Source organism: Heptranchias perlo, chromosome 25 (assembly GCF_035084215.1).
Source record: "Heptranchias perlo isolate sHepPer1 chromosome 25, sHepPer1.hap1, whole genome shotgun sequence".
NCBI classification, from domain to species: Eukaryota; Metazoa; Chordata; class Chondrichthyes; order Hexanchiformes; family Hexanchidae; genus Heptranchias; species Heptranchias perlo.
In genome coordinates this window covers 37,074,801-37,146,889 of record NC_090349.1, presented here as the reverse complement: position 1 = coordinate 37,146,889, position 72,089 = coordinate 37,074,801, and the positions used below count along the sequence as shown (strand labels likewise).

The 72,089-nt window shown below is 43.1% G+C and overlaps 3 protein-coding genes across 16 annotated transcripts in view; 2 read left to right on the top strand and 1 right to left on the bottom strand.

Moving 5' to 3' along the window:
- The window catches only part of ube3b (ubiquitin protein ligase E3B), a 45,318-nt gene extending 35,633 nt beyond the window's left edge, over positions 1-9,685 (top strand). For 5 of the 6 annotated variants that reach the window (XM_068006048.1, XM_068006045.1, XM_068006044.1 and 2 more), the window contains exons 23-28: positions 1,279-1,344; positions 2,186-2,244; positions 5,949-6,131; positions 6,996-7,107; positions 8,811-8,903; positions 9,376-9,685. In XM_068006048.1, coding sequence (XP_067862149.1) covers positions 1,279-1,344; positions 2,186-2,244; positions 5,949-6,131; positions 6,996-7,107; positions 8,811-8,903; positions 9,376-9,567 — 705 coding nt within the window. In that variant the 3' untranslated portion in view covers positions 9,568-9,685. Of the gene's footprint in view, positions 1-1,278; positions 1,345-2,185; positions 2,245-5,948; positions 6,132-6,995; positions 7,108-8,810; positions 8,904-9,375 lie in introns of those variants that run through there. The other variant, XM_068006049.1, reaches the window with a different exon arrangement.
- A 10,388-nt stretch (positions 9,686-20,073) lies between these two features.
- mmab (metabolism of cobalamin associated B) lies at positions 20,074-35,164 on the bottom strand. 3 transcript variants are annotated; one of them, XM_068006041.1, is made up of 9 exons: positions 35,019-35,162; positions 28,317-28,378; positions 27,377-27,470; positions 26,225-26,282; positions 24,048-24,120; positions 23,262-23,359; positions 22,517-22,581; positions 21,222-21,281; positions 20,074-20,300 (listed from the first exon to the last, which is right to left on the bottom strand). In XM_068006041.1, exons 1-9 carry the CDS (start codon positions 35,120-35,122, stop codon positions 20,210-20,212), a joined length of 705 nt encoding a protein of 234 aa, XP_067862142.1. In that variant the 5' UTR covers positions 35,123-35,162; the 3' UTR covers positions 20,074-20,209. The 3 variants fall into 3 exon arrangements, with proteins under 3 accessions (XP_067862142.1, XP_067862143.1, XP_067862144.1); XM_068006042.1 differs by having other exon boundaries at positions 35,103-35,137; XM_068006043.1 differs by having other exon boundaries at positions 20,211-20,300; positions 22,517-22,612; positions 35,019-35,164.
- Positions 35,165-35,509: 345 nt separating this feature from the next.
- mvk (mevalonate kinase) lies at positions 35,510-71,280 on the top strand. Of its 7 annotated transcripts, none has more exons than XR_010967217.1 (12): positions 35,510-35,617; positions 36,715-36,807; positions 38,282-38,429; positions 40,753-40,900; positions 42,496-42,651; positions 51,432-51,535; positions 55,079-55,124; positions 57,998-58,088; positions 61,472-61,591; positions 62,817-62,891; positions 67,329-67,415; positions 70,819-70,901. XR_010967217.1 is itself a non-coding variant. In XM_068006036.1 (12 exons), the coding sequence occupies exons 2-12, from the start codon at positions 36,730-36,732 to the stop codon at positions 70,862-70,864; spliced, it is 1,143 nt and encodes a 380-aa protein (XP_067862137.1). In that variant the 5' UTR covers positions 35,510-35,617; positions 36,715-36,729; the 3' UTR covers positions 70,865-71,280. The 7 variants fall into 7 exon arrangements, 6 of the variants coding, with proteins under 6 accessions (XP_067862137.1, XP_067862136.1, XP_067862135.1 ...); XM_068006036.1 differs by having other exon boundaries at positions 62,817-62,970; positions 67,329-67,380; positions 70,819-71,280; XM_068006035.1 differs by having other exon boundaries at positions 62,817-62,970; positions 70,819-71,280.
- Positions 71,281-72,089: the final 809 nt, after the last annotated feature.

The window sequence follows — 72,089 nt, the reverse complement described above, 5'->3', positions numbered from 1 at the left end:
TCGCCTTATGAGTTCAACTTAATATAGTATAACCATGACATTTAATTTTGTTGATTACAGTACATGCTTGGCAAAGTTAGCCGTTGCAATTTCTAAAACATTCTAAAAGGGAGCAAGCATGCACATCCCCCAAAACTAAGATAGCACATTAACTGACTCATCTGTGCTGTGCACTGATTCAGGCCCTTTTGCTGGGTCTTCCACAAATCATCTACATCTTTCTTTGCTTCTTTATTTTCATCTTTTATTCTATAACTTTTTGGTTCTTTCTTGTATTTTTTTTCTCTTGTTCTCTCTCAATCATATATTTTTAAAACATGATGCACAAACTTATGGACATCATAATTAAAGCATTAGCAATCAACCATTCCTCTTCAAGTTGGACATCTTTGCAAATTGTACTGTCAAATTACTTTGATTAACTTGCAGGCATTGCATTGTGATCTTTCAGTGATTGTGATATTTGCTGGTGCCAGTTGCTCTCTGGTACCTTACCCGAAGGCCATTACACATGTGTGAGCTCTGACTGTGAGTGTCAGCAGTCGTTTCAACCTCATCACAATAAGCTTACATCCAGGCACATGGAGTGGGAACCCTGGCTAATTTTATTTTTCCACCTCCCAACCCAGGGGTGCTGATGCCAATTGTAGAAACACCTATTAACACCTTGGCTGAGATCAGAGAACTCCGCACAGGCAAGAGCTCAAACTTGGGACTTTCCTGCTTTGCATAGCTCAGCATACAATCTCAATGCACATATTTATTGAGCAATTGATGGAGCAACCTGAATTCTTGATTGCTGGCTTAATTATTTCTTGGCAACCATTATTTTCTATATAGTTTAATATCAAGTTGAGGGAAAATTGTTTTGCAATCTTTAGAGAAGAGCTGATGCTGAAGAGTGAAACTGGTTCTACTCGTTTTATATTCGGAAACCCAGGTAAAGAGTGAAGACTCATAACACAGGACTCCACCAGGGTTGAAAAGAGTAGGAGAAAAATTAAAACAAGTTGCAATCATTAGCGGACACCGAGCTCGAGTTTTAAAAGAATGTAGATTGTAGGAGTGAGGGAGGTAAGTAGTTTCACATTTTTGAAACTGGGATAGAGTGAGTTGAAGTAAGAAGCTGTACAATGAGTCTGGATTTCAGTTTAGTGAGGATGCAGAGAGGAGGAACTGCTTGCATATGTTTTATATGCACCTTGGGGGTGGGAAGAAACTTTAAAGGAACACAGCCTGTAGTACTACAATGATTGTTTTTGTATTTTTGTTTTACAGCGTTACGATGGTGACATTGGTGACCTTGGTTTGACATTATCCTACGATGAGGACGTTATGGGTCAGGTAATGCCCTCGCAGTTCGTAAATTAGTAACAATGACAAAACCCAGGCTGGGGCTTTATACCTGGGCTATGCAATGTCAGTGGCTCATGGATCTGCCGTGAGACCAGTGGGGTCCTATTTTAAGAGTCAGACTCCCATGTAGTCAACGGCACACAATGGATTTTGATGGTAGCTCTGTCAGGACCTGGAGCAGTACGGTGTGAGCAATCAGTTTACAAAGTCTTAATTCAGATGCAGACTCAGGAAAAATTCAACCCTTGGGTTTATTATTACCCCTGCAAATTTCTATCTTTTCTAATTTCTTAAGTGAAACTGATGTGTTGGAAAGATAAATGGGTTTTCACATTTGTACTGACTTTTAACAATTCAGCTTAATGACCAGTCTCAGCTGCCGAGTTTTGTTTAAACCCCTGGTATTGATGCACCGGTGATGGGTAGAATGCCTGGTGTGGAGCCAACCCACACAGACTCCGGACGTACTGGGTTTATTCTCCAGTCTATGCTGAGATCACTGATCTTTCCTGGGCCAGCAGTTGGGGCACTATTATTGGTCTCACCACCTCTGGGCTGGGGAGGAGTAGGAATCAGCTAAGTTACCTGCTCGTGACACCCATACTAGATAATATGTATATGCGCAGTTAGATTGGTTAGGATTGGGATTGGTCAAATCAACAGTCAACTGGTTGAGGTAATGCAAGGCTTCAGGTGTCTATGGAACCATAGCCCAGCAAGAGTCAGCAAATTCAAGAGACTGTTCACTCAGCTGTCTTGTTTGTTAGTAGCTCAGTAAAAATTCTGAGTTCAGAATATAATCATTTTAGTTTTCTTTCCAATTTGACAGATAGTTTGCCATGAGCTGGTGCCTGGAGGAAAGACCATTGGGGTAACCAATGAAAATAAGTGAGTACATCATTAGCCAAATGCAGTGTGGAGGGCATTGCTCCAATAGTGGTGTGTTGTTAGCCTTATTTTATTATTTACATTTTCTCTTCCATTTTCAAATATATTTTCCCCTGACTTCTGATTTGTCTCTCCCTTCTCACAGGATAATAAAACACACCATTCTCAGCAGTAGTTGCCAGGCTCTCTGTTCTTTAGGTATCTCTGCTGCCATGCAACCAACTGCAAAATGATGTGCTGTGAGAATGGGCCAGGATTACTCATCCACGTTTAAGTCTTTCAGTTATTTTCTTTTAATCAATTCTCTCTCGCTTTCATGAACCATTTTGTTTGTCACTGGAAGTTGTCACTGCAAGTATGAAATGGGATACAAGGGAAAGGGCCTTGGGATAACTCACTGATTGTATTATTATTCCTCTACCTGGTCCCACTTGTAGACCAAGTCAGTGAGTTATTGTCCAGTATGCCTCATAAGACACATTTGAAATCCATAATTCCTGCTGATGGGGCTTATTGTGACACACAAACCCTCTATCAGAGATACCTATTTCCCAGAACATAATCCCAACCCAGCCAAATGTCATTGATAACTATGGGCCTATACTCTCTGTAGTTTAGAAGAATGAGAGGTGATCTCATTGAAACATACAAGATTCTGAAGGGGCTTGACAGAATAGATGCTGAGAGGTTGTTTCCCCTGGCTGGAGAGTCTAGAACTAGGGGTCATAGTCTCAGGATAAGGGTTGGCCATTTAGGACAGAGATGAGGAGGAATTTCTTCACTCAGAGGGTTATGAATCTTTGGAATTCTCTACCCCAGTGGGCTGTGGATCTGAGTCGTTGAGTATGTTCGAGGCTGAGAGAGATTTTTGGAATCAAGGGGATCAGGCAGGAAAGTGGAGTTGAGGTTGAAGATCAGCCATGATCTTATTGAATGGCGGAGCAGGCTCGAGCGGCCGTTTGGCGTACTCCTGCTCCTATTTCTTACGTTCTTATGTTCAATAAATGCGAATTAGTGAGCAAGGGCAAAGCATGTACTATATTGATATGCAATTAAAGCTGGTATATAGGTAGCCCAAAACTTCATCTTCCAGAGAAAGAAATAATTAACATCCAATAAAATCTGAAGCAAGGAAAGGGCATTTGGCCCATCAAACTGCTCAATCCAGAGCAAATATATGATTGTTCAATCAAAGAATATTCTATGAACACGGTGAATATTTCAGTTTCAAGCAGGGGAAGGTATGAACCTGACTTCAAGCATGTGATTCTTTTTTCTCTTGATACTTTCTTGCCTTTTTAGCTGTTTGTTTTCCCTTTAAAAATGGTTTGTGTAAAATACAGAATGTTACCACCTTCACATTTGTGTATAATCCCTGTAGCATGGTTTTACAACTGCCCTGATCCCTTCTGATTTTTAAAAAATACTTTTATGCTGTATCTTTTGTATTGCCTATCCTGTGTTTCTAAATAGAAATAGCCAAACATCATCAATTAGACTCCCTAAGCCTTGACTTCAGTCAGATGGACAGGATTCCCCAGTCTGTGGGCCTCCCCTCAGCCACCATATTAACTTGTACATAGACTAACTATTTTAAAACATGAAAGAATGCCCACTGGCAGAGACTGACCAGGAAAAGGATTTGGGAGTGATAAATGACGATCATACTCTAAAAGCATCTACTCCATGTGAAGCAGTTATGAATAAGGTAATTCGACAACTGGGATGCATCTGGAAAGCGCTGGCTTACAAGTCACTAATAAATTGTACTGACATTGTACAGATCAATGCTGAGGCCATTCTGGAATATGGTGTGCAGTTGTGTGGTCACCCTCCCTGTAAAAGGATATAGATGCATTAGAGAAGAACGGCCCTTAGGAAACTAAGTTACAAAAGAATACTGAAGTGGTTAAACTTATTTTCACTGGAGAAAAGACTGAAGGAAGACTGGATAAATGCCTTTAAATAAGGAACGGTATAGGTAGATGAGGTTGAGGTTAGCAAGCTATATAACTTGGACAGTGTGCACATTAGTAGAGGATGCAAATACACAATTCACAAGTACTGACAACAACAACTTGCATTTATATAGCGCCTTTAACACAGTAAAACATCCCAAGGCGCTGCTGAGGAGTGTTATCAAACAAAGTTTGACACCAAGCCACATAAGCAGATATTAGAACAGACAAAGAGGTAGGATTTAAGGAACATCTTAAAGAAGGTAGAGAGGTTTAGGAAGGGAATTCCAGAGCTCAGGGCCTAGGCAGCTGAAGGCACAGCCGCCAATGGTGGAGCAATTAAAATCGGGGCTGTGCAAAAGACAAGAATTGGAGGAGGGTTGTTGGGCTGGAGGAGGTTACAGAGGTAGGGAGGGGCAAGGCTATGGAGGGATTTGAAAATGATGATGAGCATTTTTAAAATCAAGGCGTCCCCGGACCGGGAGCCAATGTAGGTCAGCGAGCACAGGGGTTATGGATGAACAGGATTTGGTATGAGTTAGGATATGGGCAGCATTGGATGAGCTCAAGTTTATGGAGGTTGAAAGATGGGAGGCTGGCTAGGAGAGCATTGGAATAGTCAAGTCTAGAGGTAACAAAGGCATAGATCAGGGTTTCAGCATGAGATGAGCTGAGGCAGAGATGGAGATGGGCGATGAAAGGTTACAGATTAGTAAAAACAAATTTTCCACAGGAGAGTGGACATCTGGAACAGACTTCCAGAGACAGCAGTTGATTTGGTGCCACTCGACAATGGTGAAAGGGACGGGATCGATACCTGTTGAGAAGGGGGACTGAATGTTTGAGATATTAAGAGCTCTGCTTTATCACTTTATTTCGGGGCAGGTAGGGTAAGTGGGTGGAAGAGAATTCTTTGATGAAATAATCATATATTGGCTTTGGGTTAAGCAGTTTGATGGACCAAATGCCCTTTCCTTGTTTCAGACTTTATCGGAGGTTAATTTTTTTTGTTGGAGACGAGCTGTAGTTTTGGGTGCGTCCTATATGGAGGAGCAGCCTGTTAGCATATCAGTAGATTAATGTTCATGCCCCTGCATTATCAGCTGACTGAGCAGGACTTGCCTGCTGCTGCTGGCTTCTCCTACTCTCTGAAAAAGAGTGGCCTACAACATTGAGATGTCCTGTCTAGTTCAGGATAATTAGAGCATGTTTTAGGCTGTAGGAAATCTGTGGCTTGCCTTTCCAGGTGATTCTGTCCTTCAAGCAGCCATCAGGATGAAATTGAGATCCGTGCCTTTGTTATAGTTCTCTTCACCCTGTTGTTATGGCACAAATATTTTTTTTAAAGTCATAGTTGAAAGCAGTTGACACGTGAATGGTCAGAGAGGGCTAGGATTTGATCCCTCCAGCGATGAGCTCCAACACTACTGCTCGAATAAAAACAAAGTGTAGGACGTAAACAGTAGAGCATCTGAACTGTTACACCCAAAACATCAACTTGTCTTTTTCTTTGTTGCTGACTGCCTTGCTGTGCATTTCCATCACTTAACAATTTATTTCAGATTTCCAGCATTTGTAGTTTCTCTTCTTACTTCTGCTGCCATTGCTAGCAGCTTATTTTGTGCCTGCACAGCACCTTAGGCTCTTCTGTTTCTGTGGTTTTTAAGTGTTTTCAGTACAGAAAATGCATGTGTTTGGTACGTTCAATACTCAAAATGGGCTAAAATTCCTGCCATTCGCCAACAGAATCAGTTACATCCATCTCATGGCTCACTTCCGAATGCACACTCAGGTTAAAGATCAGACGATCGCTTTCATCCGAGGATTCCGGTCAATTATTAACCCGGAGTGGCTACGCATGTTCTCAACTCCTGAAGTACAGCGCTTAATTTCTGGGGACAATGCAGAAATCGACCTGGAGGACCTCAAGTAAGGCACTCGAGACTTTTAAGTAAATTACAGACAGTTTGTTTTTTCATTTTAATGTCACTGTTAGAAAGGGGAATGAAGGGGGGTATTGTACTGGAGTATCAAAGTGTGGTATGAAGGACTTGCAGGGGTGAGGGGGAACACAGCCTTGATTTCCCCACACTGCTGTTTTCTTGGCCTCAGCTGCATCACCACAGATAGGCACCAAACGGGCTACGTATATTCGCAAGATGTGCGTGTGGCTGAGAGAACCTGGGGGGATTTGCTGGGGCCAGGATAGTGAGAATGAATGCACACACATACCATTTAAATGGCTGAAATGCCTTGGGTGTATTTCTCGTTAATTTTGCTCCTTTGATGCAATAAGCTCCCTCAGACAGCTTTTATTTTTTCTTCAGTGTCCCTGTTGATCTTTTTACCCCACTTTTAATCTGTAATACATTAAATGGACGTTGTGCACTCCTTATTTGCTCATCACTATTCTGAGAGATGTAAGGAGTCTTACAACACCAGGTTATAGTCCAACAGTTTTATTTGAAATCACAAGCTTTCAAATAAAACTGTTGGACTATAACCTGGTGTTGTAAGACTCCTTACATTTGTCCACCCCAGTCCATCACCGGCATCTCCACATCATATTCTGAGAGACGCAGTCATGCCTGCACACTTCTACCAATATATGGAACACTAATGTATTCTGAGGGAAATTCACTGTCCTGACTTTCTGTGGGCAGAGTCAAGGGAGATCCACTCATATTACTGAGATTTATTACGTAGCATAATTTTACGAACAAAAGAATTGTGATGCCAAGTTGGGGATTATTTCTGGTCCATGAGGAATGATACCTTTTCTCTCCTATACAGGAAGCATACTGTATATTACGGCGGTTTCCATGGCAGTCACCGCGTCATTACCTGGCTCTGGGATATTTTAGCACATGACTTCACGTCAGAAGAACGAGCCATGTTTCTTAAGGTTAGTGTACCGTTGGCAGTTCTCTCTGCCACTTTTAAAAGCTAACCCTTCCCTGTATCTCTTTCAACTCCCTCCCCACCTTCTGGTATCCTCTTTTGCTTTATTTAGACAGGTTTCTTCTACAAGTTATCCTGTTCCACAATAGGGGGCAATTTTCTAGGAGTCAGACTTGGCCACAATTGGTCTGATCGTGGTTTAGGACCACTTTGGATCAGTATGTCAGCGTTCTGATTGTCGGGACCAATGTCGTGGGAAATTGACCTGACTTCACTACTCCTGTTGATCAGCATCAAATAAGATATATTTATACAATATTTTTATACTGCACGATAGCCAGTAAACAGAAGTGAAAGGCAACGTGGGAGAATGCAGTGTGTTGAAAACAATCCATCACTCAGAAGCTTGAAGGAAAACTTACATTTATAAAGTTTATGAAGTCTAAAACATCACAAAGTGCTTCATCTATAGTAAATTACAGTGACTGTTGTTATGTGGACGTAAATGGCAGCTTATTTTGCACAGCAAGATCCCATAAATAGCAATGGGATGAATGACTAATCTGTTTTTGGTGGCATTGGTTGAGGAAGGAATGTTGGCTGGGACACTGGGGTAACTCCATACTCTTAAAATATTGCCTTGGGATTTTTGACATATTCCTGAACCACCAAAATGGGCAGATGTGGCCTCTGTTTAAAATCTGATGCAAAGACAGCACGTCCAATAGTACTAAACTCCCTTAGTACTGCAGTGAGGTATCAACTTAAAGTATGAATTCAAACTCCTGCTTTTAGAGTTTGACCCTTCTGACCCAGATGAGAGAGTGCCTCCAAGTAAGCCAAGCGGACACACAAATTTGAGTTGCTGTGTCTTATCATAGTAGGTACAGCACAGGAGAAGACCATTCAGCCCATTGTGCTGGTGCTGGCTCTTGAAAGAGCTATCCAATTAGTCCCATTCTCCTGCTCTTTCCCCATAGCCCTGTAATTTTCTTCCCTTTTGAAAGTTACTATTGAATCTACTTCCACCACCCTTTCGGGCAGCAGTAATTGAAACCCTCGCCTACAGAAGGAGAACGCATTTAATTACATATATAAAACATCTGCTTTTCAAAACTGTGTCTCTGTATTCCAAATAGCACCCAAAATATGTACAAAAATAGCCTCTCTAAAAAAGCACTATTGGAAAAAAAATTTACACACACATAACTTATTTGTACATGCAGTGGATAGTCTACCGATTCCCACCACGATTTCACAGTTTTGACTGAGCTTGCGGGGTGAGAAGTAAAACACTGATTGCAGACACTGAACTCCACAGAGTGAAAAAAACGTTCAGGTAGTTGTGTCGGACCTCTTAAGATAGAGGAGGCCAACCTACAAAGCAGCACTGGCGCTGACCTGGGAACAAAGTATGCCTGTATTTTCAATTCCAAGAACAGAGCAAGATGAATTTGGAGAGGGATGAAAATCAGATGGAAGAAGGCTACTTTGAAAAAGTCTGCCTTGTAAGGAAAATTGAGTGGGCTACATAGTTTCACAAAGTAATAAATAGCTGTAAAAATACAAATTGAACCCTATTGCTATCCTCCCAGTGGTTGTGGACCTTCCAAGGACACTCACTGTTACAGTTTGAGATGTAATTTCCCTTTAGATAATGCAGCACAATTAACTGAGGTTTTGTTTCTTCCTCGTCTCCTTTTCCAGTTTGTCACAAGCTGTTCTCGACCACCACTCCTGGGCTTTGCCTACCTCAAACCTCCCTTCTCCATTCGCTGTGTGGAGGTGTCAGATGATCAGGTACGTTATATTTTCATTTCCCTCTTTTTTCCACCCCCCAGTTTTCTCTCCTCTCCTGAAGGTGCTGATTTATTCTGGGGTACAATTCTATAGGGACCTGCAGCCCTCCTGTACCTCACCTGAATGGTCTTCATCTGTAAGCTTGGACGGTGAGTGTCGGCAGGCATACTCAACCAGGCAAGGTATTATAGTCAAGTCCAATAACACACGCAGGAGAGGTCATTGGATAATGATCAGTAATGGGAGTCCTGGCTGATGTTTCCTTTCCCTAGCCCAGGTGCACAAAGGCCATTTGTAGCACCCCCCTGCTACCACCTCAGCTGAGATCAGCAAATTGAACATAGGACACTCCTGGACTGTAAGGAGCAGTTTACATCAGATGCATTTACAAACTGAGCCAATTTTTAAAAAATGTCCTTTATTTCTGCATTAGAAGCCAAGGTTTAGGATTTAAGAGCTGTTTGTGTTTCAGGACACTGGGGACACACTGGGTAGTGTGCTGCGGGGTTTCTTCACCATCCGCAAAAAGGAACCAGGTGGTCGGCTGCCAACCTCTTCCACCTGCTTCAACCTCCTGAAACTTCCCAACTACAGCAAGAAGAGCATCCTACGAGAGAAACTCCGCTATGCAATCAGTATGAACACTGGATTTGAGCTCTCCTAATCACCATGAAAAGGACATGGGTGTGCATACACCTTGGTGCACATATGCAGCTGTGCACTGCACAGGACTGCTGCGGTCGGAGCATCCTTGCCGTTCCGTAAGAAATCAAATGATGTTTCACCAACAGCAATGAATCATTTTGATATTCTTTTTCAAAGACAGTGATGTGTTTCAGGGTAAAGCTGAGTGACCAAGGCTCTCTTCACCTGTTAGATTCATTTCCCTAAGGGGGCATACGTATAAATCCATTGCCAACATTCACCTCTGAGTGAATCAAGATACAGTTGAACTGACTTCCTCCTGGGTGAGGTATGGGCTGTTTGATTCAGAGTGTCCAAAGTCTAGCTTTATCTTGGTTTATACTGCCCAATAATTAAGAGACTTCACTAACACTTCTCACACAAAAATGCATCCAGGATTACAATGTTATAGATTCTTTTAAGGATACTGTGAAGAAATGTTGCAGAGTTTCAACATTTTGCTAATTGTACGCTATCACATTAATATAAAATGTGCTGAAAATTATCTTAGCAGATGTTGCTTGAAGGAAAGTGTTATGAAAGCTGAAACGGTATTACAGTACCAGAGTTCATGTGATGTTTGGTATAGTAGTATATTTGGCAAAGTTGTTTCCATCTGGTTCCCTTCTTCCTCCACTATCACTCAAGACACATAATCACAACACGAGCCTGGTTCAGCTAATCTAATCTAATATGCCATTTATAATTGTAGAATGGGTGGTGAATCAACGCAAGCGATCAAGTAATTAATGAACAAGCACCTTTTATTTCCCTCTCTCCTTCGGCTTGCTGATTCGTGGAGCTGCTGCCTAATCGGAAAGAAAATTCAGTGAAAGAGGATAAGGCAAATTCTAACACTGACTTCTGGTTATAGCAGTGGACTTTAGCACAAAGTATAAATACTGTATTATGTCAGCTTTATTTTCCCTTTGTTTTGCCAAGTGAAGTTTGGGTAAAGTGGGACTGTACAGAGAATGTTGGCAGGCTGCTAAATCACAAGGAAATATTTCAGCGGAGGGATTCAGATTACTCCAGGTTTATATTCTTCAACTAAACCCTAAGATTGGATTTCTGTCTTAAACTCCCAGGCAGCATCCATTATTATTTATAATTTGTAGTAAGTAGTGACTATTTAATATAAAGTAACCTTTTTAAGGAGCTTTGATGATGACGCAGGGAATTTGATAACTGCATGGTCTAGCGTATCTCGGGAGATGAGACTTTTGTGTAATAGCAAATTATTTTGGATAGTAAGTTAGCAAAGTTTACTATACAGTATACTAAAGTAATTTATGACTAACCTATGTGAACTTCTCAGGCATTGATTGTATATAATATTTTAAGCAGATGTATCCATTGATGCCATTAAAAAAAACACATGTTCCCCACTTTTAATTCAAAATATCTGTCCCTGAGACTCTAAATTTTAACAATGTGACATACAAATTACAAGTGACAGCAACACTGAAATTAAAACCTAATTGATCACAACACATGATCCACAAACTTCAAAATCGTGGGTGAGGATTGCTTGTTGTGATCAGGTTATTACAGGTGGGAAAGGGAACGGTGACATGGTCAAAGTAGTTCCCAGATTTGGAGTAATGTATTTCAAAATCCTGATGTGGAGATGCCGGTGATGGACTGGGGTTGACAATTGTAAACAATTTTACAACACCAAGTTATAGTCCAGCAATTTTATTTTAAATTCACAAGCTTTCGGAGATTTCCTCCTTCCTCAGGCAAATGTTTCAAGAGCTCTTGAAACATTTGCCTGAGGAAGGAGGAAATCTCCGAAAGCTTGTGAATTTAAAATAAAATTGCTGGACTATAACTTGGTGTTGTAAAATTGTTTACAATTTTCAAAATCCTGACATGTGTCCAAGGGAGAATGAATAGAAATGGGTCCATGTGATCCATTGTTTCTGTATTGGTAATGCACTGATCTATTAGGGGTGAGAAAAATGAAACAAGAATACACCTGTGTTCGTTTCTTTTCGAGTGTGAAGTTAGGAAATTCGCTAAAGGTTTCTCTATGGGGCAAGAGTGGTTTATCTTTTATGGAAGGGTGTGAAGTCTTTGCACACCATGCAGATGTGCTACACCACATTGGCAAGAGTTGATGAAAATTCATCACCAGTGACCAATAAAACACAAATAATCGGTGGCCTTGTTGCTCTATCCTGTTGTCCTAGGACTTAGAAAGTGAACGCTCTATCCCTACTGATGAAGGAAAAGGGTGTTTGCATTCATTTTTTAAAATTTTAATTAGCTGGTGTTTGGATTACAACTCTGGGGTAAACCTACCTGCTGCCTCCATCAAAATGAGTAAGACCATACTGATTGATAGTGACTGGTTTGGTTGTTGCCTGAAGTTTCGTACCAGGGTATGCAACAAATAACTATAATGAGTGCAGTTTCTTGGAGGGTGTTTTCTAGTAGGAACGGTTTGAAATTGAAACAATACTGGGAGATTGACAGTTTGAGGATGGTTAGCTTGAGGATGGTTAGCATTCTCTAGGTTTCACAGTTTGACACTTCCTGGACTATATTTACACTGAAGCAAAATTTGAGGAAAGTCAATAATTTTCAAGAAACTTTTTTTTAAAGGATATTTGATTATACCCATAACACACAACTATTGTACGGAACTAAGGCGGGTCAATGGAGTTAGGATACATGTGGGGACTGGTGTAATGCATTAACTCATTAACAGTAGGGCACCAATGCCCAGCTCAGCACTAAGAATTTAACCGTGGCTCCTGCAGTTTGCTCACCACTAATGTAAATGAAATATTCTGATAAGGTATGATGTATAGTTAATTGAGTACAGGAGGTATATTAATCATGTGACCATTTCATACAGTTAGAGCCCTGCTCATTATGTGAGGCAGTATAAAGCTTGTGTTGCACTGAGATTCTCAGGCAAACCAATCCTATTAGGTGAATGAAAGTCAGGCAATGGTCTTTGTCTTTCTTTTACATAGGAACAGGAGTAGGCCATTCAGCCCCTCGAGCTATTCAGTTAGATTGTGGTTGATCTGTATCTTAACTCCATTTACCCACCTTGGTCCGATATCCCTTAATCCCCTTGTCTAATAAAAAATCTATCAATCTCAGTTTTGAAATTTTCAATTGACCCCCAGCCTCAACAGCTTTTTGGGGGAAGTTCCAGATTTCCACTACCTTTGTGTGAAGAAGTGCTTCCTAACATCACCCCTGAACGGCCTAGCTCTAATTTTAAGGCTATGCCCCCTTGTTCTGGACTCCCCCACCAGAAGAAATAATTTATCTATCCTATCAAATCCTTTAATCATAAATAGCATAATTATATCACCCTTTAATACTCTATACTTGAGGGGATACAAGTCTGTTCTATGCAACCTTTCCCCATAATTTAACCTTTTTAGCCCCAGTATCATTCTAGCGAATCTGCGTTGCACCCCCTTCAAGGCCAGTATATCCTTCCTGAGGTGAAGTGGCCAGAACTGAGTGCAGAACTCCAGATGTGGTCTAACCAGAGCTTTATGCAACTGTAGCATAACTTCCACCTCTTTGTATTCGAGCCCCTTGAGCTAAAGGCTAACATTCCATTAGCCTTTTAAATTATTGTTTGTACCTATCCACTAGTTTTTAGTGACTCTGTACATGGATCTCTTTGCTCCTCCACAGTTCTCACCTTTTACAAGTTATGGTCTTGTTTGAATATCAAAATGCTGTTTGTTTTTCAAAAGTCAGTTTACAGGGTTATGATAAACCCATTTGCTCATCTAACTGTGTGGGTATGCTGACTGCTTTTGTTTTCAGTCATGAGATTTGAGATGATTCCTTGTCTTTTTCACCCACTTAAGCTGGCTCCAGCTTTGTTCAACACCTCTAGTTTGCAAATGGCAGTTCATGTTCCCAGGCAGCAGCAAAATATGCTCCACAAGTAAAATGGCCATTAAAATATCTTATTTCTGTTCCATGATAGTGATAGAAAACCTACTGTTGTATGAACGATAAAAATAATTTTTGAATGATTTTACAATTTTAACTCCTGCAATATTGAAAATGTTGTAATCCAGTTCAGTTGACGATGGAAAGAGTTATTTCCTGTAACAAATGATCCCAGGCTTATCCACCCACATTTATTTGCATGAGCTGTTTGAACACATTCTGGGTACATCCACCCATATTGGTGTTTAATTCATACCAAACTTGAGGCCAGTTGGTTTTGCAACACCGATCAGGCACAGCAGCATCAAGGATTTAAAGTCCAGAATGTTGCAGAACTTTGTAGCCTGTGCTAATGAACCAACACTTCAAGTTGGTCCTTGCATTGCTCTGGTTGCTCTCACCAATTTCAAACTGCAAGATATACAAATTTCAAGCTTCCTAAGCATATGGTTCTTTTAGCCCATCAACTGATTTGCAGCAGTCTCCTGCATCATTTTGTTAAAAAAATGTTCAGATGCTTTTGAATATCATCAGAGCCTCGGGTTCAGGGCTGTTGGTTCTCATTTTTTCCTGTTAACTGTGCTTTACAAGCTACTTGGGCTTAGTTGTAAGGCCAGTCAGTCAGTCTTCACCCAGGGGACTGGAGAATTGCAAATTGCAAAGGTGTTTGATAAAGTATCACATGGTAGGCTTATCATCAAGATTGCGGCCCATGGAATAAAGGGGGCAGTAGCAACGTGGATACAGAATTGGCTAAGTGACAGGGAACAGAGAGTAGTGGTGAACGGTTGTTTTTAGGACTGGAGGGATGTGTACAGTGGTGTTCCCCAGTGGTTGGTGCTGGGACCACTGCTTTTCTTGATATACATTAATGACTTGGACTTGGGTGTACAGGCACAATTTCAAAATTTGCAGATGACACAAAACTTGAAAGGGTAGTAAACATTGAGGAGGCTAGTGATAGACTTCAAGAGGATTTAGACAGACTGGTGGCATAGGCGGACACGTGGCAGATGAAATTTAACACAGAAAAATGCAAAGTGATACATTTCGGTAGGAAGAACAAGGAGAGGCAATATAAACTAGAGGGCACAACTCTAAAAGGGGTACAGGAACAGAGAGATCTGGCGGCTTATGTGCACAAATCATTGAAGGGAGCAGGGCAGGTTGAAAAAGCGGTTAAAAAAAGCATACGGAATCCTGGGCTTCATAGAGGCTTAGAGTACAAAAGTATGGAGGTCATGATGAACCTTTATAAAACACTGGTTTAGCCACAACTGAAGTATTGTGTCCAGTTCTGGGCACTGCACTTTAGGAAAGATGTGAAGGCCTTAGAGAGGGTGCAGAAGAGATTTACCAGAATGATTCCAAGGATGAGGGGCTTTTTATATGTGGATAGATTGGAGAAGCTGGGGTTGTTCTCCTTGGAGCAGAGATGGTTGCGAGGAGATTTGATAGAGGTATTCAAAATCATGAAGGGTCTAGACAGAATAGATAAGAGAGAAACTGTTCCCATTGGTGGAAGGGTCAAGAACCAGAGGACATTGATTTAAGGTGATTGGCAAAAGAACCAAAGGTGACGAGGAAAAACTTTTTTTACACAGCGAGTGGTTAGGATTATTATTCAGATTATTATCTGAATGGTGATAGATTGGGAAAAGGGGAGGTGCAACGAGATCTGGGTGTCCTTGTACACCAGTCACTGAAAGCGAGCATTCAGGTGCAGCAAGCAGTTAGGAAGGCGAATGGTATGTTGGCCTTCATTGCAAGAGGATTTGAGTACAGGAGCAGGGATGTCTTACTGCAGTTATACAGGGCCTTGGTGAGACCACATCTGGAGTACTGTGTGCGGTTTTGGTCTCCTTATCTGAGGACGGATGTCCCTGCCATGGAGGGAGTGCAACGAAGGTTTACCAGACTGATTCCTGGGATGGCAGGATTGACATATGAGGAGAGATTGGGTCGACTAGGCCTATCTTCACTAGACTTTAGAAGAATGAGAGGTGATCTCATCGAAACATATAAAATTCTAACAGGACTAGATGCAGGGAGGATGTTCCCGAAGGCTGTGGAGTCCAGAACCAAGGGTCACAGTCTCAGGATACGGGGTATGCCATTTAGAACCGAGATGAGGAGAAATTTCTTCACTCAGAGGGTGGCAAACCTGTGGAATTCTCTACCACAGAAGGCAGTGGAGGCCAAGTTATTAGATGTATTCAAGAAGGAGATAGATATATTTCTTAATGCTAAAGGTATCAAGGGATATGGGGAAATAACGGGAACAGGGTACTGAGTTAGACGATCAGCCATGATCATTTTGAATGGCGGAGCAGGCCGAACGGCCTACTCTTGCTCCCATTTTCTATGTTTCTATGTCAAGGAAGGACAGTGTCAAGATAGGCCCTGTGAACGATAACTATAAGGTTATTTACGAGGTCATTCTGCGTTTCACTCTCATTAGTATATGCAGCATTTACAAATATTGGCATGTTCATCTGCTTTTAGTAATTAAAAAATATCAGTATCCAACTCGTTTGCCCGTTAATCGGGACAGGCCAGTTCCCAGCAGTAGGACAACTACAGAATGACGCTGAAAACATTTTATTATTTTAATATAATGCAAAAAATGAAATATATTACAAGTAATTTTGACTTTGGAGAGGGTTGATCTCTCCTCCCAAGTATTTTTAAAGAGAGGCTCCACATAGAATTTTCTTTAAATAATTTTAATAAGCCAAATAATTTTACTAATAGCAGAGGATATTTCCAATTTTGCTTTTCAATGATTTCCATTCCCCCTATTTCTAGGGCACAGAGAAAAGTCTTTCCTCCCAATCCGCAACTAAATACTGGAAGCGCACGGTGGGTCTGCTAGCATCTGCGCGCACAGGTGGGTTAATATTTCAGGTGTAGGCGGTTCTTCTAATTATGATGATGGGGTCTCTGGTCGAAATGTTAACCTGTCTTTCCTCTACACCGATGCTGACAGACTTGTGTATCTCATGCATTTTCTTATTTCTGACCTTTCCAGCAATTACTATTTTCCCCCTCTTCACCTCCACCAATGTTAGCACATCTTCATTAGACAACATCTATACTGTCAGGTGAATAAACCCAAATAATGTTCGCCAGCATACAACCCCTTGAGTTGCATGTTCTCAGAGGACAACTTTTCTCCCCCAACTAACAAGTAGCGTGGAAAAAACAATGCTCCAAAGCAACCACGTCACGCCCCAACCCCACTGTCTCTTCTGAACCATTTAACTGTAGCATCTGTAAACGAATTCTTACTTTGAGTTTGTTTTAATGAGAAGTAAAATTATGTAATAACGCACTTGATGCATTCCAAGTGGGATTTACAAGCAATTGTTTTCAATTTCCTGATGAAGTACCAGAGAGAAGTAAAATATGAGCACAGAATGATTACACATTTACAATGCTCCTATTGTCAGTGCGTGTTGAGAGGGGGAATTTATTTACATATTGTAAGTGCGTGTTTATAGGGGGAAATTATTTACATTAAAAAATTCAAAGAGTTGCATCTGGCCCATGAAAAGCACAATACAATGCTGGAATCTAACAACTGCATATTTTTCCCCTCGACGTACTCAAAATTCAGCTCAAAGAAATGACAATCAAATCCTCTTAACATGTTTTAATTTTTAAAAATTTGGGAGAAATATCTCCAGGCCGTCTCTCTGGATTCTGCCATATAATCGTTCTGGACAAGAACGTAAACAGGGCAACTGCTTTTGCAAGTGTTTTAGGTCTTCGCTGGTTGTTGGACTTTACCTTGTGCACAGTCAAAACATTAAAGAATGAATGCAGTGCAGAAGCTGTGGCGGTTAATTCAAAGATTCGAGGGAGGAGACGTCACCCCACACACAAAAAAAATCCAAATCTCTTCGAACATGTTCGCAGTGTAAAAACCGGATGAAAACAAATTTGTCTCATTACTCGGGTGCTTTTTACACAAACATTAATCCCAAATGAGCGTTCTATTTCCCCAGCAAAGGAAGCAGTTAGAATGGGTTGCTTTCGTGTAGTAATTGACAGCAACGTGCCCAATGAAGTGTGTGTGTGTCTTCCTCAACCATTTAATATTTGTCTTACATCTGAAGTAGAATTATTTTAATAGACTGTGACCTTTCTAAAGTTGGTTCAATTTGAGGTCCATAAGAGATAGGAGCACGAGTTGGCCATTCGGCCCCTCGAGCCTGCTCCGCCATTTAATGAGATCATGTCATTTGTTTTGACTGGGCAACATTTGAATAGTAACAATAAAACAATCTCTAATCCCAGTTCTGATGAGGGGTCATCAAGCTGAAACGTTAACTATTTCTTTCTCCACCAATACCGCCTGATTTCGAGTATTTCCAGCATTTTCTGTTTTTATTTCTACTCCAACAGGCTTGTACTGCAACATGAAACATGAACCTATCAATAACACCTGGTAGTAAGAATTTCTGAGATGCTCTTAGATATTTAACAAACTTTAAATAATTTATTTTTGAATATGAATGATGCTTAAAAACATTAGCCTCCCTCTAGGCTGGAATGTCAAACTTGAGTGAAATCCCTTGTTACCCCCAATAATATTTTGTTCATCTTGCCCCCTCTCGTATGAGCTACAACTGGCATACAGAAAGTGTGAATCCAGCTCTAAATCAACATCCAGCAATATCCACCTTGCAGTTCAGTATTTAAAACTAGGAAGACCATAATGACAGGTCTGGTACTCAATCATTTGTCCATCAGAGGATTGACATTGCAATTAACTGGTGCCGCAAGGATTTAAACCCACAGTTTAGGTAACCTGTTGGTGCAATATCAATTGTTTGCCACCAGATATCACTAGTATATTACTGAGCACTAATGGATTAGTTACCAGCTAAACCAAAGCACAGAACATTTAATGGATGGTGCAGTAGGAAGAATGCTCAAGAATATCACAGCTATAGTATTGAGAACTGCTGCACTGGTTTAAAAGGACAAGAAATGAAGCAATGGCAAAAGGTGAAGAAAAATTGTAAGAGAACAGCTCAGCTAAATGAATAATTTTTTGCAAGCAAATGGCCCAGTCCTCAAGCTGGTATTACTGAACAGTGCCCATTTTTCCAGAAAGTTAAAAATATCAAGGGTTAATTGGTGTGTCTCACTTTGATTTCTTCAAAATTACATTTACTTTCAGCTCAGCACAATTCTTCGGAGGAAATGAAAGCCTCACAGGATGAATTCAGTAATGAGCAGACACTTCTATTTTTAAAAACCAGATTGTGCAGATTCATAAGAGCATTATAATGCATCCATACATCTAAAAACAGAAGGGTTCCCTGATATTAGTTCCTCATCTCAGCCATGTCATTAGAGAGAAGCACAGAGCAAATGCCTGAAGCGCCCCTCCATTGAACAAAGTGACACTGGGTGTTCCTGCCTAACCCCTAGTGGCTTGCCACACACAAGGGAAGTAGGCCACTCTCCCTGCCCTCTTGATAGGTAGATGTTGTGCAGAACAGGAAGGCAGAGTGAGGGAGAGGAAAATAAAACAGCTTTTTAGGGGTGGAAAACAAGGAAAATACTGGGAAGCCCAGTGGGTTAGATGCCCTTCTCAGCAGACTGGGTTGTTAATAGAATGAAAGTTTCCTCTCTGCTAAGAGGGTCAAGAATCATAGGGTTGGTGATCTCACCCCAGATGTTACTGGGCAAGAGTCGCAACTCAAAGCTAATTTGGGAAAAATTAGCAATCTCCAAGAGGCCACAAGGACAACTGATGAGAGAAATGGAAATGTCACACTGCTGCAATAAAGAGAACTCGTCTGAAGCTGGGGCCAGAGTACTGGAAACTTAACTCTGCATCTACCTCATTCCATGTCCAACATCAGAGTGTTGGATGTTGACAGTGCCAAAATGGAGAAACTTTCTCTTCTGCAGCATTTGACATTCCTCACTTTGATGAGCACAAAAGTCATTTTCCCCCCTCCTCTTTCCCCACCCCAATGGATTACATTGCCGAGTCATTGGAAACTCCCAAGTCAAGCAGCTACTTTTAACCAATTATCAAAATGTTGATGTACTTTTCATGGGAAATGTTTACCCAGGTACAGAAATACAGTACAAGCAAGGAGAATAAGGTCTGGTGGGGGGGGGGGGGGGGGGGGGTGAAACTGTTTGAACATGACCTGGTAGCACCACATACCTCAGGTGACAGCAAGTGTGAGTTTCATTCAGAATGGATCCATTTTATACAGGATGTTGTGCACACTAATGTACCAATGATTAGTTGTGCTCAGCTTTCCATTAAAAGTACCCTTTCCATCCAAAAACACTGGCTCCAACATTGCTCATAAAGTGCTTTTAAGTCATGTAAAAGTGCAGTTGACAGCACAAACATCACCCTTTTGCCATCTACTGCACTGGGAAATATAAAAGCACTGACCAACTTTGTTCCAGCGACAGAGACCCATTTTTCCACAAGTGAGGAAGCAGAATGCCAGACGGCTAGTATAGCACCAATCTTCAAAATCAGAAATACAAGGCAAGCCACCCATTTAAAAGCTCCAAATACCTTTGCCACTGATGCAAAGAAAAGATTTATTTACAACTGTAAAATAAAATAGTTCTGCTCAGGTCAGCTGACACAGGGAGTCCCCATCTTCACTTCTAAGTAGAATACATGGACAGCACTAGTCTTCATTTGTCCTCTTGTAAACTTGCTCCTTTTTGCCTTCCTTCATGGCAGCATAACGTGCCAGTGTGAACAGGTAGTCACTCAGCCTGAGAGGAAACAGGTAAAGGCTGAGAATGGTGATCACTGCAGCAGTGTAAAACATTCTAGATTGACACGGTTCAGTTCTGAGATAGAGGACAGATCACTGTAGAGGAATGTGATCTGCCTACATCCCAAACTTCACCTCATATTTCCAAAAAACAGCTGATTATTTTTAACAAGTGCTTTCTGGTTAATTTTATTTGTTTTAAATCTAATTTCCCTAGCCCTCACGTTGCTCTCCTCTCCTGAAGGTTCCACATGTGCCAAAAGCCCTCTGACAGATGCCGTTCTCCCAGTACGAGACTGAGCAAGCAACTGTTCAGCTATTCCACCATGAGTATCCTCACCGCTGCCTAGCTGAGATCATCTAGATACAAGGCCCTTAAGGTAAAAGGAACTCGAGACATTCTCAAGCCTAGTTCCTAGTGGCCACAGGCCTACAGGAAGAAACTCTCCTCAAATTACTGGCACCTTTGTTCAGAGAGCCACAAGAATGACTAGTATCGTGAAGAGAAATTCGCATTGGTCAGTAGGAATGCTTTTGTGGTTAAATGAAGTGTTGGGCAGACTAGAACAAGCTTTTCTCTGCAATTGCTGTGTGGTATCCCTGACCTGGGGCAGCTTGATGCTGACAGTGGGTGCAAAAACTGGTAGTGTGCTCCATTCCCAGCATCAACTTGAGTACAAAAAATATGAAAATCTACTGTTATTTATTTCCCCCACCGGGGGAGGAGCAGAAGGTAAGAGGGAGACACTCAACATCCCCAAATCTTACCATCTACACTACCAATACCCCTTTAATATGAATATCTACCTTTTCTAATGTTAATTTACCACTCCAGCACAATTCAGATGGGAATTGAAATCAATTGGCTCTCTGGTCCAGCTACACATTAACCATTTCTACAGCACAAAAACTCGTTTACCTGTTGAGGTATCTTGCAGCATTGCGGTCAGCTTCCCCAGCTCGAACTATGCAGATCATGCTGATGAAAATATATAGTTAAACTGCAGATTAGTGTGAACTTCAATACTCAGATTTTAAAATGTACTTATTTATTTTTGGTTTTTTAAAAAAAAATTGAGCTTTCTGGCAAGTGTCCCCTTTATTTGTGCATTGTTATCCTCTATTCATCTGCCTGGCCAGAGGACAAAAGCCAAGAGGTCCCACCACCTACTCCGGAGGGAGGTCCGCCTGGGCCTCATAACCATGGCCAGAAAGCACCAAAGGAGAGGGGTCGGGGGGGTGGGTTCAGGAGAGGGACAGGGAGAGACTGTACAGCCTTCACCTGGCATATCCCTGCTTGACATGGCTCATATCAAAAAAATGACAGCAGGATTCTAACCTGTGCCCATTCCTTCTCCAAATCAGTGAGCACTAATACACCACCCCAGAAAAGAGACATTGTTTAACTGCTAGGATCTAGCGGATCTATTTTTTTTTTGCCTGGACACCTGAAATATACTTTGGTAGAGATTGTTGCATGCAACATTCAGCGGGTTTAGGTTTAGTAATAATCACATTTACACGATTCAACTGCAGCACACTACACACAGTATTGGAGCAGCTAGTTTCCATTTTAAAATTAGTTCATATTGGTCCTAATAGTATATTGCTGGCTCCCAATTACAGAGATGAATTAGTAGCCTTGCTTTAAAAATACCCCCTCCCAAAATTTCTTCCTCTCCCTTCGGAAGGCATCAATTCATGTTGGGGTACAGTTCCATCAGCTCTCTGCTGTCCCACTCAAATGGCCATTCTTCATATGTAAACGTAGACAGTGAGTATCTACAGGCTGCTTGACTATGGGAACAACACACACACACCTTGCTGGATAATAATCAGGAGTGCGAATTGAGGCTCCACGAATAATTGTAATCTGTCTACAGCCATCCTAGTTGAAATTAGTAAACTTGGCATGGCAATCAATTCTGGACCCTTTCTACTCCGAATAGCTCAACATCACATCACACTGAATATTTACCTACTTAGTCAGATCAAGGCTGCACATGAGGAATTTGGGGAGGCTGCCCATGAAAGGAGGTTTTATATAAAGTTTAAGATTGTATGGCATTTCCTTAGGATTCAGTCCCACTTTCATTTATATTCAGTTTATTGGCACTATTCATCTAAATGCAAAACAGTAGTGAATGCAGGTCAGACACTCAGGCAAATAGTGTTGGAGTGGCAATAAAATAGAGATCCTGTTCATGAACTTACCTCCTCTCTGCCCTGCGACAGATCGCTCGCGCCAGGTGCAGGGTTGCACTGCATTTTCCTCCTGACTGCAAAAAGAGAAAGGATTCTGACAGCCTTCTGCGTTCAGTGAAATACAAGATATCAACGGTAAACACAGTCAGTGGGTGCAGCAGTGCCACAGGTTGGCACACTAAACACACTGCCAGAGAAGCATGACAAGTTTCACTTCGATTCCTGATATGACAAATTTCCAATCTCAGTCATGCCATCAAGGTGGTCATGAGAGGTTAAACTAGCACTCGAGTCACTCCTGCAGATCTTGCTTGTGAAGTATTGGCAAAATCCCTCATAGCTGATGGCACAGATACATTCTCCAACACTCTGCTTGTTGTTGCTCTGAAACTCAGACCCACTACAAAGCCTGAGACTACTCGCAGCATTCCAGAGATTTCAGGCTCAGCTCTTGGAACTGCCCTGCTCTGGAGACCCAGCTATACTGGCCGACAGAAAAATAAGTTTCTTTTATTTGAACTATTTTCATGACAGATACTACAGACATTGCAATAAGATCTTTGCACTCATTACGATCTTGTTAAATCCTACAGAACAGCACAGCAAAACACAAGAAAACAATTGTCACAAGATATTTTTACAAAGTGACAGTATCCTGTTACAAACATGGTTTTACACATAACATGTCGTGGAAAGTTACCATCAGACTTCAGAGTACAGTATGCCTCAGGGGAGAATCCTGCAATATACATACCGGTAAGATGAAGTTAGTGAGAGGTGGGAGTTGCTCCGTGTATCGATCAATCCACTGTTCCAGCTCTATCACTGGCTTTTCACTAAACGTCGTTCTCTCTAATAAAAACACACAAAGCATTCTTACCATTTTCACTGATGTTAAAGGAGAAGGATCTTCTGGGCAAAATACTGAATAAAGTAACTAATCACTCTCGGTCAGTCCCATGTAGTTTTTTTTAAATCATCTCAATATAATCCTAGTTACAAGCAGTACACTGATGTAGCATGTCAAGGCACCAATACATGGTGCTACAGCAGAAACCGGGTTGATCGCCACACTGCTGTGTTGCAAATCTCAGCTCGCTACAATGGGGAGGTGCTGAGCAGAGGCTAGTTTCACTCTGCTGTAGCACCATCTTGTGGCATGGGCAGTCTTAGCCCATCTCGTGACGCAGCACAATAGTGCCCTGAAGCTACAGTACTGCATGCAGGATTTGAGTTCTCTCATGAATCGCACAGGGTCCATTTCTAATTTCAGCCAGTCACCTGGCAACAGTAAGGAACTTTTTTTTTTAAATGAGAGAAAGGAAATATCACAAGTGGATTGAGTGAGCATGCATTGTCCTTGAACATTACCTAGCAGCCCATTCAGGACAGCACCATTAGATGTTTGGGGAGGGTAGCCTGCTCACTATCAGACAGTTCCACACATGTGTACATGCGTGTGTGTGGAAAAACAGAAGGATTTGACACAAGAAATAAAATTTATAATCAGCCTTAACTGATTTCTTTTAAAATCCCTTACTAAGATGGCTCTCTCGTGCAGAGGAGATGGGAGTAGCTATGTTGGATCCAACATCCTGCAGCACACACTGGATCTGTGAAACAAACCATACAAAATTCAATATTTAACATAGCCACAGTACACAGGCAAATACCTGGAATTTTGATTAAAACAAGGATGTTCTGATTATCTTAGCCACCTATCCCAAGTGGCTATTCTTCACAGTCATTATTTAAATTACAGACCTGCCTTAGATATTCTCTCGAGTTCAGCGGTTCTGGTTACTCCTTAAATGGTCCCCACATCTTATATTCAGGAGTTCACCCATATTGCCCAATATTTAATTGTATGATACCGCATCTTGAGGGTGTAACAATAGAGCTCCCATGTGATCTGAACTGGATATTGTGTGTTTCACACGTGTGCTTCAATCTTTCTGTAGGCGGACTGTAAACCCTCAAGATACAAGGCCAGATACGAATCATTAAGCTGCTTTATTTTACAGACAGCAATTGAACAGAGTACCAGTAGTAAATAAACCGCACTTATTCTACTCAATTTCACTTCGGTCTTTGAAAAATCAGGGAAAAAAATAAATAAAATCTCGCACCCAGTCCTTCTCGTGGGCTGGCGACTTATTTAGGCATTACCTTTCTTTCTAAACAACCTCTACCTACAAAAACTGATCGCCTGCATCTTAGTTTGCAACTTCATGTCAAGGCCTGTTCCTTGCAATCCATTAAAAACCTGACTGACTGCACAAGTCTCTTTTCTCTTCCTGCATCAGCATGAAGTGAAAGTGCAGTGCCATCCACTCCTTTCCCATTCCAGCAATTGCCAGTGGCTCTGTTAACCAAACCAATTACTTACTCACCTCATTTTCAGCAACCACCTCATTTTGGGCTCACGTGGAAAGAATCATCCTCCACCAGAAGACGATGTTTGATAGATCATCTGAGACAAGATAACTAATTGTTTAATGTCTCTGGCTGTTGTGGGAACCTGTTTAATGACTGGCTCATTGACACCTGAAACTCACTCAGTAGCTGCAGCCTGAGAGTTTTTAAAACCTGTGCAAATTCACAGTTTTAAAACACACTCAATACATATCTTAGTCCCAAATCCTTCCTATGAAGAAAAATTGATCAAAATCCCAAAACACTACAATGTTGAGCCTAGAACATCGGCAATGTTTTCCATCATGGGACACAGCATTACAGGGGAAGCCTTATCCGTCCTCAACCGATTCCTACACAGGCCCTTTCCAGGAGGAGTCACTGAATAACAGAAAGTAGTGGGAATCATGGCTAATATTTTTTCGCCTTCCTAGACCAGGGACGTGGGAGGCCAATTGTGTTCCGACCACCATTCTAACTCTTGTCTGCTAATTCAGCTCTAACTTGGAGCATTCTGGTCTATACGTCAGGTAGTATATTTAGACATTAAGCCATCAGCAGAGTTGAAAATGTCATACCTTTAAATCACTTTCAAATTTTCCAGCTCAAAACTGTGCAAAGTAAATGTTTTTATTTTACATTCCAAATCAAAGCTTAACATTAAGTGACCTAGATATGAATGACGACATAATAAGTAGTGTATCAGTACTAGTTTTACTTAACTCACAAAACAATGGTCAGTGACACTCAACGTCTTCCTGAATTCTGGGTCTTTCAAAGTTATGAAGATAAGCACCAGCAAGTGCTATAATTGATGAGCTATCTCAAAGCATCTCCAAGCACATCAATAACCTCAATGTATAATGCACTGGAGAGACTAAAGAAACTGCGACTGTTCTCCTTAGAGCAGAGAAGGTTAAGGGGAGATTTAATAGAGGTGTTCAAAATGTTGAGTGCTTTTGATAGAATAAATAAGGAGAAATGGTTTCCACTGGCAGGAGGGTCAATAACCAGAGGAGACAGATTTAGGATAATTGGCAAAAGAGCTAGAGGGGAGATGAGTTTTTTTTTACTCCGACAGTAGTTGTGATCTGGAATGCAATGCAATGCCTGAAAGGGTGGTGGAAGATGATTCAATAGTAACTTGGAATTGGATAAATACTTGAAAAGGAAAAAATTGCTGGGCTATGGGGAAACAGCAAAGGAGTGGGACTAATTGAGCAGCTTTTTAAAGAGTTCACACTGGCACGATGGGCCAAATGGACTCGTTCTGTGCTTGTATGTTTCTATGATTCACTGTACCTTGTAAAGTTCCTCCTCAAACGCATGACCTTGCTCCAAGCAGAACTCCATTGCCAGCCTGAAAGAAACAAAAGACAGCTTGCGGTCTCTGTGATATTTTCTGGTGCTTGTGAAGCATGTGAGACAACCACAGCAGTGTAGCATATGATGGCATTACCGAGACAGACCCTGTCCATTCAACTGACTGAACCGGGAATGCAAATTATACGTGTTTGAAACAGCCTTTACCCAGTTCCAAGTGGGCATTAGTACACAGCCCACAATTCCACACTAACATTAAATTGGTCATTTTACTCAGGAAGGCAACAAGGACATCTGATATGGGAAATGGAAAATGCCACAATGATACTGGTGGGGGGGTCTTGAGGTTAGGATTAAGGGGCATGATCAGGGCAGAGTGGAGGTGGGAGGTTTATGCCCTAATTACTGTGCCTGACCCTGGGAGTGCTCGATGGTCATACTGGCTGTGAAAAGTGGAAGAAATGTTCACATCCATGTACCATCAGTCAGGGCTGAATTTAAATCCAAGATCCCATCAATGAAAGGACGATATGCCAACACACTGCACTCCCAGTCTGTTAGTTTATTGCAGAAAAAAGTGAGGCAATGACAACTCAAGATGATTTCTGATGGTTTGGAATAGTACATTATTTTTTCCCCTTTTGCACCTCTCCTCCCCCCCCCCCCCCCCCCCACCCCTCCTGTATTTTCTCCCCTTCTCTCCCAAAGATGACAGCTCCTGCTCATTTGTTTCCAAGGGTGCCGGCTGCCCTCTAGTACCTCATCCAACTGGCCATTCTTCATGTTTAAACAGTGAGTGCCAGATGATTCAACCAAGGGAGGCATCACAAGCAAGTATAATCTGTCCTTATCCAATATCCCAATAAAGGCAATTTCGACCTGGGGGAGGGGCGAAAATATTGAGTAACTTTCCCCCCTCCGTAGCTCAGGAGCACTGCAGCCAATTACAGTGCCTCACCTGCTGCTCTGACTGAGATAATCTAACGGCACACTAAGGATTGAACCTTCCTGGACTGAATGGCTCACTGGGCCGTGCCTGCAGCTCTTAAGAAGTACGAGAAATATAGGTCTGCCACCAGCACAAGTTTCTAAATTGCTCCAAATACCCTCTAAGTGTTAAGAGTTACATACCCGATTGCAGACGTCAATTCATCCGTACTGCCCAAAGCTTCAAACACATTATCATCCTTTCGCCTGCGCTCCCCAGTGAATGTGCTGGAAAACCCTTTCAAAACATGGAAATTACGAAAGACGTAAGGAACAAACACCACCTCAAGACGCTCTGGGGTAAAAATTTGTACTGGCCGGTAGCACTGAAGTCATCGGAAAAGAAAAAAAAATCAGGGGGAACTCAAACCAGGTTATCGATTCGCTATTGCTCATTTTACACTACCACCAAGACTGATTTATATCCCTCCTTGTATACTTTAAAAAATTAAAGAGTACAAAGAATGAATATAGGAAAATACCAGCAGTCTAATCAAACTGTCCAATCCAATGGTGATACAGCACATTAGGGCACTTGGTGTCACTACTATCATCTCCAATAATAATGGTAGTTCCTAATCCCAGGAGAACTGTCAGGAGAATCTGAACCACTCTCATGCCTCTTGATGGCCTGCTCAGAGGACTAGGGGCAAGACAGCCGATCATTCGTGGCCCAGGTATGGCTCAGCATTCTGAAAATTAATTTAACAAATAAATAAAGTTTTGCAACAATTGCTGCTCAACAATTTTCTTTTCACTTACATTGGAACAAGGTGTGGACATCATGTGTCTTAAGTTTAAAGGATACTTTAAAAGGACAATTTCATTTTTTTTTTCAAACACACAAGACAAGGCTCGTGTGGAGCATAAACGCCGACATAAACCAGTTGAGCCGAATGGCCTAATTCTGTGCTGTAACTTAAAAAAAAATAACTTTCTATTATATTGAGATAATATTTCTTTATTTTATAAATCAGCTTGAAATCTTCTGTCTATCCATTGCATTTCCTTTATTGAATCTAGTGGAGCAGCTTTAAACTCTCTCGGCATTCGAGCAAACAGATCCTTTAATATCACCGCAAACCTTTATCTCCTGTTTTTGTGTAAATCTTTGGAGTCTTGGGCTTCTCTGTTTTGGCATTAGAACTGCAAAACAAAACAAGATAAATAAAATTGGAGCAACTCATTAACTGTGAGATCACAGGCTAGCCCCAAAGTACAGCAAAAATCTGGATACTCCTCCCAAGATTTAGTTGGTAATGCATCAACCAATGTGCTACATAGTCCCACAGACTAGTCAAGCAACAGCCTGACATAGCCACACTCACGGAATCATACCTTTCAGCCAACGTCCCAGACTCTTCCATCACCATCCCTGGGTATGTCCTGTCCCACTGGCAGGACAGACTCACCAGAGGTGGCGGTACAGTGATATACAGTCAGGAGGGAGTGGCCCTGGGAGTCCTCAACATTGACTCTGGACCCCATGGCATCAGATCAAACATGGGCAAGGAAACCTCCTGCTGATTACCACCTACCGTCCTCCCTCAGCTGATGAATTAGTCCTCCTCCATATTGAGCACCATTTGGAGGAAGCACTGAGGGTAGCAAGGGCACAGAATGTACTCTGGGTGGGGAACTTCAATGTCCATCGCCAAGAGTGGCTTGGTAGCACCACTACTGACCGAGCCCTGAAGGACACAGCTGCCAGACTGGGCCTGCGGCAGGTGGTGAGTGAACCAACACAAGGGAAAAACCTACTTGACCCCGTCCTCACCAATCTACCTGTCGCAGATGCATCTGTCCATGACAGTATTGGTAGGAGTGACCACAGCACAGTCCTCGTGGAGACGAAGTCCCACCTTCGCACTGAGGACACCATCCAACGTGTCATGTGGCAATATCACCGTGCTAAATGGGATAGATTCAGAACAGATCTAACAGATCAAAACTGGGCATCCATGAGGAGCTGTGGGCCATCAGCAGCAGAATTGTATTCAAGCACAATCTGTAACCTCATGGCCTGGCATATTCTTCACTCTACCATAACCAACAAGCCAGGGGATCAACCCTGGTTCAATGTGGAGTGTAGAAGTGCATGCCAGGAGCAGCACCAGGCGCACCTAAAAATGAGGTACCAACCTGGTGAAGCTACAACTCAGGACTACATGCATGCAAATCAGCAGAAGCAACATGCTATAGACAGAGCTAAGCGATTCCACAACCAACGGATCAGATCAAAGCTCTGCAGTCCTGCCACATCCAGTCATGAATGGTGGTGGACAATTAAACAACTAACGGGAGGAGGAGGCTCTGTAAACATCCCCATCCTCAATGATGGTGGAGTCCAGCACGTGAGTGCAAAAGACAAGGCTGAAGCATTTGCAAACATCTTCAGCCAGAAGTGCCAAGAGGATGATCCATCTCGGCCTCCTCCCGATATCCCCACCATCACAGAAGACAGTCTTCAGCCAATTCAATTCACTCCGCGTGATATCAAGAAATGGCTGAGTGCACTGGATACAGCAAAGGCTATGGGCCCCAATAACATCCCGGCTGTAGTGCTGAAGACTTGTGCTCCAGAACTAGCTGCACCTCTAACCAAACTGTTCCAGTACAGCTACCAAGGTGGAAAATTGCCCAGGTATGTCCTGTCCACAAAAAGCAGGACAAATCCAATCCGGCCAATTACCGCACCATCAGTCTACTCTCAATCATCAGCAAAGTGATCAAAGGTGTCATCGACAGTGCTATCAAACAGCACTTACTCACCAATGCTCAGTTTGGGTTCCACCAGGACCATTCGGCTCCAGACCTCATTACAGCCTTGGTCCAAACATGGACAAAAGAGCTGAATTCCAGAGGTGAGGCGAGAGTGACTGCCCTGGACATCAAGGCAGCATTTGACCCAGTGTGGCACCAAGGAGCCCTAGTAAAATTGAAGTCAATGGGAATCAGGGGGAAAACTCTCCAGTGGCTGGAGTCATACCTAGCACAAAGGAAGATGGTAGTGGTTGTTGGAGGCCAATCATCTCAGCCCCTGGACATTGCTGCAGGAGTTCCTCAGGGCAGATTCCTAGGCCCAACCATCTTCAGCTGCTTCATCAAAGACCTTCCCTCCATCATAAGGTCAGAAGTGGGGACGTTCGCTGATGATTGCACAGTGTTCAGTTCCATTTGCAGCCCTCAGATAATGAAGCAGTCCGAGCCCGCATGCAGCAAGACCTGGACAACATCCAGGATTGGGCTCATAAGAGGCAAGTAACATTCGCGCCAGACAAGTGCCAGGCAATGACCATCTCCAACAAGAGAGTGTCTAACCACCTCCCCTTGATATTCAACAGCATTACCATCGCTGAATCCCCCACCATCAACATCCTGGGGGGTCACCATTGACCATAAACTTAACTGGACCAGCCATATAAATATTGTCGCTACAAGAGCAGGTCAGAGGCTGGGTATTCTGCAGCGAGTAACTCACCTCCTGACTCCCCAAAGCCTTTCCACCATCTACAAGGCACAAGTCAGGAGTGCGATGGAATATTCTCCACTTGCCTGGATGAGTGCAGCTCCAAAAACACTCAAGAAGCTCAATATCATCCAGGACAAAGCAGCCCGCTTGATTGGCACCCCATCCACCACCCTGAACATTCACTCCCTTCACCACTGGCACACTGTGTACCATCCACAGGATGCACTGCAGCAACTCGCCAAGGCTTCTTCGACAGCACCTCCCAAACCCGTGACCTCTACCACCGTGAAGGACAAGGGCAGCAGGCACATGGGACCACCACCACCTGCACATTCCCCTCCAAGTCACACACCATCCCGACTTTGAAGTATATCGCCGTTCCTTCATCGTCACTGGGTCAAAATCCTGGACCTCCGTACCTAACAGCACTGTGAGAGAACCTTCACCACACCGACTGCAGCGGTTCAAGGCGGCAGTTCACCACCACCATCTCAAGGGCAATTAGGGATGGGCAATAAATGCTAGCCTTGCCAGCGATGCCCACATCCCATGAATAAATACAAAAAAAATGCAAACCAGAAGATCCCACATTCAATCTCTACTCTCTTCCAGTTAGCTGATCTCAGCTGGGACAGCAAGTGGGGTGCTGCTACCGGCCTCAGTGTCACTTTGTTGGGGAATGATGGCTCTTTTTTTCCTTTCCTAGCCCAGGAGCACTGAGGTCAGGTTGGTCATGGAAGGGGTAGTTCATGCTACAGAAGATGAGATTAAGATACATTACTGGGGCAGATGATGCCTTCAAACTAGCCATTGCTGGGAACCAACTTCCAATACTGATTTTAAGAGTGAAGATTTTTTGGAAAGACAGATTGGGAATGCTTTTGGGAGGAATAAGAGGAGTTTTTAGAACTCAAGGCTTGGTTCAGGTTGGGTCAAGAGGGCGTATTTGTTCAAAGAGCTCCCCTGGCAGAAGGGAAACATATACACATATACATACATAAACATATATTCAGCTAAGTTTCTATTTTAAACAACACTCAACACCAATTAAGAAATCCTATCCCCCCCCCCCCCAGCACAACTACTCCCAGCCTCCATGACTGAACCCCGACACCCATTCTTAAGGCCTGCTTTAGGTTTGAATATAACAGAGCAAAGGGCCAATTGTGATCAAGTGTGTGTGTGTGTGTGTGTGTGTGTGTGTGTGCAGTGGAGTGGAATCTCTTCAGAACAGTAACATGGGAAAACTTGTTATTTAAAATACTCTCATCATTTTTTTTTGAATATGCAGGTTTCCCCAACTCACTGCTCAGGAAATCCCACCCACTGCTGCCTTCTCCCACTGTGACCTTTCCCTGTCTTGAGCATCCAAATCTTTCACCCCCTCCCCACTTCCTGCTGCCGCTTCTCACCACTCCCACAATCACACTGAATAACCAAACATCACCCCCATTGCCAACCCACCACAAGAAAACTCCCATCACTGCACGGTTTTGTCAGTTGCCCCCAAATCCCTCCACCCACACACACACACACACACACTCCCACCCACACACACACACTCCCACCCACACACACACACACTCCCACCCACACACACACACACACACTCCCACCCACCCACACACACACTCCCACCCACCCACACACACACTCCCTCCCACCCACACACACACTCCCTCCCACCCACACACACACTCCCTCCCACCCACACACACACTCCCTCCCACCCACACACACACACTCTCCCACCCACACACACACTCTCCCACACACACACACACACACACACTCTCCCACCCACACACACACACACACACTCTCCCACCCACCCACACACACACACACTCTCCCACCCACCCACACACACACACTCTCCCACCCACCCACACACACACACACTCTCCCACCCACCCACACACACACACTCTCCCACCCACCCACACACACACACACTCTCCCACCCACCCACACACACACTCTCTCTCCCACCCACCCACACACACACTCTCCCACCCACACACACACACACTCTCCCACCCACACACACACACACTCTCCCACCCACACACACACACACTCTCCCACCCACACACACACACTCTCCCACCCACACACACACACTCTCCCACCCACACACACACACACTCTCCCACCCACACACACACACTCTCCCACCCACACACACACACTCCCACCCACACACACACACACTCCCACCCACACACACACACTCTCCCACCCACACACACACACACTCTCCCACCCACACACACACACACTCTCCCACCCACACACACACACACACTCTCCCACCCACACACACACACACTCTCCCACCCACACACACACACACACTCCCACCCACACACACACACACACACACTCCCACCCACACACACACACACACTCCCACCCACACACACACACACACTCCCACACACTCCCACACACACACTCCCACACACACACTCCCACCCACACACACTCTCCCACCCACACACACACACTCTCCCACCCACACACACACACACTCCCACCCACACACACACACACTCCCACCCACACACACACACACTCCCACCCACACACACACACACACACACTCTCCCACACACACACACACACACACACACACTCTCCCACCCACACACACTCTCCCACCCACACACACACACACACTCTCCCACCCACACACACACACACACACACTCTCCCACCCACACACACACACACTCTCCCACCCACACACACACACACACTCTCCCACCCACACACACACACACACTCTCCCACCCACACACACACACACACTCTCCCACCCACACACACACACACACTCTCCCACCCACACACACACACACTCCCACCCACACACACACACACTCTCCCACACACACACACACACACTCCCACCCACACACACACACACTCTCCCACACACACACACACACTCTCCCACACACACACACACACACTCTCCCACCCACACACACACACACTCTCCCACCCACACACACACACACACACTCTCCCACCCACACACACACACACACACTCTCCCACCCACACACACACTCTCCCACCCACACACACACACACACTCTCCCACCCACACACACACACACTCTCCCACCCACACACACACACACACTCTCCCACCCACACACACACACACACACACACACACTCCCACACCCAACTACTGTCAGCCCAGTGTTGCCACACCCTAAGTCCATCTCCCAACACTACTATATCTCTCCCACCTCTCCCTCCCTAGGCCTCTTCCCAATTCAGCCATAGTCTCCTCCAAAACCTGATACTCCCTCCCCAGCATGCCCAAACACCTGACCACCCCTCCCTCTCAACTGTTCTCCCAGATCCTCATACTCTTCCCCACATTCTATGATCCCCCCCCTCTAACCCCAACACAGCTACACACAATTCCTACCATCTGCCTCCATGGAATATCTTCCCCTATATCCTGAACTTTAAAAGTGCAAGAAATAAGACTAACTACACAGTTAAACTAACTTTTGATAGTAACCAAGGTCACTGATTTAGTTTTCATGTAAATATACCCAAAATTATCACTAGCATTTCTTACACTTAAAAATGAAATTTGATTTATTCAATCATGTCAGTGACCCTAATAACATATTACATTATATAGCAAACAAATCCAATGCACTATGTACAGTGACTGTACACTTCAGCACATCTGGAGGTCTTGAAAGGCACTACATAAATGCAAGACTTTCTTCATGTGCAACACCATGGGAGATATTTCTTTTTAAAAGGCTTCCCATGGTATTGCTCACAGGGATTTTGCAGCATGAAATAGACAATGTATTAAGGCAACATAGTCTAATTGTTAAGTAAACACAAGCTCAGTGTTTAATTGTTGTTTGGTCAAAGAGTTTTCAAATTGTAAAGCACTGGTCAGTTTCAACTCCAGGTTAAAAGTATAAAGTAACCTTTGTGTTCTTTTTAAGATTGTGTGTTGCATCTGCAATGAAATTTTACATCCACACACACTTTTTAATACATATTAAACTTAATAATTGATAGTTGGAACTTGGTCATATGTTATTAAAGGGGGCTCCATCGTCATGAAAAGATCTGTTTTTGTCACAGAAAAGAACCACAAACATCATACCCAATTAACATCATTAGCCGGGCCTATCTGGTTCCATCACCTATTTATAAACAAAAGGGGAAAAGGTCTGTAATGAAGGCACTGCAGCAGCCTGAGCTGATACCAAGGTACCAGTATTGAGATTGCAGGAATGTCCTCCTCAGCCTGGTGCTCACCTATCCCCGTCCATGCTGCAGTAACTTCGCCTGCTCCATAACCAGGTCGCCGCTCCACAGGAACGGCGCACACAACCAACCAACCTGACACAACTCGAGGACATTTAACAACCTCCGCCCCAGCTGCCGGCGCGCGCAGTCAGGCCATCGCGCGACCCCGCGCCGGGGGGGCGGGGCTCACAACCTCATTGGCCAGCGTCCGACAGTACCCGCTCAGCTCATCCGCCTCATTGGTCCTTAGTTCGACAGTTGATCAACCCGACAAGCTAATTGGTCCACGGTGCTCTCAACCGATTGGCTGGAAATGACTAATAGAAAAAAACCGCCTGTTCTTTGACTCGCTATAATTTGTTATAGTGATTGGCTGAGATGCGACTAAAATGTTGATTGGTTGTAAATAGGTTTGATTGACAGGACAACTAATCCTCTGATTCCATTCCATTGGTTGTCTGGAATGGATCCCACCCCCACAGGCGTGGGCTCGAGAGACGGAGACGTAACGGCGCAACCGTCAAAGCCGGCGCGAGAGGCCAGAGGAGGTTGGGCGGTGCGGGGCTCGCGGGTGAAGGGTTTGCCAAGTTAAAGAGCGTTATATCGATGTAAGTAGCTGAACGGTCTCCATTGTCACCTCCCCCCCCCCTCCTCCAACCCCTCTTCCTAATCCGATATCTGTTCAATCGAAAGTAGCTTGAAATACATTCAATCAGAAAATGTTGGAAACGCACAGCGCCTGACAGAACACGTCAAATGGCTGAAATCAAATGAACAAACAGCATGTAAAATGTGATCGGGACAAGTGAGAGAGTAGGCGGAATGACTTCGCTCTAGCCAAGGTGTCAGCTGTGGCTCAGCCGGTAGCGGCTCACCATCACCTTCTGCAGGGCAATTAGGGATGGCCAGCGACGCCCACATCCCATGAACGAATTTTAAAAAAACCTCTTTCCCCTTGAGTGAATCAGAAGGTTGTGGGTTCAAGTCCCATTCCAGAGATTTGAGCACATAATCCAGGCTGACACTCCAGTGCAGTACTGAGGGAGTGCTGCACTGCCGGAGGTGCTGCCTTTCGGCCGCTATACCTGCCTTCTCAGGTGGAAGTAAAAGATCCTGTGACGGTATTCAAAGAAGAGCAGGGTAGATCTCCCCAGTGGCCTGGCCAATATTTATCCCTCAACCAACATCACCAAAAAAACAGATTATCTGGTCATTATCGCACTGCTGTTTGTGGGACATTGCTGTACGCAAATTGGCTACTGCATTGCCTACATTACAACAATGTCTATGCTGCAAAAAGTAATTAATTGTCTGCAAAACGCTTTGGGACATCCGGAGGTTGTGAAAGGCACTATATAAATGCAAGTTTTTTTGTGTCCTACGTAACGCCACCATGGGAGTACCATCACCAGAAGACCCGCCATGGTTCATGGCCCTACACCACCACCTTCTCAGGGCAACTAGAGATGGTGAATAAATGTGGCATTCTCAGCTTTGCCAGCAAATTTTTAAAAAAAGTTTGTTCTGCATATTTACTGCTGTAGGGACATTGTATTGAAATATCTTTTAATCAGTGTGTAGTCTTGCTCAAAGCTTCTGTCATAATTTGATTTTGACTGTTCCTGATTTTAACAAATGATCTGAATCAAGGAGTTAATGGGTTAATTTTTTTTAAAAAAGTGAAGTTAAAATTTATCTGTTTTAGGACACGCTTTACACAATGGCAAACAAGACATTGATTATATCTGCTCCGGGGAAGGTTATTTTGCATGGAGAGCATGCTGTGGTCTATGGAAAGGTAAATCAGGATCATCTTTTTAAAAGAGGCAGTCTCACTAAAAAGCAACCCATATGATTAGGTTTGATTTCAAGGCATTAATCTCATCAAGGAGGTTCAGGTGATGTCAAAGAAATGCAAGAGAAATTTGGGAAGTTTGTAAGTGCCATCTGAACCAGTCGATGAAATTGCTGCCTTCTAATGGGGACGAGTGATTTGACACAGTTCAGCATCCTCAAATAAGTGCCTTGAATTTCTACATTTATGCTGTATATATCACTAGGTTTGGATATAGAAGGCCCTTAAGACCATTTTATCTCGTCCTTCCAAAATACCAATTCCACCCTCTTTCCACAACAGTATCTAGTTGTTTCTTAAACAAGTCCAGTGTTCTGGCTTCAGCCACTCTTGCTGGCAACCCTGTCCAGCTGTTGATCACTCACTGTGTAAAGAAATACTTCTTGACACCTGCCCTGAAATTGCCCATCACAACTTTAAACCTGTGCCTTTTGGCTTCCTCTAACGTTTCTGAAAGTATTGTTTCGGATAGTATATCTCTATAGAGTCTATGAGATGCTTGTTTTCAAGACTTAAGTTGTTCCTTGCAGCTTGTCCCTCTGACAACATTGCTCATTTGTGCACTATTTGTACCTAGGTCCCTTTCAACTCCTCCCTTGCTAAGTTCTACCCCTTCATGGAGTACATGTGCCACTTGTTCTTAGATGACTCCTGAGTCCACTGGTTACTAGTTTGGTGTCCTCTGCAAATGTAATTATTTTGCATTGAGACTGTGATACAGTGGCAATTTGTGTATAGCTGGAACTGGAGGGTTCACAGTGCAGACCTCTGGGACACCCCACTTACCGTTATAACCTAACTCATCTTATGACTAGTCTCCGGTTCCTTCCCTTTAACTAATTACTAATTTATGTCTGTCTTACTTTTGATAGCTGTTCTTAGTTTGTAAAGGAGCCTCATGCAATACTTTATGAAAAGTTTTTTGAAAGTCAAGGGCCACTAAGGCATACGGCCTCCCTCACAGTCTGATTAAAAATAAAAACAGAAAATGCTCGAAACACTCAGAAGGTCAGGCAGAGTCTGTGGAGAGAGAAACAGAGTTAATGTTTCATTTCAATGTCCTTTCACTTGATTTATTAGCTGATTATTATAGTTTCGCATAAGAAGTCATAGAGGCAATGAAAATTCTAATTTCTGAGCAATAGCTTGTCCTATGTGCAATCGCTCCCATGTATTCGATTTTTTTATGATGCAGTTGTAAGGGCCATTTGTTTGTCATTTTCCTTCAAAAAATGAGTGTTATGGCAGCTATCAACCAGCACCTAAAAACTAAATGCTTTTACTTGGCATTATTAATGCAACAGAGAGAGACTCACCCATCGCTGACTTTCATGTTCTGCAAGTCAAGGGCTTGCAGCGATGCATGCTATTTTTTTTGTAATACCAAGTTACTCACACTATCTCTTTGTGATTATAGGTGGCTCTGGCAGTCAGCTTAAACTTAAAAACATATCTCCGGATACGACCATGTTCTGATCAAAATGTACAATTAAATTTACCAAATATTGACGCCCATCTGAGTTGGAAACCTGCTGCCCTCCAGTTCCTGCTGACAGCAATTGATGGTAAGATGCAACAAAATGAACAGCATTGTAATGGATAAAGGACACGCACCTGTCACAGTAAGTTTTTTGAGGGGAGAGGAAGAGACATTAATTCATAAAGGCATGAGCCTGCATAGTGGCACAGCCCATGGGAACACCAGTGCACAGTGCAGGAACAATCTCAGGGAAGAGAATCTTGCTTATATCCTGGCAGTCAGTTCAGAGCAACATTGGCAGAGGGGTAGATGCAGGATACCTGTCCTCTCAGTCAGGATTGTCAAAAGTGGAGAAAGAGGAAAATTAGAGAAAACATGGTGATTTAAACATAATTTATTCTGGAATGTGGAATTGAGCTAACCTAGATGACTGGTATGTAACTTTATTTATTACTTTATACAGTATAGTATACATTGAATTATAAAGTCATTCCTAATCTATTTACTAGCCATGTCAATTTTTGTTAATCAGCCTTTAATCCTACAGTGTGACTATCATCACATTAGAATATGCTTGTGGCCTCGATCCTCAAGAAGAGGAATTCTAGTGAGTCCAAAAACTAGCAAAGAATCTCACTGATATCTGTGGCTGTTAAGGTGTTTCCTTAGTTGTCATGGTTTGTATATAACATGCTGTAGAGGCACATGGAATAATCAGAAAAGAACAGAGAGAATTTCACTCATGAGGAATGTGAACAATAGGTGGTGGCTTTTCATAAGATTGCAGAATGTTGTAAGATTCAAGGCAACACCCACTTTCGTCAATTTCCTTTTATTTGAAAGAATTTCCACCAGTTGCTTCATTCAGACATCATGAAGAAGCTAGAAACCATGGGAGTACATGGTTAAATCTTCGATTTTATCAGGCTTGTGTACCTTAGCTCCAAGTTCCAAGTATGGGTAGATGAAGAGCGCACTCAACCTGTCTTTGTTGAAAGAGGATTTAAGTATGATAAAGTAAGATTGCCCATCGGCGCCTATTCTATTCATTGTCTCCTTCAGTGATGTGTATCGTGAAGGATAGACTTGGAGCGTCCATTTCAGGCATTTTTGAAAGTATGGCACTCCATTTCACCAAGTTATTGGCTAATTCACCTAGGGAACCAGTACATTCCACCCACCAACTTGAACAATGGACTAACCAGTGGAATATGGTGGTGTGTGCCCCAAATGTGGTATTGTAGTTTTGCATGGCTCAAGAAGGGATCTCAAAATGAATAGGGGATATGCTGTATATCTAAGCTGTGGTCAGGAGGATGATGGCAACGTTCTCACTTTTTTTAGGGTGATCGTGCCATTCTTCATACTCTGCTTCAGGTAACCCTGCAACCAATTGCTTGATGGATATGCTTGTCCTAGTTGAATGTGCAGTTGGAAGCTTAGCAGTACCCGGTGCTCTTTAGCTGGTTAAGCTCCAACAGCATCCCTATGCACTTTTGGGGTCCCTAGTCTAGGGTTTTCCAACCTGTATGCAAGTTCTTTGGATTTAAATAGGATAGGGTATGTCGCTAGGGGCAGAGAGTGGGCAAACAGAAATTTTACAGATCTCGATATGTTAGTAGTTAGGTTTGGAGACTCTTCAGCTTAGTGACATCCAGCTGTCTTTTTTTTTAAAAAAAGAAAATCTCCAAGAGCTACTATTAGCTGAAAAATGTCTTGTGAAGTATTTAGCTCTGGTTACTAATCTAAGAGAAACATACACTGACGTTTGCACTGACACTAGCAACTAGAGAAAAGTACACCTGCTGGAACTGGTTTAGACAAGTTACAAGCCTTTGAGAACTTCACTGTCCTATGAACCATTTGATCAGATTGCCGTCCTGATTATTAAGCGCCTTGGGACATTTTTCTACGTTAAAGGCACTATATAAATGAAAGTTGTTTTTTATTTTGTCAATTTATTCCATTATTTGTAAATGTAGATCTTGCATCTTAACGAACCATACATGCTGCCAATGTAAGAAAAGTAATTCGTGGAAAAAATGGTTATTTGAGTCTTTGAAGCTCATACTTCTGGTATTCTAACTTTCCCATTGTTAGCATGTTGGCATGCAACTAATCTTTTTTTCTCCACTACCATGCTTGGCGCAATATCTTAAACCCCTTTCAGTAAAGAATACATAATGTTAATTGAATTGTAATTACTCATACCTGATTCTATATGTTATTTCTCTTAACAATGAATCCGTACAATTTCTTTGATAAGCAAAGGGACAGGAGCAGCATGAAGTCTGTTGCTTCTGGTGTTCCTTTTTTTAAAAAAAAGTAGTGGCGCAGAACAGTTTTAGTGTTAACAGACTGACTTCCCATTAGCCCCACTAATGATGCTGATTGTTTTCTTTTTGTAGCTGATGTCCTGAACCCAAAGGCTGCGAGCCAAGAACAGGTGGAGCGACTGAGACAGTTTGCAGGAATTCCAGAAGGCTGCACGGACGCAAGGAGCCTCAGTATCCTCTGCTTCCTTTATCTATATGGTGCTATCTCCAGCAGCTCTAGGTATTGAGTTCTTTCTATCCCATTAATTCATTGCAGTATGAAAGATACCATTCAGCTTGGCACCAATTTTGATGGTTGCATCAGGACAGGTGGTAGATTGGTGTAATTGTTCCAGCTGCTAGGGGCACTTTTAGGTTGTACAAGTAGAGCTCCCAGTGAAGGTGTATAATAAATACACCTGCACTGAGAGAGAGTTCGGGTGGATATAATTGTAACCTAAAGATAAGAAAAAGAAGGGATGCGAGCAAAGGTCAGTCATAGAGATAAAAATAATATAAATATTCGGAACATAAATGGTTATAGGAAGTAATAATAAAATATCTGACAAAAATAAGCAAATATTAAATTGCCTCTATAGCAAGAAAACACAGGAATTGGAGGCAGTAATTAAAAGGAGGAAATAGATGTAATGGAGATAACCAAAATGGCTGCAGACATGACAGGACTAGCAGTTAAATATTGCAGGCTGCAATGTATTTTGAATTGATAGGGAAGGAAAAAGGGGAGGTGGGATAGCTGAGTTAATCAGAAACAACATAAAGGCAATAGCAAGAAAGGACATAACCAACAAAGGGCTAGAAACAGAATACGTTTTGAGATAAAGGATAGGAAGTTATGGGTCACACTATTGGGAGTATAGTACAGACCACCAAATAGTGGGAAGGAATTGGAGGGAGAAATATGTAGGCAAATATATGAAATGTGTAAAAGGTACTGCTCAAATAATTAGCAGAAATACAGTTTTAGGAACAAACCCATGAGACTAGATTGAAGCTACCTTTATCTCTGCTGCTATCAGTAAGTTTGCTCTGTGAGTCACTGGAGGCATTATTACAGCTGATGTCCCATGTCTTCAGTGGGACAGGGTTATAGGTATGCCAGGACTCATTTTTGGCAAAGGAAGTAATTTTTATTTTTTCCAATTTTTTCTTCTCCTCCTGAAAGCAGTGAAACAAGTTATAGTATGGTTCCATAGTTGCCTGCAGTCCTCCAGTAACACACCCAAGTGGTCATTCTTTATGTGTGATCCTAGATGGTGAGTGTTGGCAGGCACAGGTTGGCATTTATTCTGTCCTCACCCGACATTCTCACGTGTACAAATCAAAAGGATGGTGATTCAGGAGCGAGAACCCTGGCTGATTAACCGTTTCTTAACCTGGAGTTAGGCCAATTGTAACGTCCTTGCTGAGACTGACCCTCAACACTACCAAAGGACTGAACCTGGCACCTTCCTGATCAGTACGGCTCAGTACCACACCATGTGGTGCGTCACTGAGCTATCGGAAAACTCTGAACTTGTTTAATACGTCAGCAATGTTACCTGGTACTTCACTTTTAAGGTACACACTTTCAGCTGCTCATAACTTTTGGTGCCATTTTGATTACTTTTTTTTCCTGGAATGTTGTTCAAGGAGGCAGGGGAACCATTTACAGTGATTGTGTGGAAAGAAATGAGGAACAGTAGAAATCTGATGTTGAGAAAATATGCAACTTCTAAGACTCCAACCTATTTTAGTGAAGCAAGCAAAGCTCCTGAAATAATATTGTGCTGATTTTGGATTATTAGTTATTAATTGCTATTTTTTTAATTGCAGGGAGTTGCCAAGTGTGGAAATTCTGGTTTGGTCTGAACTTCCAACAGGAGCTGGGCTGGGATCCAGTGCTGCATATTGTGTGTGTCTGGCTGCAGCTCTTCTAACAGCCAATGGGACAATAACCTGTCCTGTTCCACAGGAGAAAGACACCACCAGGTAAGCAAAGATACCTCTGAGGTTTCATAACATGCAACAACTTAGCTTGTTCTATGAAAATATTATTCTAATGATTAAACTTACAAATTCATTCAGTCAAAAGAAAAAACAGTAGGCCAATATAGATATTTTGATTCTAAACAGGAAGTCTCAACTGCTGGTTAAGCTGTTAGAGTTGAATTATTATTGGATGTATTTACCTGGTGGGATCCTCTGTGGTGCACATTTTTAAAAATTCATTCATGGGATATGGACGTCGTTGGAAAAGCCCATCCCTAATTGCCCTTGAGAAGGTGGTGGTGAGCCGCCTTCTTGAACCGCTGCAGTCCGTGTGGTGAAGGTTCTCCCACAGTGCTGTTAGGTAGGGAGTTCCAGAATTTTGACCCAGTGACAATGAAGGAACGGTGATATATTTCCAAGTCAGGTTGGTATGTGACTTGGAGGGGAACGTGCAAGTGGTGGTGTTCTCATGCGCCTGCTGCCCTTGTCCTTCTAGGTGGTAGAGGTCGCGGGTTTGGGAGGTTCTGACGAAGAAGTCTTGGTGAATTGCTGCAGTGCATCTTGTAGATGGTACACACTGCAGCCATGGTGCGCTAGTGGTGGAGGGAGTGAATGTTTAAGGTGGTGGATGGGGTGCCAATCAAGCGGGCTGCTTTGTCCTGGATTGTTTTGAGTTTCTGGAGTGTTGATGGAGCTGCACTGATCCAGGCAAGCGGAGAGTATTCTATCACACTCCTGACTTGTGCCTTGTAGATGGTGGAAAGGCTTTGGGGAGTCATAGAGTTATACAGCACGGATAGAGGCCCTTCGGCCCATCGTGTCCGCGCCGGCCATCAAGCCCAGTCTAATCTAATCCCATATTCCAGCATTTGGTCCGTAGCCTTGTATGCTATGGCATTTCAAGTGCTCATCCAAATGCTTCTTGAATGTTGTGAGGGTTCCTGCCTCCACAACCCTCTCAGGCAGTGAGTTCCAGACTCCAACCACCCTCTGGGTGAAAAAGTTCTTTCTCAAATCCCCTCTAAACCTCCCGCCTTTTACCTTGAATCTATGCCCCCTTGTTATAGAACCCACAACGAAGGGAAAAAGCTCCTTAGTATCCATCCTATCTATGCCCCTCATAATTTTGTACACCTCAATCATGTCCCCCCTCAGCCTTCTCTGCTCCAAGGAAAACAAACCCAATCTTCCCAGTCTCTCTTCATAGCTGAAGCGCTCCAGCCCTGGTAACATCCTGGTGAATCTCCTTTGCACCCTCTCCAAAGCGATCACATCCTTCCTGTAGTGCGGCGACCAGAACTGCACACAGTACTCCAGCTGTGGCCTAACCAGTGTTTTATACAGCTCCATCATAACCTCCTTGCTCTTATATTCTATGCCTCGGCTAATAAAGGCAAGTATCCCATATGCCTTCTTTACCACCTTATCTACCTGTTCCGCCGCCTTCAGGGATCTGTGAACTTGCACACCAAGATCCCTCTGACCCTCTGTCTTGCCTAGGGTCCTCCCATTCATTGTGTAGTCCCTTGCCTTGTTAGTCCCTCCAAAGTGCATCACCTCGCACTTTTCCGGGTTAAATTCCATTTGCCACTGTTCCGCCCATCTGACCAACCCATCTATATCGTCCTGCAGACTGAGGCTATCCTCCTCGCTATTTACCACCCTACCAATTTTTGTATCATCAGCGAACTTACTGATCATACCTTTTACATTCATATCCAAGTCGTTAATGCAGACCACAAACAGCAAGGGCCCCAGCACAGATCCCTGTGGTACCCCACCAAAGTGCTTGCCCCCTTTTTGTTTTTAAGCTCCACCCATATGGCCTCATTAGAGGAACCTGCTAATATATCATCCCTCCTTATGGCAGTAATTGATTCTTTAATTAATATTGCGACTCCCCCTCCTCTTATACCTCCCCCTCTGTCTCGCCTGAAGATTCTGTACCCCGGAATATTGAGCTGCCAGTCTTGCCCCTCCCTCAACCATGTCTCTGTGACAGCAACAATGTCATACTCCCATGTGTTTATCAACACCTTCAGTTCATCCACCTTATTCGCAAGACTCCTTGCATTAAAATAGATGCCATCCAGCCTTGCTCTTACATATTTGCCCTGTCTTCCAAGCTGACTTGTTTTTTTCTCAATATTTGGCTGCACATCACCCCCTATTGTAGCTCCACTCTGTATCCCATCCCCCTGCCAAGTTAGTTTAAACCCCCCCCAACAGTGCTAGCAAACCTCCCCGCAAGGATATTTGTCCCGCTCTGGTTCAGATGCAACCCATCCGACTTGTACAAGTCCCACCTTCCCCAGAAGCAGGCCCAGTGATCCAGGAAACTGAAACTCTCCCTCCTGCACCAACTCTTTAGCCACGCATTCATCTGTTCTATCCTCCTATTTCTATACTCACTAGCCCGTGGCACTGGGAGTAATCCAGAGATTACAACCTTTGAGGTCCTGCTCTTTAATCTGCTACCAAGCTCCCTAAATTCTTGATGCAGGACCTCATCTCCCTTCCTACCTATGTCGTTGGTCCCAATGTGGACCACGACCTCTGCCTGCTCACCCTCCCCCTTGAGAATGCCCTGAAGCCGCTCAGTGACATCCATGACCCTGGCACCAGGGAGGCAACAAACCATCCTGGAGTCACGTTTACGGCCACAGAAACGCCTGTCTGTTCCCCTTACGATAGAATCCCCTACCACTATAGCTCTTCCACTCTTTTTCCTCCCAGCCTGTGCAGCAGAGCTACCCCTGGTGCCAGGAAGTTGGCTGCTGCTGCCTTCCCCTGATAAGTCATCCCCCTCAACAATATCCAAAGCGGTATATTTGTTTGAGAGGGGGACGGCCACAGAGGACCCCTGCACTGCCTGACTGCTCCTCTTACTCTGCCTGGAGGTCACCCACTTCCTGCCTGTACAACCTTTACCTGCGGTGTGACCATCGTGCTGTCCACGACGTTTTCAGCATCGCGAATGCTCCATAATGAATCCATCCGCAGCTCCAGTGCCGCAATGCGGTTTGTCAGTAGCTGCAGCTGGATACATTTCCCGCACACATGGTCGTCAAGGACACCGGAAGGGTCCCTGATTTCCCACATAGAGCAGGAAGAGCATAACACGAGGCTGGGCTGTCCTGACATGACTTACCCTTTAACTAACTAATTAATTCAAATTAAATGAATCCCACCAATTTCACTTCAATTAAAAGGTATACTCAAGGGCCTTTGCTGAACAGCAGTCCACCACTACACAACAGAGACCCTAGAATCCACAAACTCTAACCTTAGACAAATTCAGCAGGAAAATACTCACCAACCAATCACTTACCTCTTCCTTGGTGACGTCCCACTTTGGATTACTTTTTGCTTCTTATTTATCTTAGGTCCAGGAGTTAAGTCCCTGAAAACAAAATATAAAAACGAACCTACCCTGTACCCCCCAAAAGGTTAGAGGAGGTGGGAGGGTGGGAGTCACTACTAGTGTAGTGTCTCGGGTTTAGCAACCGCTCCACCTATATACGGGTACCAATGAATTGGCCCCGCCCCCTGCCTTTGAAAAAGCCCGCGAAGCTCCTTCCCCGCTGGGGAAAAAGACTCACATAGGTCTTTCCTAGGTCCGCTCCCGCCTGTAGCTCCGCTCCGAGTGCGGGTTGGCCCTCGAGCCTGGGCCTTTAGTAGTCTCCGAGTCCCGCGCTCTCTCCTAGGTCCGCTCCCGCCTGTAGCTCCGCTCCGAGTGCGGGTAGGCCCTCGAGCCTGGGCCTTTAGTAGTCTCCGAGTCCCGCGCTCTCTCCTAGGTCCGCTCCCGCCTGTAGCTCCGCTCCGAGTGCGGGTAGGCCCTCGAGCCTGGGCCTTTAGTAGTCTTCGAGTCCCACGCTCTCTCCTAGGTCCGCTCCCGCCTGTAGCTCCGCTCCGAGTGCGGGTAGGCCCTCGAGCCTGGGCATTGAGTAGTCTCCGAGTCCCGCGCTCTCTCCTAGGTCCGCTCCCGCCTGTAGCTCCGCTCCGAGTCAGGAGGTGAGTCACTCGCCGCAGAATACCCAGCCTCTGACCTGCTCTTGTAGCCACAGTATTTATGTGGCTGGTCCAGTTAAGTTTTTGGTCAATGGTGACTCCCAGGATGTTGATGGTGGTGGATTCGGCGATGGTAATGCCGTTGAATGTCATGGGGAGGTGGCTAGACTCTCTCTTGTTGGAGATGGTCATTGCCTGGCACTTGTGTGGTGCGAATGTTACTTGCCACTTATCAGCCCAAGCCTGGATGTTGTCCAGGTCTTGCTGCATGCAGGCACGGACTGCTTCATTATCTGAGGGGTTGCGAATGGAACTGAACACTGCAATCATCAGCGAACATCCCCACTTCAGACCTTATGATGGAGGGACGGTCATTGATGAAGCAGCTGAAGATGGTTGGGCCTTGAACACTGCCCTGAGGAACTTAGTATAATACGTGCACCATTTTAACTTGGTTCTGGAGATTTGAAATATCTAATGAAATAACTAGATTTTTGGAGTCCAGGTGTGTTGGGGGTGGGGGAGCAAACAAAATTGGGCCTTTCCGGAGCGGGAAGGAATCCTGGCTCTAACCTGGGTGCGCGAGCAGTTCACGAACCCGGAAGTTCCGCTAGCAATTAAAGCTGGCGGAATGATATTTAAACCAGGAATTAAAGTACTTAGTTGTTGGAATCTTCATTAATGTTGTTAATCATGCTGGGAAGCGATTTCAACGCTGCCTCAACGTGTTTCCCGTGCTGTGTGAAGCACGCCATGGGAAACTAGGCGGGTTGCAGCCGGCGGCCATTTGGCCATTTAAATCCCTGTTTGACAGATGGGAGGATAAAAGGTGAGTAATTGCGGCAGGGCACTTAGTTTTCTCAGACAAACTTTTGGCTGGGAGTTCTTTGTGTTTAGACTGAAAATTCTTGGTTCACACTCAGAATTATTCTGTTTACACATATTTACCTACTTTTTGGACCCCTTCAAACTGACATCAGGATGGGAGGGGCACAAAGGCTGCATTCACCAATACATCCGAGGAGGAGGAACATCACCATCCTCGCCAGGCACGGCGTGCACTTCCGCCACTTGCAGCTCCACCAAGCAGAGGTGCGCCACAAAAGCGGAGAGGGGAACAACAGAGGGACCGACGTCGCAGGAGGCACTACCCTCGTGAGAGAGTCTACAGACCGAGGCTGAGCTTCCTGGACCTCTCTGAGGAGCAGTGCCTATGAAGGCTGAGAGTGAGTCATCAGGTGCTTGCAGATATTTGCAGCCTCTTTCATGCAGAGCTGCTCCAGGCTGGGCCTGGTGGCATTGCATTGCCTGTGGCAGTTAAAGTGACCACTGCCCTCAACTTCTTCGCCTCCGGATCATTCCGGGATGCCACCGGTGACATCGCCGGAGTCTCTTATCGTCTGCCCCACAAGTGCATAAGACAAGTTACCGATAGTTTGTTTCGCAGGGCGTCTCACTACGTCAACTTCCCCATGGACGACCTCAGTCAGACTGAGAGGACAGTGCGTTTCCACTCTTCGGCTGGCTTCTCACAGGTACAATTGATTACATGCATATAGCAATCCGAGCACCTCCACACGAGCCAGGAGTATTCATCAACAGAAAGGGATATCACTCCATCAACGCGCAGCTCGTTTGCAACCACTGGAAAAGATTTCTTCACGTATGTGCCAGATTCCCTGGCAGCTGCCATGATTCATTCATTCTGCGGGAATCCAACATCCCGAACCTCTTCCACACACCAAACAGCCTTAAGGGCTGGCTCCTCCGAGCCAAAGGATATCCCATGCACACGTAGCTCATGACACCTGTGAGAAACCCCATCAGCGAGGCACAACGTTAATACGACAGTCACATCGATAGAACTGGTGAAGATGCGATTTCGGTGCTTGGATCGGACCGGGGGAGCGCTTCAATATGCACCAACGAGAGTGGGCAGAATTATAGTCTGTTGTGTCCTGCACAACATGGTGCACCAGAGAGGGTTACCGGTTGATGAGGTGCCCTGCCCTCATCCCGCATCCTCATATGCCATCAACATTGAGGACCAGGAGGAGGAGGAGGAACCCATCGGCAGAGCAGCGGCTTACCTGGCTGATCGTGAGGCCAGGGAGTCACTAATACTTGAACGATTCTCATAAGGACATCTGCAAAGTGAGGATAGTCCAGTCCCCAGACCACCTGGAAAGAGCAGTGCCAACACTAGCCCCCCTCCCCTTCACAAAACAGTCCTACAACTACACATGCACCCACTGGATGGCATCAAGTCTCGCCGTTCATGATGAAGCACATGAAAGGGCGCTATCACAAAAGGCAGTCAAGAATGGGCAAGATGTGGCAGTAGTGGTGAGAATGCTAATATTTAATGGGAATTTAACAAAAAACAAATATAAATGAAAAATATGACAGTCTGTCAGACACCCTTGTGCATATCCTTTGTGATCACCAAACCATAGCCTTTCACATCCTACTACTTCTACTTGCTGCATGCCCTGTTGCTGTAGCAGAGGTAGTGGCAGGTTGCTCATGTTCTGACTGTTGAGATGCTTTTGGCCTATGCCCTCAGGGTTTTGGAGCCCGTGAAGGCCCCGCGAAAGACTGCTCCACCTGCACCTGTGCAGGGGCAGACTGGACCACCTGGAGAGGAGGCAGCATGTTGGGTACTGGTTGAGGGGGGCAACGGGTGAGACTTGGGAGCGCTTGGAGTGGCGTCCCCACTTCCATGTTCCCCTATCGCCATCATCCCTCTCCTGGGCCAGGGCCACATCACTGGACACAGTTTGGAGGACATGTGCCTTGGAAGCTCACTTGTAAAGTTTCTGTTGTTCACCTTGAGTCCGCACGGCTGTTGTCAGGGTCTGAATGGACTCCATTGTGAGCCGTGCTTGAAACTCATTACAGGCTAGCCTTCTCTCCATCGCAGACATTCCTGTACTTACCTGTGCCGCTATCTCAGACATTCCCGCACATACTTGTGCCACCATTCCACTAATGCAGGAGGTGGATTCCTCCATCCTCTCTGCTATTGTGGAGGGTGTGTATGGCACCTGTTCCAGTAACTCACAAATGTGCTGCTGTCCCTCTATCATTCTCCTTTTAAAGGATGGCCCCCGAGGTTCAGCATCTGTGTCCTGCTGAGCAGAGCTTGGAGAGGAGTACACCCACCGATGTGGACTCAACAGCTACCCCTGCCACCAGTGTCTGCTCGTGCTCACTTGTGTGCGGTGACTCACCAGGTGCCAACCCAACTAACTGACTACTAGAACCCACTGAGTTGTGAGTATCTGCGCTGGTGGATGGATCACTAAGATGTGACGATGCGCCCTTAGAGGCTGGGAGCTCCTCTGAAGAATCGCCCTCTCCTGTCACTTCGGTCGCTGAAGGGCCTGGAAGAGAACATAAGGCAATATTAAGCATCATCACAGATGTGTAATGTTGCGATGAGCATACTGAGGTGTTCAACTTGCCAATCGTTCTTAACATGAATTCATGTTGTGTGTGATGAATGTTAAAGCTGTGTCACCAGACGTTTGTGCGTTGCCAGTCTCGGCATCCCTGACGGTCAGACACTCGATGGTGCGGCTGACCTGCAGGGCCTCCTCCTCCACTCTGAGGACCACTATTTGTATTAGTAAGTGTGCTCACTTTTGCTGACCTAGTTAGGTCATTGAAGCACTTCCTACACTGCACCAAGTGCGGGAGATGTTGCTCCTGCTGGTCACCTCCTCAGCCACCTCGAGCCAGGCCACCTTGGTGGCAAAGGCAGGGCAGTTCCTCCTGACGGCAGGTAAAATATTTCACTCCTCCTCACCCCAGCCAGCAGCACCTCAAGTGAGGCGTCACTGAATCTTGGAGCTGGCTTGCCTCTGCTGTTCCATTCTGCGTGGTTGGTCCTTGGTGCAGCAACAGCCATTGATGCAATGGCCCTTTAAATCCAGACACTCCAGCTGACAGCAGGTCATACGGGTGTGCAGTCCGCCTGCCGCGCAGCTTTCAAATGCCAAATCCGGAAACAACGTTAAGGGCCATTAAGTTGCGATCGTGTGGGTTTGGGTAAGGTTTTATTTTTCGGGTTACCCGTGCGCCCATTGACCCCCTCCCCCCCCCCCCCCGGCCCCCTGCTGCCATCCCGCCAGTATTTTAAAATCATGCCCTTGATTCTGACTGTTTCCATTGGATGTCTTAGGTCAGACTATCCAGCCATATGACTGAATTTCACATGCTCAGTGCCAGATGACAGAATGTAGCTATCCAGATAAAGGTTGCATTTTATGACTGCCTGATTTGCAATGGCCTCTGCAGGGAAACCTATCTTATTTTGACATCATTGCCTTTTAGCCACTAAACATCTATCCCTACTGCTTGGCAAGTATGAGTTTATTTTTTAACTTGTCAAAAGTTGCAAATTTAATCGAAGAAAATTATTTTTTTTCTGGGAAACATACCTTTGATACTGACGAGGTGCTAATTAATGGAATGTGTAGAAACTGCAATAGACCACAAAAGATGAGATTTGGGTAGGAACAGGAATAAAAACTTAGAATCTGATGAATTGATTTGCATATTCTGAACATAAGATGCAATTGCAGCATGTAGATTTAATATGAAAATATAACTTTGTAGGGGGAGGGGGGAAGAAATAAAGAAAAAGTTCCATTAACACAGTCCAATAAAGCCATGCCCTGACGGCGTTTTATTAGAAATAAATTTTGTTACTCTTAATGACCAATGTTTTTCTACTTTTTTTTTCTGTCTTTACCTACAATCAGATGGAATGAGGATGAACTGGAACTGATTAACAAATGGGCCTTTCAGGGAGAGAAGTTGATCCATGGAAACCCATCTGGTGTGGATAACGCTGTGGGAACATGGGGTAACATTTATATTTATATTGAAGTCAGAACATTTAACCTAGATGTTATAGCAGTTCTTTCATAAATGTTGTGGCAATATCACCCAACAATATAAAGAATGTGAATTCCGCCATTCCAAATGCCTGTGACCTATATTTTCACAGATCCTTAAAGATGTAGTCAGATGCAGTGCAAAACCAGTGTTTGTATCCCTGTTGGGTCTGAATTGGGCAGCACACTAAGAAAAATACATGGAGAGCAGAGATCCACAACCTACAAACACTGGCAACTGCTCTTTGTGCTTTTATTTCTGGCAATATTTCTAGTCAACAACTAAATCAGCATGAAGGACCCATAAGGACCTCATGAAGCACTGTTATACAAGGAAAAACCACCAGGAATTCATATCTTTGAGGAGATTCTCCTGTTCTATAGACATCCAACTTTTTAGTGCTCTTGCCATTGAGACCTGATTTTAATAATGAAACTGTTAAAGACAGCACTGTGTGTCAGAACACCAACATGCAGTGTCACAAGAGTGAAAAGATGTAGATTTAATTCTTTGGCTTGCCTAGTTCCAGGCTGAGCCATGTCATGCAAGGAGACACCAATGCTGCATATGTGTCTCCTCGTAGGGGGAAGGAAGATTGGATGTCATTACCGTATCACTGCTGTGTGACCTAGTGAACAACCTGAAAGGGCATTGGCAGATATCTTGGAGTAAGATGACCACCTGCCTCTGAAGCATCATGAATTCGGAAGATAGTTGGGAGAAAATCTGAGGGTTTGTAATCCTTCGTTGAAGAGTAAATATTTTCTTTAATAAAAACCTATTATAATTAAAACAAATATTCAAAACATAAAATGAAATACTGCTAATCTCTTTGGGGCAATTAGATTGAAGGAGTTGCTGGCAATTCAATTCCTCCATGCTAACATCCAGAGGTACGGAGATTAATTATCCTCCAATCCAATACTCTAGTAAATATTTATTATTTCAGGTGTCTGCATGTGCATATGTATGTTGCTTCACCTTCCACTGCCAGGCTCAGCAATTCATTCAACCAACAACCACTTCCCTCAGTGACATGCCTCTGGAGAAACAACTTTCAAGTACCATGAGTTATATGGATCTTTCCCACGAGTGAAAGATCCACTGTCTTGCCCAGCTCCCGGTGAGAGACCTTTTTCTCCAATTCTGTAAGATTCTTTTTGATAACATCAATTGAATGTGGAACTTGTTACCACATGGAATAGTTGAGACGAATACCATAGATGCATTTAAGGGGAAGCTAGATAAGTACATGAGGGAGAAAGGAATCGAAGGTTATCCTGATATGGTTAGATGAAGTAAAGTGGGAGGAAACGCATGTAGAGCGTAAACACCGGCATAGACCAGTTGGGCTGAATGGCCTGTTTCTGTGCTGTAAATTCGATGTAATTCTATATGTAATTGAGAAAATATAACAAGATGCACGACCCTTTTCTGGGAATGACTAACAATGGAAAAAGTCAATGATTGACTCTGTATTTTTGTAACATGCTGATGTCTGATTTGGATCCTGTGGAATCCCATGTTGCTCATATTGCAAATCATGCCGCTAGTTGGCCTGCTCATAGCAGCAGTTTGGATCTCTCACTTGTACATTATATAATCACTTCTTTGCAGTTGTGGAACGCAAGCCTTGCTAGCATTTTTTTAATGGGGGAAGAATAAATTAGAAATGTGTGTAGAATAACTTTGTAATCTGTCAAGAAAATAGCTTTATCATGTGTCCATTCTCACCTGATAATCAATAGGAGAGTGGGGGGGCTTTGAGGGCAGATTGACAGAGCTTGGGAACTACATGTGGCTTAGACCCGCAGGTGCAACACCTATTCTTAGTGTGCCAAGGAAGTGCTCATCATGGCTTATTTTAGAATTGAGAAACCAAGGTAAAGGAGTATAGTGCTGAACACCACCAAAATTGAAATGAGGAAAGGAGATAAATCTGGAAATAGTGATTCAATGATAACAAACAGCCTGGACATTGGAGGGGGAAAAAAAACTCAAGGAGTTCCACAGTTTTGAGGCCCTAGTAAAGACTGAGTTCTAGTAGGAGACAGTGAGCACCAAGTTGATTTAAACATGGTGAGGGTAGCAAGGAAAAAGAACATGTAGAATAATGTATTTGTTGTTTAGGAGGAAAAAGAAAGGAAAGGTTAGAGGACCACTGACTATTTTAGTATTGGTAAAATAGAGATGAGAAGGGTTGAACAGAGAAAGGTTGCAATAGACAGTTTAATTAAATCTATGTAATAGCAACAAATAAAAAAAATTGCACAGCCTATGCACAACATTTCAGGTGTACTTTGATATAGGTTATCTGTAGTCTTTCTCAAACAGTTGACGTATCTATTTCAGCTGGTAAAGAGCACAAGAGAGTTAATACTAACTGACGGCTTGAAATCACCTAACATCTGAAAATGGTCACTGATGTAATTCAATTTAAAGCGCATACTGTCTTATCACTTGATAAAATGCTTGCTTAGAAAAACAATTTTATTATTTATTGGTACAATGTGTGTTGCACTCCTGTAACATTCAGACAATATATCAGCTAGTTCCTGCATGTATTGCTCTGCTAAATTTGAGCTGAGTAATCTACTTAATTATGTAACAGAGTATTAGTCTCTAGAAAATTCCAGGAACTTATTATTAAACGTGTGGTAGTCATTGTCTGAACTGTATTCACACATTGGAACTAGAGAGAACCTTGTCATCAAGGCTTCATTTTCAAAGATTTATTACTGTAATATTGGGGTTTGTGTCTGCATTGCAGCATGTGAGCTGAAAATATTTATGGCTGGCCAGGGAGCCTGGAATTTTCCAGACTTGGTGCTGTAAGGGTTAATCCTCAATATAGTCAGTACATGCAGTCACTCACAGAGGGACCATAGCATTTCACAAATATCACCAGTTGTATTTAATTATTTTTCATTCTGCTTTTCTGTTTAAATTGAATTGTTGGTAAATGGATAATTTAAATAGGGATTTTTTTTCCCTAAAAGAATTGACTCTCTTGCTGCGGTATGATTCCATGATCACCCTCCAAAACCTTTCTAGTTGGCCTTTATTCATGCATCAGTTTTGAAAGTGAGTGTTGGCAGGCAATTCGACCACAATAGGAGGCATCACAGCAGCAGCCAAATCTGCCCTTGCTAATGCCCACAATTGCTCACTTCCAGTAGGGGTTGCTGGGTAATAATCAAGCAAAGAACACCAACCAGTTTTCCCTTTCTAACCCAGTCACTAAGTAGTAGCACGCCCCGACTGCCAACCCAGGTGAGATTGGTTACTGACCACAAACTGGGGATCAGACCTGTGACTTTCCTCATCTGCATAGCTCAGCTGCTTGCTGAGCAATCGGAATTATTTGCAGTTTAACGAAATCCTGGTGCAAGTAGACATATTCACCCCAGGGGTGTGAGAAGCTCGGCAAAGAGCCCAGGATCTAGGTTGTGGAATATGTTTATGTCAGCCTAATATCTCCTTTCTTACGGATTTTTTTTTTCTCCTTTAGGGGGAGTGTTGAGATACCACGCAGGTAAAATTGACCTGTTGTCCAGGTATCTAATTTTATTCATTCTGACTGACTTTGGAAACTAGATCTAATGTTACTAGAATGTGGTATAACTTTTAATAACCCTGGAGTGCTTTCAAGGGTACTCCAATCCTTTGCATGAAAAATTAAGCATTCAATAATTTGATATTGACCAACATGTTAAATATTTTGATGTGATGGAGAAGGTTGTTTATTTTCTAATCCAATAGATAAACATTTTTTTGTTTACATATTTTTATATTTAAAATGAAAGACATTGATGCTGGTCACTTTTCCATTTTTGGCAAACGCTGTGACATATTATGCAGTCAATCCAAATGTAGCAAACACCACCATGCCATTTGTTGTATGGAAATGTTTGTTGTATGCAAGGTTGATTGCACTTACAACAAATAGGTCCAGCCATATTGTAAATAATCTGCTCCAGGTTAATTGTTTGTCTGTTATGTGTTTAAGTAAAAGGCTAAAAGAACAAACCTACCCTGTTTAAAATTTGTAAGTACCAGTACTTCACGTGCAAATAAAGTTCTGTGACAAATGTTCTGAAGCATGTTACAACAGATGAAGATCTTTTTCTCCGATTCTTGCCCTGGGAATACAGGAAACACATTGGAGAGAATGAGGAGCAAGAGCAGGATCCAGGAAGAGCTTGGTCCCTGCTCTGGACCTTTTTTACCTAAAAATGTCATTTGATCAGTTAATGGATTGAACGTAACGATTAAATAGATCATAGAAACTTCTGGCTAACTTTAGTCAGTTTATTCATCCTCAGTGACCAATGTCTGCTCTGACAGCATGTTCCTCCTTACTAAAATGTCTTGAGGAAGAATGTCAGTTCACTCAGGTTTATGGAGGAAGCAGGACGTAATGGTGACAGGTTTGCAAATGGTGCTGATCATTAAGAGGTTCATGTGCATCAGTGACTGCGTGGATGAGTTTAAAATAAGTGAAAGGGCATAGTGGCGTGGAGATGTTTGCAGTGGTTCTTGTATTTTGTAATTGCTCCAGGATTTTAATTGTTAAGGAGTAATCTGTTTGCTATGTGCAAGTGGTATTACCACAGTGCAGTGGTATTTAACTTTCCTGTGTGGGGGATCGCCTGCAAATAATGACAGACTCCCCTGATCCAACTTCTGAAAGTCAGTGACCCAAAGGAAAATCGTACTATCATTACAGAAAACATCTTCATAAGTCAATAAATACAGGAACATAGGAACATCAGAACAGGAGTAGGCCATTCAGCCCCTCGTGCCTGCTCCGCCATTTGATAAGATCATGGCTGATCTGTGATCTAGCTCCATATACCTGCCTTTGGCCCATATCCCTTAATACCTTTGGTTGCCAAAAAGTTATCTATCTCAGATTTAAAGTTAGCAATTGAGCTAGTATCAATTGCCGTTTGCGGAAGAGAGTTTGTCGAAACTTAACACTATACAAATGCATTAACACCCAAACAAAGTAGTACAAAGAGAAATTTTATTGAACCCCAACTTGTATACAAGTGGAAGCGCACCTCAAACAATGGTTGATGGTACAACTTCGCCGAGTCAATGAAACAGCTCATGTTTATACAATTCAGTAGACAACGCCCACCTGTTACAGAATATGGGCATACACGTACATTCTTTATTGGCTCAGGTAGTTGGTCAATCAAGTAGTGAGCCTGCCCGCGAACATCCACAGCCATCTTGTTACCTTGCACGTAGGCCTGAGCAGATATCAGTTATCTCCTTTCTCTCTACATTCCTGTTCCTCGTTATCAGTAAGGCTGGAGCCAGTCTCAAGGCTACATGGCCGTTCACTAACTCTATTCTTATTATATTCTGTAGTCAGCTACATCCTTATCTCAAGGGAGGCCAGGCTGTGCTAGGCTTAATTATCAACATACCAAGGCTCAAACGTAATTACACAATTGTGCTTCTATGTGTGCTGTAGCTAAACCTATTATGTGAGTTAAGTGAGTTAATAAAGAGTTAATATGGTCAAGTATCCCTTCATGCACTTCCACAAGTTCCAAACTTCTACCACCCTTTGTGTGTAGAAATGTTTTCTAATCTCGCTCCTGAAAGGTCTGGCTCTAATTTTTAGACTGTGCCCCCTACTCCTAGAATCCCCAACTAGCAGAAATAGTTTCTCCCCATCCACCCTATCTGTTCCCCTTAGGAAAATAATAGAATACAGAAATATTGATACAGATGATCTTTTGGCTCCTCCTGGCATCCTCTTGAAGATCCCTTAGGATCCTTGGACCCCAATTTGAAAAGCTATGCTACAGAGTTTGATTACGTTCAATTAGTGACATTTTAATCTGTTTGTTATAGGTGGGGGGATGCACTAAAAAAACAGGAATATAGTAAGTGGAGGAATTGTTGTATTTAATTTTTCAAAAATTAATATCTAGTTTCCAGGCCATTCATTAAAGGAAACATGGTGTTTTTTTTAAAAATACTATGTTCTGACAAACTTTAAAACATTTTTTACAATATAATGATGTAAACAAATCATTGTATCACATGTGTGTGGTGTCATTGTGAGCCATGGTTTTTCTCTCTAACCCAAAACAAAAAAGCTGCACACTGTTTCGAGTATCCAGCATCTTGGTAAGTTTCAGCTCACTGAGTGGTACAGACACAGCTTGTTCTTTGTACATTACTGGCTTCTTAAAGGGAATGTCTCATGTTGAACAAAGTGTTTCCTTTGTTAAGCAAACGGTAGAGAAAGGATAATGATAGACTTGGAGCCTGAACAAATTTTCCCTTTTAAATTGAGATGGTATTAGCACAATGTTGAATGGATGCTATAAAGTGTGTACAATAAATGGAATGTATTCCAATATTTTATTTTTGTTTAATAACTTTCTTGCTCTCTTTATTTCAGAGTCCCCACCCTACGGATACTGCTTACTAACACTAAGGTGTCAAGAAGCACAAAAGTGCTAGTAGCAGGAGTGAAGGACAAAATGAATAAGGTTCGTCCTTTGTTTTTCTTTAAATGATCTCATCAACAGAAAAATTGTCTCTTGCTTTCAGATACTGGAGCTTGAAGAATTTCTCCCCCTAACACCGTTGCTCCACTTTTATTTCTCTCCCTTTATAATCTACTATTATTGTCTCTAGCTAACTTAAAAATGTACAAGGCAAATGTCATACATGATCTTCAGAGCTGCCTAGTCAACCCACAGTGCATCAAGACTATGTGTGAATGCATCTGGTATTGTTCATCTTAAGCTTAGAAATGTCAATGTCCACCTAACCTATGCAGCTGACTCAGGTGATGGAGGGGGCAAGGGATTATTTTGGAATGAGCATTAATGGAATATTTACACCACTTTTATCTGAATTGATTGGAGACTCCATTCAAAGTGAATCCAATATTACAAATAAATCATTTTACTCTTAGATTACCTCTATGCAGAAGTATTGCTAATGGAAGCATTGGCATTTTGGTGAACGGAATGGAGGAGGAAAGAGCAAGTTATAATTCATTGGAGGAAGGTGAACAGTCTTCTACAATTTTATTGGCTTTTCAAACCCAAGTTTGGAATCACTTAATCACTACTTTACTTATCTGGTATTGTCTGTTATTCTGTTTCAACCCTGATGGTGTCCTTGGCACTTCATCTAAATTTCTGCTGGCCTGAGTAAAAGGAGTTTTGACAGTCTCAACCTAATTCATATTGGCCATGATGTAGAGATGCCGGTGATGGACTGGGGTGGACAAATGTAAGGAGTCTTACAACACCAGGTTATAGTCCAACAGCTTTATTTAAAATCACAAGCTTTCGGAGGCTTCCTCCTTCGTCAGGTGAGTGTGGGATTCCATAAAGGTACAGCATATATAGTCAGAGAACAATGCCTGGTGATTACAGATAATCTTTCCAACTGCCCGTTATCAAGGCAATCAAAGGAGTTGAATAGTGTTCAGACAGAGAAACATTACATACAAGACTACTGAATACACAAACGGTCAGAACACAAAGACAGAGAGAGAGACATCCGAAAGGCAGAGAAAGAGAGAGAATGACCAGTTGTATTAAAAACAGATAACTTTTTTTCGCTGGTGGGGCTACATGCAGCGTGACATGAACCCAAGATCCCGGTTGAGGCCGTCCTCATGGATGCGGAACTTGGCTATCAATTTCTGCTTGACGATTTTGCGTTGTCATGTGTCTCGAAGGCCGCCTTGGAGAACGCTTACCCGAAGCTCGGAGGCTGAATGTCCTTGACTGCTGAAGTGTTCCCCGACTGGGAGGGGACACCGCGCAACAATCGCCAGACAGGAGGGTTCCCTCCCAGTCGGGGAACACTTCAGCAGTCAAGGACATTCAGCCTCCGAGCTTCGGGTAAGCGTTCTCCAAGGCGGCCTTCGAGACACACGACAACGCAAAATCGTCGAGCAGAAATTGATAGCCAAGTTCCGCACCCATGAGGATGGCCTCAACCGGGATCTTGGGTTCATGTCACGCTACATGTAACCCCACCAGCGATAAAAAGTTATCTGTTTTTAATACAACTGGTCATTCTCTCTCTTTCTCTGCCTTTCGGATGTCTCTCTCTCTCTCTCTGTCTTTGTGTTCTGACCGTTTGTGTATTCAGTAGTCTTGTATGTAATGTTTCTCTGTCTGAACACTATTCAACTCCTTTGATTGCCTTGATAACGGGCAGTTGGAAAGATTATCTGTAATCACCAGGCATTGTTCTCTGACTATATATGCTGTACCTTTATGGAATCCCACACTCACCTGACGAAGGAGGAAGCCTCCGAAAGCTTGTGATTTTAAATAAAGCTGTTGGACTATAACCTGGTGTTGTAAGACTCCTTACATTAATTCATATTGAGCTTGGACCCACAACATTAAATTATCAGTCTCCCTCAGACAAGTCACAGAACGGCAGGTGTAGGAAATAGAAACATGTCATGAGTGCAATGAAAGACACCCTTGTGGTTGAGGCTGAAGATTATCATTGGAACAGAATAGAGGGAATTTTACACTGTCTAGTCGTGCTATCCCTCTCGTTGGAATGCTTGATCCTGAACACTGGGTGCTTAGAATGGAAAATGTTCCATTCTTTAACGCTGTGTGGGGTGTAGAAGGGCATGCCTGGACCATCACCAGGCATGTCTTTGAATGATGGATCAATCTAGTGAAGCTACAACACAGGGCTAACTGCATATTAAATACCAAAAGCAGCAGGCTAAAGACAGAGCTAAGTGGATCAGAGCAAAGTTCTAGCACATCCAGTCAAGAATGGTGATGGACAATCAAGAAACTAACAGGAGGTGGCGGCATAATGAACATCCTCATCTTCAACTATGGCACAGCCCAACAAGTGAGTTAAGGAACAAGGCTGAAGTGTTGGCGAACATCTTCACCACCATCATTGAATCCCCCACCATCAACATCCTGAATGTCACCATTGACCAGAAGCTGAACTGGGCAACTTTATAGATTTTTGTTGGGTAAAGCTATCAAGGAATATGGAACAAAAGTGCATAAATGGAGATGAACTATGATCTAATTGAATGGCGGAACAGGTTCGAGGGGTTGAATGGCCTACTCCTGTTTCTGTATGGCTGCAAGAGCAGAGCAGAGGCTGGGTACCCTGCAATGAGGTGCTCATCTCGCCCATTGGAGCCTCGTCACCATCTACAAGGGTCAACTCAAGAGTGGATTAAATGCTCGCCACTCACCTAAATAGGGCAACTGCGACAACACTTGAATCTCAACACCATCCAGGACAAAGCAGTCAATTTGAGCAGCACCCACCACTATCCAGCCCCTCTACCACCGGAGCACTGGCTGTAATATGTACTGCAGGATGCACTGCAAAAACTCACCAAGCGTACTTCAACAGCAACTCCCTGCCCCATGACCTCTACCACCTAAAAGGATGAGAGCAGCCAGATCCTGGGAACACCTCACCTCCAAGTTCCCCTCCAAATCACAGACCATCCCAATTTGGACATATCACCGTTCCTTCATGGTGGCTGGATCAAGATCCCAGAACTCCCTAAGGAACACCATTATGGAAACACTATGAGCACAAATAATGCAGAAGGTCAAGGAGAAGGCAACTAAGGATGGACAATATATATTGCTTTTACAGCATCATCCACATTTCAAGAACAATTTTTTTTTAAATGAACATACCTCACCTTGATGAACACAAAGTATTTTGTTTTGAAGGAGAGAAAAATCTGCTGACTGGCCTGAGGAAATTTACCTTATGTATTGAAAAGTAATGGGAGATCTGTGGTTTGCTTGCCTACTCTTCCAGCTGCTTGTCACGTTTGAATAAAAGAGAATAGTGAATAAAGTGAGATTTGTTCATTTTTTTTCGCCTTTTTTAGATGCCAAACATAATAAAACCTGTCCTGGATTCGATAGATGCCATTTCGTGTGAGTGTGAGCGCGTTCTGGCTGCAATAGCATCTGGCAATGCTGTTGACAAACACTACGCAATCCTGGAGGTAAACTTTACACATAACTTCTGTTACAGTTCACTGCATCAGTGCACAGTCTGGTCAAATTATAACTTCAACAATGCAGTTGATGGCTTTTGGATTTTACTGGAAGAAAAGCCACATGTCATGTGTTTGATAACTTGTATCTACTTGAGTCACAATAATTGTTAAACGATGCTCAGGTAGCCTCCAGTTTTGACACGGTATTTTCTGACAGCATTTGTAGAAACTTATCTTCGTGCTGAGAATGATTTACAAAGCCAATTCCTGTACTGTAGAGGTGTGAGGCTGAGAACTGAGAGAACAACTCTTGAGTGCTGAAGAAAGTGGATTTGTGTAATGTTCTGTTGGATGAAGAGCCCTGCTAATGGCTCAGAATTCCTATTCATAATGTTACTGGAGTGGATTATATTAAAGATATTGATAAAAATAAGGAATATTTTTCACTATAGTAACTTGTTTAGATAGCCAATAGATACAAATTGAAAATTAGAAAGTTAGGAATATAAAGGAGAAAAGTGAGGCAAAGTTTTTTAATACAAAAAGGGTAACAGGGTTATAGCATAAGTTATCAAGGGCGCACATTCAGATACACAAAATTTACTTTGAGACAATTGGATGCATTTCCGCAGGGAGAATGAAGTGTAAAGTAAAAAGGAGAGGTGAAGATGAGAACTGATAGAAAGGGACATGTTTGGTTGGCCTAAAGGCCTTTTCCTAATGATTTATTTTTGCTATTTTGCTCCGCCTCTTCTCCTCCTGAAGGCATTGACACCTACTGACAGAGTTCCACAGGATCCAGGGTTTTCAGTTACCTTTTCCAGGTGGGCATACTGTACTTGAGTCTAGACGGTGACTGTTAGCTATTCCACCATGACATAGCTGATCTTGTCCTCATCCAACATTCATGTATGGGTTACTGGATAGCAATTAGGAGCAAGAGTCCTAGATGATTTCCACCCCTCCAGACCCAGGAGTACTGAAGTCAATTGTGGCACCTCTGCTGCTACCCATAGCTGAGATCAGCTAATTCAGCACAGAACAGGGATTTAACTTGCACTTTCACGAGTATATGGCTCAGCGGCATATTGCCTTTACCAACTGAGCCATAGGAGGAGCTCAGTCTTGTTCAATTTAGGATTACGTAATAGGTCACCAGAACAAACTTTGCCTTACATATTCAGTGGTGATTTTCTTGTCTTAACCATCTTGTTTTCTCTGCTGATTTTAGGAACTTATTGACATTAACAAGCATCACCTGAATATCATTGGAGTGGGTCATTCCTCATTGGACAGGTTGTGTCAGGTAACTGCAGCATATGGACTGCATAGCAAACTGACTGGTGCAGGAGGCGGTGGATGTGGCTTAACACTGCTTAGACCAGGTACAATGATGGAATGAGTGTTTGTTTTGTCGGATAGTCTTCAATCCCTGGAGACAGAACCAATTGTTTATTCTAGTAAATTAATTACAAGTTAGAAGTGTCGGAACAAATTAAAAGTGAAAAAGCTTCATCACAAAGGGACAAAAATACGCAAACTGTGAGTGAATAGGATCTCTTCTATTCACATTTGAGGTCTACTTGATTCATCTCTTTTGAACCTTGGTGATGTCTTGCACTTTGGGTCCTTGGCCCATCACCTAGGCTTCTCAATAAATGAAGTTAGGTTCTCTGATGCTTTCATACTGTTGGAGTTGGTATACTTAGAAAGACTTGCATTTATATAGTGCTTTTCATAACCTCGGGACATCCCAAAGCACTTTACAGCCGATGAAGTAGGTTTTAAGTGTAGTCACTATTGTAATGTAGGAAAGGCACAGCAAGGTCCCACAAACAGCAATGTAATAGTGATGTTGGCCAAGAAACCGGGGAAAACTCCCCTGCTCTTCGAAATAGTGTCATGGGAACCTTTACATCTACCTTAGGGTGCACACAGGCGCAGCCCATTGAGGTGGATGCTCGGACTGCGTGCCTCCCTTCTGCGGCATTTTTCGTGCCTGGGTGGCCCTGGAGAAGGAGCGCGTGGAGTCCGCCAGGACACTTGAGGCCTTCCGTGACCGGTGGGCCCCACAGGGACTGGAGTGCAAAGACGATGCAGGAAATAATCCTATTTAATTTGAAAAGTTTACTTTTTCTTTTGTATGATTTGAGTTTTATTAGTCGTGCCCCTCTAATAAGGGGGCGCTTTTGTTTGATGACACTGGTGCATCCCAGTGACTCCTTATTGTTCAATTAAAATAGTAGAGTGCAGACAGGGCCTCGGTTTAACATCTCATCTGAAAGACGGCACCTCAGACAGTACTGCACTAGTGTGTCAGCCTAGATTTCATGCTCCAGTCTCTGGAGTGGGACTTGAACCACAACCTTCTGACTCAGAGACGCGAGTGCTGCCAACTGATACTGACACAGCTAACACCAAGTTGAGAGGTCTTGCACCAGAAATGTCCTGATATTGCAGTAGATGCTTGGCATTTCACAAAAATGTATGTCTTCTCACTTGTATATCCTGCTTCAGTATTTATCCTTACACCGCTATGAACAGTCCAGTATTAAAATGCTGGCTGGGGGTCCCAATCACTGGGAGGTTCTTCATAACTACAAGTATTTAAATACTTGTAGTTATGAATTGTCTAATTAGCGATTCATTGTTTTCTGTTTAATAACTTATAACTGATAAATGTGAGAGAAAAGTGGAGTATAACCCATTTAGCAATAATACCTACAATTATGTAGCACATTGAAACGTCTCCAAGTTCTTTCAGTAATAATTTTTTTTTGCAGTGCTGTGACTTATATATTTGGCCAGGAGATTACTCTGATGACCAGGAATTGAGAAGTTTTGTGTGGTGGGGAAAGCACCTTTTTAAGTTTATTTCTCTGCTAGAACTTGTTCGCCCTGAAACATGTTTCCCAGCAAAAAGGAAATGTTTATGCAATATTTGGCCACCAGATGTCAGTATAATTTAATTGAAAGAATGGCCTGACCTATTATTCAGGCTACTTAGCGCAGGTAAAACTGCTGCATGCAGCAGGCTGCACCAGCCTGAGTGTTGATAGTTCTTACCCTTGTTCTTTAGTATAAATGAAAGACCCATAAAATAGAGTAGTTTCCACAGGGAAGAGACAAGCTTAAATAACATTAATTGAGATAGCTGAAGCACCTTGGGTCTGTGACTATCTTTTCAGTTCTTATACTTTCAGGCTTAGTTACTTCTCTCCAGGATATTCTCCTGACATTACATCAACATTAATTGTGCTTTAAGTAACTTTTAACTGTAGGTATCTACACAATTAGTTAACTTAACAAAACTGAAATCACACAAAAATTGTGCAAAAATTCTCACCAACAGATTACATTTTTTTTAAAAGAGTGAGGATCATTCTTTTGGGTTCAAGTCAATATCTAAGATATAAGAACATAAGAAATAGAAGCAGGAGTAGGCCATACGGCCCCTCGAGCCTGCTCCGCCATTCAATAAGATCATGGCTGATCGTCTACCTCAACTCCACTTTCCCGCCCTATCCCCATATCCCTTGATTCCCTTTGTGCCCAAAAATCTATCAATCTCAATCTTGAATATAATCAATGAGCATCCACAACCCTCTGGGGTAGAGAATCCCAAAGAAATTTTTCCTCATTTCTGTCCTAAATGGCCGACCCCTTATCTTGAGACTATGACCCCCCTACTTCTAGACTCTCCAACCAGGGGAAATAACCTTTCAGTATCTAACCTGTAAAGCCCTCTTTAAAAAATGTTATATGTTTCAATGAGATTACCTCTTATTCTTCTAAACTCCAGAGAACATAGGCCCATTCGACTCAATCTCTCCTTATAGGACAACCCTCTCATCCCAGGAATCAATCTAGTGAACCTTTGTTGCACCGCCTCGAAGGTAAGTAGGTCTTTCCTTAGGTAAGGAGACCAAAACTGTATACAGACTCCAGGTGTGGACTCGCCAGAGCCCTATATAATTGCAGCAGGACCTCTTACTATTAAAATCCAACCCCCTTGCAATAAAGGCTAACATACCAGTTGCCTTCCTAATTGCTTGCTGTACCTGCATGTTAACATTCTGTGTTACGTGTACAAGGACACCCAAATCCCTCTGAATACCAACATTTCTTAGTCTTTCACCTTTTTAAAAACTAGTCTGCTTTTTTGTTCTTACTACCAAAGTGGATAATTTAGCATTTCCCCACATTATACTCCATCTGCCACGTTCTCATCCATTCACTTAACCTGTCTATATCCCTTTCGGAATCTTTGTGCCCTCCGCACAGCTTACTTTCCCACCTAGCTTTGTATCGTCAGCAAACTTGGATACATTAGACTCGGTCCCCTCATCTAAGTTATTAAAATATATTGTAAACAGCTCAGGCCCAAGCACTGATCCTTACAGAACTCCACAAGATACAACCTGCTAACCCGAAAAGCCTCTCTCTTCTGTCCGTTAACCAATCCTCAATCCATGCTAACATAATATATACCCTCAATCCCATGAGTCCTAATCTTGTAACAACCTCTTGTGTGGCACCTTATCAAATACCTTTTGAAAATCCAAATGTACTACATCCACTGAATTTCCCCCTTATCTACCCTGCTAGTTATACCCTCAAAAAAACTCTTAATAGATTTGTCAAACACGATTTTCCTTTTGATTAAAACCGTGTTGACTCTGCCTAATCATATTATGATTTTCTAAGTGCCCTGTTACTACGTCCTTAATAATAGATTCTAGCATTTTCCCTACTACTGATGTCAGGCTAATTGGCCTATAGTTCCCTGTTTTCTCTCTCCTTCCTTTCTTGAATAGCGTAGTTACATTTGCTACCTTCCAATCCACGGGGACCATTCTAGAATCTAGGGAATTCTGAAAGATCAAAACCATTGCATCCACCTCTTTTAAAACTCTAGGATGTAGGCCATCAGGTCCAGGGAATTTGTCGGCTTTTAGTTCCATTAATTTCTCCAGTACTTTTTCTTTACTAATCTTAATTACTTTAAGTTCCTCACTGTTGTTGGACCTTTGGTTCTCCACTATTTCCGGTATATTTTTTCTGTCTTCTACTGTGAAGACAGTTACAAAATCTTTGTTTTTAAAGTCTCTGCTATTTCCATATTCCCCGTTATAATTTCTTCTGCCTCTAAGGGACTCACGTTTACTTTCGCTAATCTCTTCACATTATGATGTTCTGAAGCCCTGGATTAAATTATAGCTGCCTTGTTCACTCCTTAGCCCTCTACAGCTATGTAACAAACACTGGCACTTATGCTGGACAATATTAATTCACTATCCTTGGTTCAGTCACAATTTATGCAACTGAGCCGCTTACTTTGTTTTTTTGTGGTTTTGCACTTCTACATAATCACTGTCCCTGTAGTCACATTAGCCCAGAATTTTCCATCGCCACTGACACAGTAAGGGGATGTTTAACTGAGCCCTCTCCGCAATGTATGAGAGCATCTTGTTAAACCTTGGTCAAGTTTGGATATATAGTGTTCTGTCAGTGAGAATTGTGTAATTTCAAAGATTGCAATCAGTCTCTCTATATAGAATGTGTTTAGCCTACATACTATAGTAGTTGGGGGTACATTTGCCTGGTGCGTACTGTAGCTATTTGGGTTATCGTTAATGGAGCAGAAAACTTGTTACATGAATTACATTATAAAATGGACTCCCTGTTCTATTGCAGTACTACTTCAGTTACTTTGGTTTGTTCTGTTAATTTTGTGTTTCAGATACAAGCCCTACGGTGGTAGAGGCGTCTAAACGGGCTTTAAAAGACTTTGGGTACGATTGCTGGGAAACAAATATTGGTGGATCCGGTGTGTCTCTGCATTCACCTTCCTCCTTGCAGAAGGACATATCTCAGCTTTTATGTGATGTGAGGAATTGCCAGTGAAGAACTTTAGCGTAACAGCAATACATTTCTAATCATTTGCACACACTCTTGTGTACTTGACCTATTCTGTCAGTGTTCCTGGGTTTTGATCACTCATTCTCCACCACTTCCCCCGCCCTGCACCCAAGGAGAATTCAGCTTAGTAGAAACTTTTCTCTTGCCATTTACCTCTGTGCATGTAACATTTCAGGATGCAAAAGACTACTTACTTTCAGTATAGTGCCTGGTTGAGGCGAGGTGCTGATAAATAAACGCCTCAAAGAGAAAGCATTCATCAATCCAGATGGGGGAGATTATTCAAAGTGCTGTACTTGGCTGGAAAATGCTGCAGTGGAAGGGGCTGGTACACCAGATGCTCTCTGAATTGAAAACGCAGCCATTACAAACAAAAAGCTGGTTATTAAAGTGGTTTTGTGTGCTTTCTCTGTTTATAAACAATGCACATTGTGTTGAAGATGGTCGTAGTGAGAGTTTACTGGAAGAAGTTGATTAAATGTACCTGGGTCAGATGTATTTTACTGTTTCATACATTGTTTACTCATTTTATTGATTATGCCCTAAGAAGGAGAGTGTTTATTGTAACTCATCCCTCTTCCATCACACCACGCACATTTCTGGAGGGAACATATCACTACAGGGTAACTTTTACACACGCTTTTGTTGGCTTTGGGAGGAGATTATTGATGAGAATTTTAGAGGAGGTGATATTCTATAAAATGCAGAAAGACCTTCCTTTTGATCTTGCAATCCACTTCCCTCTGTCAGTGATCTTGGCTGTTTAATTTCTGGGAGAGCAAGGGATTGGGGATAAGAGATTGTGACATACGGTCTGAAGCAGTGTGTTTTCCGATGTATCACCAGCGAACCAAAGAAGTCCTTCCCGCTCCCTCCCTCTTTCCTTCCTTCCCCCTCCCCCACTCCCTCCCTCTTTCCTTCCCACTGTATCTCCCCAGTTTTTCTTCATTCTCTTCTGAAGGAATAGCTTCATGCTGCTGTACTGTTCCAATCACTGCTCATATGACCATTCATACATGAGCTTGGACGGTGACTGCGGGCAGGTTGTTTGACCATCAGTGAAGAAGGGGGAAATCAGAGCCAAACCTGACTCTAGTTCCTGTACCCTAAAAGTACTGAGGCCAGATGTGGTATTTTAATGGCAATGGGTTCCTAACAGATTAATGAAATCACTACATGAAATCTGGATTTCTGTCGGTGCCCTTATAATTTTGACCGATCAAGATGCCAAGCACAGTATTTCTGTTGGTCTTACTATTAAAAAGTCATTTCTGCACAGATAATTTTGTCTATCTTTAGGTTGCTGACCATATCTTTAAGAAACTTTATAAGGCAATGGGGCCTACAGGACTCTGTCACCATGGGATTTTGAAAACCACTGCTGCCCAAATTGAGATTAGCTAGCTCAGTGCAGATCAGGAATTAAAGCAGGGAGCTTAGTTATGGCCGGATGTGCATTTACAAAATGACAGCCTCCTCTCTTTAACCTTGATATTAGTGACACGTGACACAAAATCCTTACCATAATTGGCAGGCTAAACATCTGCAGCTATCTACTCTTTGGAATCATTGTCCCGTTGCGTAATAGAAAGTATTCTCCAGCCAAGGGTTTTGATCATGTCTCTATTTTTAGGATAAACAAAAAGTCACAAGGACCAATCCAGCTATGTGGATAGATGTGCTTCAAGGGTATACCCTAGCTTCGCTGTGGATGACCAGTACATGTAAAGTCTTGCATCTAGCACACATTTATCACACTCAAAGTTTGGAAAGCAATCATTTGATGGATCCTTCAACCTGGAGTCAGAAATTTGCAAGCAGTTACAATTGCCCTCTGATTGACCTCAGGAATTCACAAGCAGCTACAATTACATGGATCCGCCTATTTAAGTTACAGTACTTCTCTCTAGGGAGTACTTGAGCAATGGTGTTAACGGTAGAGGCCAGGTTAGCAGCTGAGCATAACAACTGTGTTCCAGAGCACATACTACCCAGGATCAGTGCCACAGGAGATCCAGTAGTACTTGTAAAACAAACTTGCTTTTGCTACATGTAGTAATAATTCTTCATTTAGGGTAAATGATGCAATATAATTGTTATGGACACTAAAACACTAATGGTCCTGTAACAAGGGTTTGTTGACTGGACTGAACTGTGCAATGCTGTGTTTAAAAGAAAATATTAAAATCAGTGATAACAGTTCTGGAATTGTGTGACGGGGATGCGATTAAAGTAGATAGCTCCAATGTTGGAGCAGACATGGAGATTTTCTTCTGAAGCAATTTTCCCCCTCTTCCCACTCCCAAAGAAAGAAGGTTTTAATAATTTCAGCTTTTTGTTGTAATTGGAGAGCATGTATCCCCAGAAAAGTATTGGGAATGCCTTGGGGACAGTCTGAGCATTTGACAAAATATATATAACTTTAATTCAGATGATGCATTTGTACCAAATTACTCGATGCTTGCAACTTGAAATGATTATTTTAAAGTGAATTACTATTTACCCATTTAATGTCCTGAGGAAAGCTTCTGGAGCTCTTTTTCCTGTTTCTGAAACTATTAAATGTTGGTGTCCAGAGAGACTTGGGTGTCCTAGTACAAGAAACACAAAAGTTAGCATGCAGATACAGCAGGCAATTAGGAAAGCAACTGGCATGTTGGCCTTTATTGCAATGGGGTTGAAGTACAAGAGTAAGGAAGTCTTATTTCAATTGTACAAGGCTTTGGTGAAATCGCACTTAGAGTACTGTGTACAGTTTTGGTCTCCTTATCTAAGCAAGGATATACTTGCCTTAGAGGTGATGCAACAAAGGTTCACTACATTGATTCCTGGGATGAGAGGGTTGTCCTATGAGAAGAGGTTGAGTAGAATGGGCCTATACGCTCTGGAGTTTAGAAGAATGAGAGGTGATCTCATTGAAACATATAAGATTCTGAGCGGTCTTGACAGGGTAGATGCTGAAAGGTTATTTCCCCTGGCTGGAGAGTCTAGAACTAGAGGGCATAGTCGCAGGATAAGGGGACAGACATTTAAGACTGAGATGAGGAGGAATTTCTTCACTCAGAGGGTTATGAATCTTAAGAATTCTCTACCCCAGAAGGCTGTGGATGCTGAGTCGTTGACTATATTCAAGGCTGAGATAGATAGATTTTTGGACTCTAGGGGAATCAAGGGATATGGGGATCGGGCAGGACAGTGGAATTGAGGTTGAAGATCGGCCATGATCTGATTGAATGACACCACAGGCTCAAGAGGTCATAGGGCCTACTCCTGCTCCTATTTCTTATGTTTTTATGTTCTTCTCCCCAAAGGTCGATCAAGCAAAACTCCAGAATGCCAAACCAACTATGCAACTGACGAGCCACATTCTTAAGTGATTTGATATTGCCATATCTACTTCAGAGATCATCACATTCTGCACAGCATTCAATCATCTTCTGTCCAGCTAACCTTCAGTTTGGTTCCTTACAAGATGTTCAACTGACTTATTTTAAAGCTGTATCTGGGTGTCTATTCCATCTATCCACTACTCATTTGGTATTTGTGAAAATGGCAATTTTTTGTAATTGAGCAATATATAATGTTTTCTTGAAGTTTAATACAAAAAAACATATAGCTTCTTTACTGTTCTGCGATGTACACGTCGAATGCCACCTAACACATTACAGTCAGCTGTATTTTATAGAATGCGGAAGCCTTCTACTAACATATCCCCAAAGAGTAAAGTCATTATGTTGTCTCGATCATGATGTTTTTAAAAAGACTTAACTTCAGACATGTCCAAGCGTGTTTTTTTTCTCTCACCAATTTTCTCTGCATGTCTTTTTTTCTCCTCTGCTGAAAGCATTGATGTCTTACTGGGGTAGAGTTCCCATGAATGCTGGTTGCCTACCACTATTTCATCCGAGTGGCCATGCTTCACGTGTGAGCCTAGACAGTGATTGTGGGTTGACCGAAATGACCAGAGAGAACATCATAGCGGAACTGAATCCTGTTCTCACTCGATATCCATAAACATGCACTTTCCAGCAGGAAGTCACTGGATAGTGATCAGGAGCAGATATCCTGAGTGATTTTTTTTTTAAATTTCTTCCTCTCAGGATCAGGGACGCTGAGGCCATCAAACTGCTGCCATAGCTGATATTAACAGACCCCGCACAGGTCGGCAATTGAAGTTGGGATCTTCCTGGTCTGAATGTTTTTCTCTAACTCAGGTTATATTAAAGATGTGGACTGAAAATGATTGACCAAAAAAAAAATTGTGGGTGGCCACCAGGGGGTCGTAAAGACTTTCTATTCTGCAGACTGCATGGGGGAAAATGTGGATAGGGACTGTTATTGGGCAGGGGTAGCACGATCCGCTGTTACCCCGCGCCCAAAGGCCCCTGTGCAGGTGAGACGAGACTTTTATCAGGCCTGAGGACCTACCTGCAATCTGCGTTGGAAATCAGCGTTGAATGAAGATTCCATGCAATTTGCACTTTCCACCAGCAGGGGGAGCTCCAATCTCTTAAAGGGAGGATGTCTCTTAAAAATCTCTTAAAGGTAGCTGGTACCTGTTATTTGCTGAAAATAACAGTCT

Excerpts from the sequence above, each read along its gene's own strand:
- mmab (XM_068006041.1), bottom strand. The coding sequence starts at position 35,122 with ATGTCCTCGAGTTGTGTCAGGTTGGTTGGTTGTGTGCGCCGTTCCTGT. Across the intron at positions 24,121-26,224 it reads TTGAGGAGGAACTTTACAAG|ATCCAGTGTGTGCTGCAGGA; the intron begins GTACAGTGAATC and ends TTTGTTTCACAG. Across the intron at positions 21,282-22,516 it reads TGTCGCAGGGCAGAGAGGAG|CATGATCTGCATAGTTCGAG; the intron begins GTAAGTTCATGA and ends TATTTTCATCAG.
- mvk (XM_068006034.1), top strand. The coding sequence starts at position 36,730 with ATGGCAAACAAGACATTGATTATATCTGCTCCGGGGAAGGTTATTTTG. Across the intron at positions 55,125-57,997 it reads AAAATTGACCTGTTGTCCAG|AGTCCCCACCCTACGGATAC; the intron begins GTATCTAATTTT and ends TCTTTATTTCAG. Across the intron at positions 58,089-61,471 it reads TGAAGGACAAAATGAATAAG|ATGCCAAACATAATAAAACC; the intron begins GTTCGTCCTTTG and ends CGCCTTTTTTAG.